The 72,089-nt window shown below is 38.7% G+C and overlaps 1 pseudogene; it reads right to left on the reverse strand.

Moving 5' to 3' along the window:
• Positions 1-3,783: 3,783 nt before the first annotated feature.
• LOC149241489 (putative methyltransferase At1g78140, chloroplastic pseudogene) lies at positions 3,784-4,122 on the reverse strand (annotated as a pseudogene).
• Positions 4,123-72,089: the final 67,967 nt, after the last annotated feature.

Consider the following 72,089-nt stretch of genomic DNA (forward strand, 5'->3'; position numbering starts at 1 on the left):
AAAAATGTTATCATTAGAAGAGATGTAAAATTTGATGAAAATAAATCGGCCTGCGAGCCTAGTCCAGCGGATGTGCCACCTCTTCCTATCTCTTCTACTTTTGAAAACATTTCTTCTTCAGATGATGAAAGCGAGGATTATAATCCTCCCCCACCTTCTCAGGATCCTCAACTTCCAATATGGGTCCGTGCTACTCGGGATGCAGCAGGCGATCTTGCCGGTGATCCTACAGATCAGCGACGTACACGTTCTCAGTTTGAAAGAGCCTCTTCTTTACTGGCTCAAGCTCCAGTAAATCATGATCCTGACACTTTTGCAGAAGCTTCAGGCCATCCACATTGGGAAGCAACTATGAATGAAGAATATCATTCATTGATGACAAATGATACATGGGATCTTGTTCCTCTACCAAAGGGACGCAAACTTGTTAGATGTAAATGGGTTTACAGAACCAAGTATGGACCAGATGGGAAAGTTAATAAACATAAAGCTCGTCTCGTTGCTAAGGGCTTTTCACAGGTTGAAGGCACTGACTACACTGAAACCTTCTCCCCTGTTGCCAAAATGAACTCTATCCACCTTGTTCTTTCCCTTGCTACCTCTTTAAAATGGGAAGTCCATCAGATGGATGTTAAATCTGCCTTCTTGCATGGGGACTTGCAGGAAGAAATCTATATGGAACAACCCATTGGATTCACACAAACAGACTCCAGCCTTGTTTGTCGACTTAAGAAATCCCTTTATGGCCTCAAGCAAGCTCCTCGGGCTTGGTATGCCAAAATGGATAGCTTTCTTCTAGAATCTGGCTTTTCTAGGTGTCATTCTGACAATACTGTCTACACCAAGAAAGTGGGAAACTCTCTTATCATCCTTGTTCTTTATGTTGATGATCTTATTCTTACTGGTAGTGATCCCAACCTTATAAACCATGTGAAGTCCAGCCTTAAAAAGAAATTTGAAATGACAGACTTAGGACACTTACACTATTTTCTCGGTCTTCAAGTCTTGCAATCCAAGGAGGGTATTTTCCTTTCCCAATCCAAGTATGCTTGTGATATTCTTCGTCATTTTCACATGGAAGACTGTAAGCCAGCCCCTTCTCCCTTTCAGTCTGGAGTCAAACTTTCAGTCTCTTGTACTTCTCCTGAAGTTGATGCTACTTTATACCGTCAACTTGTAGGAAAACTCTTGTATTTAACCCATACTCGTCCTGATCTTTCCTTTGCTGTTGGCCTTGTTGCTCGGTTTATGCAAAACCCCCGTGAAAGCCATTGGAAAGCAGCTAAAAGAATACTTCGTTATGTTCGAGGTACAGTTCAGTTTGGGATTCATTACAGTGCCGAAGCAGCTCCTCTATTGGTTGGTTTCACTGATTCTGATTGGGCTGGTGACCCTGATGATCGGAAGTCTACTGCCGGTTATGTCTTCACTCTTGGTTCAGGACCTATTACATGGGCTTGTAAGAAACAGGCTGCCATTTCTCTTTCGTCAGCAGAAGCAGAGTATCGTGGTGCCGTGGAAGCTAGTAAGGAAGCCTTGTGGCTTCGTCAGATCCTATCAGAGTTTGGCTTTGAGCAGCAGCATCCAACCACACTTTGGTGTGATAATCAAAGTGCCATTCAGCTATGCAAAGATCCAGTCCAGCATCAGCGCAGTAAACACATCGAACTACACATGCACTTCATCAGAAAGCTCATTCATGACCATGTTCTTGAAGTGCAATATTGTCCAACAGATGATCAGGTTGCAGACATCTTCACAAAGGCTCTCACAGAGGCGAAGTTCACTAAACTTCGATATATGCTTGGAGTTCAGGAAGTTGTCACTAAGGGGGGATAGGCTCTAGTGCCTCCTTCCTTCTCCTATTGTGTCATATTTGTAAATCCTTCAATCCTATCCCAAGTTGTTCTTAAGGGGGGATGTTAGGATATTCCGACACATAGGATATAGTTAAGTTCAACTTGGTCTAGTTTAGAGTTAGGTATAGAGTTAGGTAAAGTGTGTTTCTTTATCGTTGTACATATTGTAACTTACAATCCGACGGTCACGATATGTAGTGATCCGACGGTTCATTCTCTCCTCGGTATTACCGACACTTGATCCGTGGCTTGACACCCGATTGGTCCATGAGTTCTATTTAAAGCGCATGGAGGGTCATTGTTAGGGTAATCCGTGCATGAGAGAAGCTTATGTAAATTTTCATTCTTTGATTAATATATTGCCTGTAGTACCCACGTTGGGACAGGCCGTGGACTGTTTCCCTCCTTGCACTCTGAGGGTTTTAACCACGTCAAAAATACTGGTGTATTGATTTGAGATCTGGTTGTGAGCGGTGTCCTTTTGGTGTTCTTTCTGAGGAACTTACCCTGTAAATTCCTACACATGTCTCCAACTCTTTAATACCCCAAAAATGATGAGCATCACCATATTCCCAAATGTGTTGGAGGCTTCATTGATTGAACAGGTGTCTCTCTTTCAAAATTCCCGTTCATATTATCAAAATAGCTGCTCTGCGTTTAAAATCACCACCTACAGCAGTTTCGTAGCGCGCTACGAAACTGCCGTGTAATTTAAAAAACACAGTCTTCCTCTCTGGTTTTCTACTAACACTGTGCTACATTTATTAATGATCTCCTCAACTGGATCTTGACTATCATTTTCCAGCACAGAACAAGCAATATACTTGCATGTTGTAGACACATGACCTTGAAATTTATCTTCAATCCTCAGGGTATGCAATGTCATCCTTACAGTCAAATCATTCTCCTGTTGTATAAGGTTCACCTTTTGGATATCAAAGCCTCTGTTGCTTATGGCTGCACTTTTCCTAACAGTGGCATCCAATGAGACTTGTAACACATCAGGAGGCCACTCCATCCCTCTAACTTTATCAACAACTTGGATTGCATGCTGAGCTTGTGGTATTGCCAAACCTGTGAAATAGGCCGTTACCTCCTGAATGAACCTGTACAGAAAAACCAATCTGTACATTTGAAAGTCTGGCAATGAAACTGTAATCATGGCCTTCAACATCATCATCATCTACACTGAAAAACTGAAACTTCTACTTTACAAATGAATCAGAACCTGTGTCCCGAATGTCACAAAGCCAGCCCCACCAGTGATCTGGACCAAGGGACATGTCACAGATCCTGAGGTTCCCTAACATCCCCTCAATGGAAATAGAATTTGGATGAACTTTCACATCCATCTGAAACTTCTCTTGCAAAAGTTCCCAGCACTTGTAAACTGAATCTTGTATAAAAACTTTTGTCGAGCATCCCTCCATTATAACCTTGAACAGAGGTCCAATATGACAAGCATCCAGAACTTCCGAAACATAATAGGACATCTGTGTTGGATCTACAACACTATAGAATTTCACCCGGCTTTTAAACCCTTTGAAATACATAAATACAATAATCTACATTTACAGTGTCATTTACATGCCCATTAGATCAGAGAAGAAAGTATGGATTAAAAGCTATATTCTTTCCTCAACCGATATAATAAATAGTAAATTGACCTAGCTGTTTTGATTCCTCCGGTATCTTTTGAATAGCCAAACCTTGCTAATAAGAAGTATCGGCACAGTTTCCAGAAACAATTGTATCTGCTACTCATAATACTTTGAGGTTTTAACTCTGCACATAACAGAGAAAACACCTCCAAAATCTGGTGATTTATGGGCCACCGAATCTGAAGAGATTTTAAAGCTGACACAAGTCAACAATTTTAAATCTGGCTGATGGTTTTAGGGAAAATCTACCATAATGATGGGAGTTACTCTGGCTTTCGAGTAGATATCATTACAAATGCCTGCTTCCTTATGCTCGAATAGTCAACAAGGCCACAAGTTTTGCAAAGATGTTTCAACTCTCTTTCTGTGAAATAACTTGTGGTGGTTGTCGCTTGCATTGCCTGACATAATGGCTTTACGATATCTGAATCTAAGATCCCAGATAAAAAAAAGGTTGTTGCCACAAACACGCCACCAGGTCTTAGAACACGACTTATTTCTGCTACAACCGAGGAGGGAGATGGCCAACAGTGCAATGCAGCACTTGCATGTACAGCATCAACAGAACCTGTTGTAAAAGGAAGCCTTGAAATATCCGCCATTCGACTGTTTCGCACCAACTGCAATCACCCCGGTTCAACTGCTTGTTCAAGGATACTACAGGAACCTTTCGCCATAACAGAGGATCTGTCTCATCTGGAGCGTATAACTCTGGAGCTCGCGGATAATGAAAACCATCGAAGAAAAAGCCTTCCTGGTGGAATAACATGCAGATTCACCCACCACTTCCGCCAAGCTATTTCTGAACCCTTCTTGTTTGGGACTAACACCCCTTTCCTTATTTTGCTTGCGCTTCAACATTCGAAGCGACAGAGGCAATCCTACACCATCGGCCTTCTTTTCAAAAGTTACAGGGGAAATTCTACTAACATTTATGCCCTCATAGAAAGTAGCTATATCAGTAGTGAAAAGACGAGGCATGCACCACGGCTCAGGGTAAACCATTTAACCTTATACTTGTTAATGTTTAAAACCGCAGCCAGTTCAAGGCCAAAGTATCCTCCACCAACAATGACAGCTGTGCATTCTTGGCTAATGTATATATGGGAAGAATGAGGATGAAGCATCCGACCATCTTCTTCATCAGATGCATCACCAAGGCGTGCAATTGCCTCAAAAATAGATTTCTCGTGCTATTTTAGTGCCGCCTTAGCTTTCTCTACATTGGTAGGATCAAGATGATCACCTCTAAAGACCCTTTCCACCTCCTTGATAAGCCTGTCAGTCTCCCGTAACTCAATACTAACAGGTTCCTTGTTGCGTGTACCATTTTGAGAAGATCCATAGCCCTTTGAACTCTGCCACAGACAATGCAACTTAGAGAACCAGCCTTCCCCTGCTTCCACTTGTTTTGCTATAATGTCAAACTCAGACAACTGTGCTGTAATGCTTCTGCCAGCTAGAGGAAAGGCATCTAAGCTGGAATAATGCTTTTAATGTTTGATGCGTTCACTTTTTACAAGCCCATGATATTTTTATGAAGAGCATCCCAAGACATACGCTGATATTCCAAGCTGCTTTTATCTTATAAATCCTTTCATCTGCACCAGCTTGAAAGGAGGAACATAAACACCGCCACTTCTTCCAAGCGCCTTTTCAGTGTTTCTAACTCCCTCTTTCAGAACTCTGTTCAATAGGCATGCTAGGATTTTGGATCTCCACTGAAAACTCGAACAAATCCCCAATTTCGTAGCACGCTACGAAATCACCTAAACAGGTAGCGCTGCGAAACTGCTAAAAGGATTCATGCGCTGTGAAAACACTTTGTCCTTAAGCTAGGCTAAAAATTTTGGCAACAGAATTTTCAGTGATAACAGTGGCTCCACTTGGGATAGTGCGCCCTTGTGGTACACTAAGAACTCGCAGGTCCAGTACCTTATCTATTTATAACAACAGAAATTTGCTTGACAAGCATCCCTTTCAAGCTTCTGGGCCTTCACCTCGGGCTTAAGCTTGATGATCACTGTAGGAGAAAAGAATCTACATCTACTAAAAAAAAAAAACAAATGCTCAGTCAACCTTGAGCTTATTTGCCTTTTCCTACCTACCTACCCTAACAAGAACAACTTCTTTCTGCTCAATCAATATGAAATTTCCAATGTAGCCAATCCTCTGTTTTATCTGATATTTGAGTTTTTTGACTGCATCGAAGTTCAGAGCCACAATAAAATTGTGATGACCACTGCCACTAAAATTGCCTCTGATCTTCATAGAAAAACTGAAAAACTTGAGAGTAAAACTCTTCCATGTAGTCAGCTACAGGATCCCAGAATACATGATCAACTAGATTTTTCTTGTAACTTTCCAGCTGTGCAAACTGATCTTCAACAACAGTGTGCATTTCCTCAAGCGTAAAAGAGAAAGGAAACAATACTCTCTCCTTATGTTCTGCCATATAAAGCTGCTGAAAATAATGATCATGATTATGAAAACTATATGCCTGAATTTGACCTTCTAAACCTTCAATTTCTTTCTCAATGTCCTCAGCAAATTCATCCAAAAATCTCATCTTATCCTCTGCCTTGTAGTCAAAGGATTTTAGATATGAGGACAAGGACAAAGAAAAATATTCATTTGTTTCTTCTTTACTATGATCATTATTCCATTGTCTAAAACCTTCAACTGAGGGAGAGTCTGCCAGCACATCTGATCTATCTATCCATTCCTCCAAAAACATAAGCCACAGGTCTTTAAATGACTTAATGGATTTGGCAGGAAAGCTTTCAATCCATTGTTTACATTTCCCTTGAAGTGAATCATAGAATAACATAATGCAAACATCCTCATGTTTAACTATAAGAAGCTATAAAAATTCACAAAAATCTGATATATGCTTCAAAGTTAAACTCAAAACTTCTCCGTTGAATTTTGGACCATTCCTTAGAAAATACATCCTCGGGAAAATGATTTGGGAAACCATGAATTCCTGAAAAATCTATGCATGCATACCTTGAACTAGGAATGGTAGCTTCTGGGTCCTTCATAACTCCAGTGGAATCACCATGAACCTATGAATTTCGAATTCTTCAACAATGGAGCCGCCAAGGTAGTTTTGCAGCCTCAAAAACCTTCTGAGATCCTGCTACCTTCAGAAGTTCAGCTTCATAATTTCGGGAAAGAATAATCTTCAGGCTCCCAGCAGACGCACCAAAATGTTATCACAAAATCAAGCACTGAAGGCTGCCAATCAGCAAGATTCTGTGTAACTATTTCAAACCAGGCTTTTGACTAAGGCTTAGCCTCCTTAGTCTGAGAGGGATCTCTCAAAGGTTATGAATGTTAACTAATGACAAGATGGCTAACTCTTATAAGACACATGAAAAATATACTGGCTGGACAACATTGAATTTATTCCCATTGGGCTTATGGAGTCTCTCATATCTCAGTAAACAATAACACTATCTTTTCATAGAAATCAGGGCACTTCACATCTAAATGTTCAAACATAACTTTGAAACCACAGTTTGCAAAGGCATACAGGAAGTCAGAGCATGATCCATGAGTTCTGAGTGATTATGCATTAACAAAACTGTAAAAGAACATTAAGGAAAATATACCATCACACATTTGAACAAGAAGATCCATTGTGAATCCTGAGAAGAAAAAACAGTCATTTGCATTACTGAAATCTGTTTACACATAAACCAAAACAGTCTTCTCCAAAACATCCAACCACATTTACACAGATCATTCCCCTCTATATAGACACATACTTCTAACTACTTAGAGCTTCCACCTCCAGCATGAGGGGAGCTCGATGATTGCCATTAATTACTCCTATCCGCTATTGAACTAACCTATTAAATACAGTCAGCACTAACTGAAGTTCTAAAAGGTTCTAATTTAATTATAACTTTAATTCTATATTCGTCGTAGAAGATTCCTCCTTGCAGCTTTGACACATGGCTTCCTTTCCATTTGGCTGAGATGGCTGAAATGAGCAGTTAATGCTTCATGCTGGTTTTGGATACTGGATGCATCAATGGTTCAATAGTATTCGGATAAAACCCCTGCTTTTCCGGTCCTTGTCTTCCACCATTCTCCGAAAATGTAGCAGCATGTCTCCAACTCTTTAATACCCCAAAAATGATGAGCATCACCATATTCCCAAATGTGCTGGAGGCTTCATTGATTGAACAGGTGTCTCTCTTTCAAAATTCCCGTTCATATTATCAAAATAGCTACTCTGCGTTTAAAATCACCACCTACAGCAGTTTCGTAGCGCGCTACGAAACTGCTGTGTAATTTAAAAAACACAGTCTTCCTCTCTGGTTTTCTGCTAACACTGTGCTACATTTATTAATGATCTCCTCAACTGGATCTTGACTATCATTTTCTAGCACAGAACAAGCAATATATTTGCATGTTGTAGACACATGACCTTGAAATTTATCTTCAATCCTCAGGGTATGCAATGTCATCCTTACAATCAAATCATTCTCCTGCTGTATAAGGTTCACCTTTTGGATATCAAAGCCTCTGTTGCTTATGGCTGCACTTTTCCTAACAGTGGCATCCAATGAGACTTGTAACACATCAGGAGGCCACTCCATCCCTCTAACTTTATCAACAACTTGGATTGCATGCTGAGCTTGTGGTATTGCCAAACCTGTGAAATAGGCCGTTACCTCCTGAATGAACCTGTACAGAAAAACCAATCTGTACATTTGAAAGTCTGGCAATGAAACTGTAATCATGGCCTTCAACATCATCATCATCTACACTGAAAAACTGAAACTTCTACTTTACAAATGAATCAGAACCTGTGTCCCGAATGTCACAAAGCCAGCCCCACCAGTGATCTGGACCAAGGGACATGTCACAGATCCTGAGGTTCCCTAACATCCCCTCAATGGAAATAGAATTTGGATGAACTTTCACATCCATCTGAAACTTCTCTTGCACAAGTTCCCAGCACTTGTAAACTGAATCTTGTATAAAAACTTCTGTCGAGCATCCCTCCATTATAACCTTGAACAGAGGTCCAATATGACAAGCATCCAGAACTTCCGAAACATAATAGGACATCTGTGTTGGATCTACAACACTATAGAATTTCACCCGGCTTTTAAACCTTTTGAAATACATAAATACAATAATCTACATTTACAGTGTCATTTACATGCCCTTTAGATCAGAGAAGAAAGTATGGATTAAAACCTATATTCTTTCCTCAAGTTTTGCAAAGATCTTTCAACTCTCTTTCTGTGAAATAACTTGTGGTGGTTGTCGCTTACATTGCCTGATGTAATGGCTTTACGATATCTGAATCTAAGATCCCAGATAAAACAAAGGTTGTTGCCACAAACACGCCACCAGGTCTCAGAACACGACTGATTTCTGCTACAGCCGAGGAGGGAGATGGCCAACAGTGCAATGCAGCACCTGCATGTACAGCATCAACAGAACCTGTTGTAAAAGGAAGCCTTGAAATATCCGCCATTCGACTGTTTCGCACCAACTACAATCACCCCGGTTCAACTGCTTGTTCAAGGATACTACAGGAACCTTTCGCCATAACAGAGGATCTGTCTCATCTAGAGCGTATAACTCTGGAGCTCGCGGATAATGAAAACCATCGAAGAAAAAGCCTTCCTGACGGAATAACATGCAGATTCACCCACCGCTTCCGCCAAGCTATTTCTGAACCCTCCAAGTTTGGTACTAACACCCCTTTCCTTATTTTGCTTGTGCTTCAACATTCAAAGCGACAGAGGCAATCCTACACCATCGACCTTCTTTTCAAAAGTTACAGGGGAAATTCTACTAACATTTATGCCCTCATAGAAAGCAGCTATATCAGTAGTGAAAAGACGAGGCATGCACCACGGCTCAGGGTAAACCATTTAACCTTATACTTGTTAATGTTTAAAACCGCAGCCAGTTCAAGGCCAAAGTATCCTCCACCAACAATGACAGCTGTGCATTCTTGGCTAATGTATATATGGGAAGAATGAGGATGAAGCATCCGACCATCTTCTTCATCAGATGCATCACCAGGGCGTGCAATTGCCTCAAAAAGAGATTGCTCGTGCTATTTTAGTGCTGCCTTAGCTTTCTCTACATTGGTAGGATCAAGATGATCACCTCTAAAGACCCTTTCCACCTCCTTGATAAGCCTGTCAGTCTCCCGTAACTTAATACTAACAGGTTCCTTGTTGCGTGTACCATTTTGAGAAGATCCATAGCCCTTTGAACTCTGCCACATACAATGCAACTTAGAGAACCAGCCTTCCCCTGCTTCCACTTGTTTCGCTATAATGTCAAACTCAGACAACCGTGCTGTAATGCTTCTGCCAGCTAGCGGAAAGGCATCTAAGCTGGAATAATGCTTTTAATGTTTGATGCGTTCACTTTTTATAAGCCCATGATATTTTTATGAAGAGCATCCCAAGACATACGCTGATATTCCAAGCTGCTTTTATCTTATAAATCCTTTCATCATTTGCACCAGCTTGAAAGGGGGAACATAAACACCGCCACTTCTTCCAAGCGCCTTTTCAGTGTTTCTAACTCCCTCTTTCAGAACTTTGTTCAATAGGCATGCTAGGATTTTGGATCTCCACTGAAAACTCGAACAAATCCCCAATTTCGTAGCACGCTACGAAATCACCTAAACAGGTAGCGCTGCGAAACTGCTAAAAGGATTCATGCGCTGCGAAAACACTTTGTCCTTAAGCTAGGCTAAAAAAATTTGGCAACAGAATTTTCAGTGATAACAATATCTATAACTTAAACTCTAATCACTCAAACAACATTAATATGTAGCAAACAACATTAGCCTCAGTCTTCCATGCTTGTCCTTAAGAAACAAACAACTGATACCAATTTTTAATAGAATAATTTGATACTCAAATATTAACTTGAGTATACTCCCCTTGTGATTATGCTCCCTCTTTGGAATTAGGAATCTGAAAGCATACTTGCACAAGACAAGGAAAACAAAAAAAACTTTTACAGTAAAGAAAACCTAATACTATCATCACCATCTATACATTTTCAGACTAACAATATGATTTGACAACAACATTAAATCAACCATAATAATTAGAAATATCAGTCTTCTTCAACAATTTTATAAACTAAGGAAAAATAAAATTGGCATACTTCTCGTATCCTTCAGATGCATTACTTGGCATTTTCCTTTTAGCTCCTTGCATTTGTCTTTCATGGCTTCTCTTGAACCCAACCTCTTCTTTTCAATGAAGAGTAACAAGGGATCTACTCCCCCTGAGTAGATTATCTCCCTCTTTCTTCCACACCTAGGTATGCTAAGTTTTTACTTCATCAACACCATGAGATGATTGCCTGCATTGATATGGTACTCTTGCTTGACTGATTGACTTCTTTCCATAGTTTGATTATACAAACCACTGACCATTCCTATTGTTAGCACCAACTGAAACCAATTTTCAAATTACCTATTTTTCTTCTTTCTCATTGTATGTGTTTTCTTTAAGACTGTATTGATTTGGATAATTTTCTGGGATGTTGCTGCTTCTTTTATCTGATTGAGGTCTTTGTCTATTACAGATTATATAAAAGAGATCAACCACAAGAATTCTAGGCTTTGATTTTCTAATCTTCTGCTGACTATATTTAACGCTAAACAATGGTATTTGTTGCCTCCATGCACCAAACGACCTACCTCTCTTCTTATTTTTGTAATAAATCCTATGTATTTGTCCTTGTTGACTCCCAACATTATCCATATCTTTGTTTGCAATGTTTTGGAAGGGGAATATATCGCCAAGTTTACATGCAGCTGCGTAGTGCCCAAAATTCTTACACCTATAACATTCAACATTATTTATAAAAGGGAAATAGGAGTTATCCATCTTACCAAAGCTTATGTCCATCTTATTTCTTGCACTGATACTTTCTCTCTTGGTGCTTTTGGGCCACTGATAATTTTTCCTTAGAGGGAAAGGAGCTCTCTAGACATGTATGTTTGAATTGCACTTAGCAACTCATGGTTGTTGTTGAAATTGTTTGTTCCACCTATGTTATTGCAACTTCTTTTTCTTCTCTAGACACTTAGAGGCAAAGTTCCCTACATTACCACAATAAAGACATATGAGGGGCTGCATTCCTTTCCCTTTATTTTTGGAAGTCCTTTTGTCCCTTTGTTGATGCACTAGGATTTCTTTAGGTGCCATGTTATTTTGTCTTCCAAGGCTGAGGGCTTCCATTAATGTTGTTGATGAGTTACTTTATCCTTCAAATATTGTCTCAAACTAAGGGGCACTAGGCCTGGTTCGATTCTCTTCCAAAACTTCAGAACTCTTTGCATGCTTCTTATATTTCAACATCTTCTCTTTTAATGTTCTATTCTCCACTTCTAGCTCCAGATTGATGGCTATGAGATTCTTGATCTCCTCAAGGGCTATTATGAGTTTCCTTTTCAAATATATATTTTCTTCAATATATTCCAACTCAATAGAGGAGCTACTAGATTCACCACTAGTGTCTATTTCACTCCTGGCTTGTTCAAGAACTTGTTCCCTTCTAGAAACTAAGGTTTCTTCTATAGACACATGAGATGTTCTTTCTTCCTCTGCACTAGAGGTGGACCCATTGACTTCTTGAAAAATGTCTAGATCTATTATTACTATCAAGGTAGTTTCTTCTTCACTACTACTATATGAGTAACTCTCACTGTCACCAGCACTTGCAATTGAGCAACTTAAAGATAAATAGCCTATTGTTCTACAATAATAACATAACAACAACTTAATTATAGATTGCATATATTATGAATCCTTTATGTTTTGATCAACAACCTGGCCTCTTGATACAGGGGAACCATCCTCTGATTCATTATCTTCAATAGTCTTCGAATCATTGATTGCTCCATTCTTCAGAGAAAGGATCTTGATATCACATGCATCTTGTGTGTCTATATCGTAGATGGATTGCAAATCATTCCATATCTCTTTGGTAGTCTCACAACAGATTAATTTCTCAATATTTGACTTAACAATCATTTTATGATTTCCTCCTTGGCTTATCCATCAACCTCATTATTGGTTAATCCATTCTCCACAGATAACCATACATTAAAATCAAGAGCTTGCGAGAATATTCTCATTCTTACCTTCCAAGTTGTGTAATTTGACCCATTCAAAAATGGAACTCGATCTGTGGTAATCCAATCTTGATTCTACATGTTCCCTGATCTTCCTTCCAACTGCTAAAATGATCCTGAAGGAACCTGGTGGCTCTCATACCAATTGTTACAAATAATGGAAACCAGAAAACTACTAGGAGGGCGGGGGGTGAATCATTAGTGTGACCAAATTATATAATTTTTCACAAATTACATGTTTTAAACACTTTAGCAACTACTTATGTAATCAAAAACATAACTCAATCATGTAAAACTTAACATCATGGCCATTACCATACACATGTGCAACATATATATAAGACATCAATCTTCTTTTATTTATTTGGCACATACAAGATTCAACTTTGTTATTACATCATTTCCCCACAAGCTACTACTTGTAGGTTTATCAGCTACTACTGAAATGAACCTCTATCCCTTCTTGTTTATCTATTTTCACTAAAAGAGACTACTACCCTCTACTCGCTTATCAACCACTGCAGAAAAGGACTACTTCCCTAGAGTGCAAGCTACCACTTGCTAGCCCTGGTGATCAATCTTTCATCCATTTTCAAACTTGAATCAATAGACCACTTTCATTCACAAACACATAACTTTCTCATCCCATATACTCATGAAAACCACTATTAAAACTCTTTCAACAATCTCTAATTACAGAATAAATAACCAAACACACCAACAACATCAAATCTAAGCAATTAAATATTTCACCATAAAATCCTCTTTGCCAAATACATCAAAACACTATTCCTCAATTCATTCTCTTCATTCTCAACACCTTTCACATATCAAAATTGATCTCTAATTCACCTCTGATGTATACTATGTAGAAAATCCTTGAAACCTTGCAATTTCTAATGAGAGAAAATTTATCACAAAAGACACAAGATTTCTCTACCAAAAATTTGTGGAAACAAAACAATGAATAAAAACACAACCACACATAGAAAATAATAATTTATCTAGGGAACACAAATCGGAAAATCCCCTCTTGTGTGTATTAAATAAACTGAGCAATTTGACCTATTACATAGAATCTTCTTCAAGCCTGGAGCTCGCTGCAATATTGATCAACTCTACACATGATTTTCCCAACACTTACACAAAATAAGGCCTGCTAGGAGCTCTTATTTCCTAATGCAATTTTCCCCTAAAAAATAGGAATTTCCCCTGTTTCCTTCTGTAATTCCAAAGAAAATTTCTCTTCTTGCTTCTCAAGCTTTGTACACAAAAAACTATGTACCATAATAAATATGATTTGTCTCTTCATTCAATATCAATAGGAAATTCGAATTGCATGACCTGTTGGGGCTAATTTTAGCAGCTACAACTAGTTAACTGAGAGTAAGTTGAGTTAACAAATAGTCAACTACTCAACTAAACTCAAATCTATCTCTATTCTAGAACTATAGATTAGTTAAATGACATATACTAGATTTAACTCCACTAGATAGATAATTTTAGCCATCAATCAGTCCACAACTCACTGAAATCCATCTAACTCAAATTAACTGAAAATAACTCAATGATAAGCCACATCACACATGTTAACCGACAACTAACTCAAGCATCTATGAGATTGAATTCAAGTTGGAAACTTTTACTAAGGCACAAGTCAAAGGGTCAATTCCTTACTACATTTCCAAGACTCCCTATTAGCGAGGAAGGGCTTCTTGGAAGAACCTTGTCCACCTGCATTTGTCTTCAACTTTACAAAGTTATTTGTTGTTGTAGTTACTCCCTCTAAACAAGAAAGAGTTGTGTACCCTGTGTATCTAGGTGTCAGCTTTTTGGTGTTGGGGGACTCAACTCTCTTTTGAGCTCCCTTAACCAAATCCTTTGCCCACTTGGCTCGAACTTTCACTATACTAGAAGTATCTGAATGAGTGGATTCCTGCACTCACCTTGAGCTATGGTCCTCATCATCATCCTATTGGTTAGCCCAACTGCCAACTAGCTTAAATTGAAACAAAGATACTGGTTGAGGATCCATCTTGAGATCTTTGTACTACTCTCGCTTTGTTATGTAACCGGCTCACAAAATAGAAGAAGGGATAGATCGAAAACTTCAAAATTAGCCTCTTTTGTTGGCATTATGATGCATGTATTGTACTTGATGGCAACCCACTTGTAGCAGAACAACTAACTTGTACATGGTAACTAGATGAATCCAGAAGAGATATCAGATGTGATAGAATGCATGGCAGTAGTATTTATAAATGTGATGAAATGCAGGGCATCTTGAAGGAATTAGTTCAGAAAGAAACTCACTCAGATAACATATCACAGTACTACAGGTTAACATCACAGAATTACAGATTAGATTACACAGAATGAAGAAAGAGAGGTATACACAAGTTCACCATTGACCAAGCCACGTATACATGCGGGTTTACTGTATAAAAGTCGTGTATACATACACAAGCACTTTCACAAAAGGAAAAGCGCGTATACCTTAGAAAACTAAATGTCTGTTCCAAAGTATTTGGTCCATGGTATTTTGATCCATGGCATTGGTCCAAGGTATCGGTTCTGAGGTATTGACCCCAGGTATTTGGTCCAAGGTGTTGGTCCTAAGTGGTTTTGGACCATGGTATTGAGAAAAGGCCTAAAACTATAAAAGGAGGAGAAGATCATTAGGCCAATGTGTGCAAGTATCAAATATCTGATATAGTGTGAGATCTAATATGCAGTTTATTGGCTTATGGTGTTATGCTTGATCTGAACCAAGGAAGAACCTTAGCACTTGATGAAGGATAAGATCTAATGATGTATCAGGATCTTAAGGCTTGAAGTGAATTATCTTTATGTGGTTTGATCATGTATCTGAATAACTGACTCATGTTGTAAACTGTACATATGATGATCTGGGTATGAATGAAGTCTGGAACTGTTGTTATGTTTAAATCATCTTTTACAGATCTGTACATAGGTTCACTTTAGAAAAGAAGCGTATACACACTGGTTCTGTATATCAAAACAACGTATACATCATAAATTTGATTTGCAAATTTTTACGTTGGTTCGCTTTGAGGAAAGCACGTATGCACGTTGGTTAAACACATGGAAGTAGCATATACCTTATAAAATATGTTTTAGTTGCTTCTGTTTGCTGTTGCAGTATTCTAGGTTATTTATTGGGTTCTGGTTACTGTATTCTGGTGACATCATTCTGAATGATCAGAGTGATTGATTGATTCAGTTGTGGTTGGTTCAAAAGGAGAATGTTTGATGTAGATATATTGTATTATTGAATGATGTTGTTGATGGATCCAGTTTGAAAATTTATGAAACGTGGTCCCTGGAAGAAAAGAGAAGCCTTTTGTAGGCCGGCACCAGTACATACTAGTAAACATATCAGCTCGTACAAAAGCTAGGGGGTTGTAGCTCCCTTCCAATAGAAGCTAGAGAACGAGAGAAGGTTATAGCCTTCTATAGGTAGAAGCCTGCGTACTGGTATAAGACTGCACTAGTACAAAAATTGTAAACAGAATTCTCTTATTATTAAAAGAGGACAGAGACAATTGCAGTAGATGGTTTTCACCCACATTGGGTTTCCACCTTATATCTTGGTGTTCAAGTTTGTTTCTTTGTGTGATGATCTGTTCTATTTTTCTGCACCTGGTCACTGTTTATATGGTTCTAATGCATTGATGAAAGATAAACATATGATGAATTAACTGAATCATAATTTTGCTGGATATACGCTAGTTGCACTAAACACAGTTGCGTGTACACGCGAGTTCCCTTAACTGAAGTAGCGTATATGAATCTGATTATGGAAATGAAAATTTATTAGTTTGATAACACGGATTCACCCCACCTCTCAGTATTATTTCCAACAATTGGTTTCAGAGCAAGTCCTTCAGAAGAGGCTTGATCGCTTGAAGGAAGATCCATCATCAAGAGTAATCAAGAAAGCGTGGGATCCATCAGACCGCCAATATTTGATGGGAGCAACTTTGTTTATTGGAAGGTAAGAACTAAAACCTATCTTCAATCTCTTGGAACAGATGTTTGGGAAATCGTGGAAGGAGGATTTACATTTCCATCAGCAATTCCTACAGATGCAGCAGGTAAAAAGCAATATGAAACCAATGCCAAGGCTGTCAATACATTATTGGGAAGTCTGTCAAAATCAAAGTTTTTCAAAGTTATGCAGCTCAAATTAGCCAAAGAAATATGGGACAAAATCATTCTAAGCTACGAAGGAGACTCTCAGGTAAAACATGCTAAACTGCAAACTCTCAGAATTCAATATGAAACACTCAAGATGCATAATGATGAAAGTGTAGCTAGTTACTCCTTACGTATAGATGATATTGTTAATTACATGAAGAATCTGGGTGAAGAGATAAAGGAAGTTAACTTAGTTGAAAAAGTTTTAAGATCCTTATCTGCTAAATTTGAATCAAAAGTATCAGCCATAGAAGAAAAGCAGGACCTACAGACTATTACTATGACACAACTTCATGGATTCTTAACTACCTTTAAGATGAGAAAAGGAGGTCCATCAGATATGAGAGAAGCTGCATTTAAAGCTTTAGCAAAAAGAAAAGAAGAAGTCAATGAATAAGGACATATTTCAGAAGAAGAAGAGGAAGCAAACTTTGTCAAGAATCTTCAACAGGGCTCCGGTAGATTCAGAGGTAAACTACCTTTCAAATGTTTTGCCTGTGGTAGAGTCGGTCATTATGCTGCCAAATGTCCTCATAAAGATAAATATGATAAAGGGAAGGAAATTGAAAAATGGAATATAAACCAAAATGTAAGTAAAAAGAGCTACTATACTCATGAAGATAGCGATAGTTTATCAAATAGTGATGAAGAAGAAAATAGTAATGACTATAGACTTCTGATGGCTTATGAAGATGATGATTTTTTGGATGATTTAAACGAAGATGACCTGTATGAAGAAATCTCTAAACTCAAAATCTATTTAGAAGAAAAGAATATTATTATAGATACCTTGACATACCAATTGCTGAAAGAGAAAAACACAATGAAAAGCTAGAATGTGAAATTGCGAGTCTAAGAAAGGATCTTGAGAAAACAAAAGCTCTCAATCTTAGATTTTCTAAATGATTAGAAATCTTAAATGAGATTATCAAAGTACAGCGCTCTCCTTTGATAAAGAAAGGTCTTGGATATACTGAAGAAACATCTCAATCACAGAAGTCGTCAACCTCCACTAAAAGCTATTGTGATGCAGCAAAGAGTAGTGAACAATTCGACAATCATCAGCAAAGGCATAAAACAGATCACCAAGTGAATCAGGATCAATTTACTTCAAGGATGAATAGAAGCCACAATCAACCTTAGGTAAACCATACTCAATTTGCTTCAAAGAATATCAATTAACAGGTCAGTAGGAGGAACTTCAACTACAATCAATAGGTCAGTAGATTCGATAATCGCAGGAACTTCTTTAATGGTCAATGTTTCTCATGTCATAATTTTGGACACAAAGCTGCTCAATGTGTTGCCTACAAAACTATCATGACTAGAGAAGCACGAAATCAAAAGAATGTGACAGGGATCAAGAAAAGTTCCTATAATAACTTTTCTCTTCTTGAAAATGAAATAGAATGCTCAATCTGTAACAACTTTGGCCATGAAGAATCTGAATGCAGGAGTAAATTTCGGCAAATAGTTCAAAAAGAGAAAACTCCATTAAATCCCAAAATATGGAGAAAGAAAGAACTGCAAACAGAAAGATGTGGTATAGCCTTGTATGCAGAAGGACAAGAAAACCAGTGGTACGTTGACAGTGGATGCTCAAAACACATGACAGGTGACAAAGAAAAATTGCATTCATATAATGCCTTAGAAAAGGAAAAGAATGTCTCGTTTGGAAATGAAACTCCTGCTGTCATAAAAGGTAAAGGATCTGTTTTCTTGAAAGAAAAAGATAAAGCTGGGAATTTTATGTATGTTGATGGCTTAAAGCATAATCTAGTGAGTGTGAGTCAAATGTGTGATGAAGGAAATGAAGCAGTGTTTCAATCAAATGGATGTGTTTTTCGTGAGCTTGATACATGAGAAACCGTGATTAAAGGGACAAGAACTCCAAACAACCTATACATACTCAAGGGAGGACAACAACAGTGCTATCTAAGCAAAAATGATGAAAACTAGCTATGGCACAAAAGATTGGGACATTTAAGTTTTTTCTCAAATAAGAAAAGCATGCAGATTCCAGGCTATTCGTGATCTTCCAAATATCAACATTCCTGAAAATACTATATGCAAATTATGTCAATTCGGTAAGCAAACCAGATCTCAATTCATCGAAAAGGAAGGGTTAGCTAGTAAGCCTCTTGAACTTGTTCATACTGATTTATGTGGTCCATCAAGGACAAAGTCACCTCGTGGAGAAGAATACTTTATATTGTTCATTGATGATTTTTCCAGAATGTGTTGGATAGGCCTTCTAAAGCATAAAGATGAAGCATTTGAAAAGTTCAAAGCCTTCAAAGCTTCGGTTGAAAATGAATCAGATCGCAAAATCAAATGCCTCAGATCTGATCGAGGAGGGGAATTTACTCAGACAAATTCTTTGACTTTTGTGAAAAACATGGAATAAAAAGGTAGTTCTCCACCACAAGGACTCAAAAAAATGGAGTGGTATAAAGGATGAATAGAATTGTTCAAAAAATGGCTCGTGATATGCTAGATGAATCTAGAACTCCTGAAACCTTCTGGGGTAAAGTTGCATTCACCGCCATCACTATTCTCAATCAAGCAAATGTTTGGGTAAACAACACTCAAACTCCACATGAACTTTGGTATGGTAAGACTCCTACTATAAAATACTTCAAATTTTTTTGAAGAAAATGTTTTATCAAAAGGACTGATGAAAAACTTGGTAAGTTTGAACCCAGAGCAGACAGTATTCTTCTTGGCTACTCTTCCCGAAGTAAAGGATATAAATGTTACAATAAAAGACGGGAAAATTATTGAAATTATTGATGTTTTGGTTGATGAAGCATGCAAAAATCCAAAATAGATAAAAACTGAAGATAACGATAAAGAAAATGAGGATCATTTTCCCACATCAAATCAAACTGATTCTGAAGAAGAAACCAATTAAGCACCAGAAGAAGAGATAACGATAGAAGAAAAGATTTCGTCCAGGTATGTTCAGAAAAATCATCCAAAAGCTCAAATCTTAGGAGAAAAAGGGGCAGGTGTGCAGACTAGAAGAACCATTACCGAAGCTTCAATCTATCTAGCATTACTATCTTCCAATAAACCTCAAAATGTAAATGAAGCATGCAGAGATGAATGTTGGGTCAAGGCCATGAATGAAGAACTTGAGAAAATTGAAAAGAATAATACTTGGGAATTAGTTCCTAGACCTCATGGTAAGAATATCATAGGAACTAAATGGATATTCAAAAACAAGTTGAACGAAAATGGAGAAGTTATTAGAAAAAAGGCTAGAATTGTTTGTAAAGGATATGCTCAACAAGAAGGTATAGACTTTGAAGAAAATTTTGCACCTGTTGCTAGACTTGAAGCCATAAGGATGTTTCTTACTCTTTCTAGTTTTCAAAAATTCAAAGTATACCAAATGGATGTAAAATCTGCCTTTCTTAATGGAGACTTAGAAGAAGAAGAAGTCTATATTGAACAACCAGAAGGATTCATTCTTGGAAATGATGCAAAACTTGTATGCAAACTTAGAAAAGCTCTCTATGGTCTAAAACAGGCTCCAAGGGCATGGTATTACCGTCTTGACAAATATCTCCACCAACAGGGTTTTTCAAAGGGGTCAGCAGACAACAATATATATACAAAGATGGACACTGATAAATTGCTAATAATTGTTGTGTATGTTGATGATATCATTTTTGGTAGCAATGAAGAATCCATGAGTCAGAATTTTGCTTCAGTAATGCAGCAAGAATTTGAAATGTCCTTGCTTGGTGATCTTACCTACTTTCTTGGCCTACAAGTTCAGCAAAATAAAGATGGTATTTTTCTCTCACAAACCAAATATCTCAAACAGATCCTAAAAAAGTACAACATGGAAGATTCTAAACCAATATGTACTCCAATGGTAACAGGATGTAGTCTCAGCTCAAATGATGAATCTGCAATGGTACATCAACCAACTTACAGATCCATGATTGGCAGTCTGCTTTATCTAACAGGTACCTGACCGGACATCATGCATGCAGTGGGAATAGTTGGAAGATTCCAAGCAAATCCAAAGGAATATCACCTTCAGGCAGTTAAAAGAATCTTCAAATGTCTTCAAGGAACACAAAACTTTGGTTTATGGTATCCTAGAGATACTGATCTTACACCTCATTCATATACAGATACAGATTGGGCAGGAAGTATTGATGACAAAAAAAGCACTAGTGGTGGTGCATTCTATATGGGTTCCAGGTTTGTGTCTTGGTTCAGCAAGAAACAAAGTTCAATTGCATTATCAACAGCTGAAGCAGAATACATGGCTGCTGCATCTTGCTGCACACAATTACTTTGGATGATGCAAACCTTGCAAGATATTCAGATCACATGTAGTCCACCCATCTCCATTCTATGTGATAATACAAGTGCCATCAATATTTCAAAAAATCCAGTCATGCACTCCAAGACCAAGCACATACACGTCAAATATCATTTCCTACGTGAACAAGTGCTTGAAAAAAAGTCAAATTGAAGTATTTTCCCTCCAAAGAACAGGTTGCTGATATATTCACTAAACCACTACCGAAAGAGACATTTGAATATCTCAGACAAAAGCTGGGAGTAATTTCTACATCATCCTACTGTTAAATCATATTTTTCAGGGAAAGGTTGTTATACGCGAGTTTCTTGAAGTATAGTCGCGTACATACGTGAGTTTCTATGGACACAGTCACGTATATGTTGGTTTGAAGAAAAACAGTGGGCCAGACTCAGGAAAAAGATGGTATGCTATGGTTCTGACAATTATCTTCTCTATTTGATGATGATTTCAATCTGCTGATATATTCGTCCTCATAGTGTTATTGATCACTTGATGTATATTTGATTGATGATGATGCTTTGATATCTCTTACTGACATATGCAATGATCAGATATGACAATGAACAGGTGGCACAGGTTCAGGGGGAGAACATGGTTGATGATATTTTGGGAACTATTAATGGACATGTATTGGTTGTTGGCCTAGATGTTGTTGACAAATGCTGCTGATGATAGTTGTTGATGACTATCATGGTATTTTTTAAGACATTTGGTCTCTATTATATATGTCATGTATATATTTTAATGTAACAGTCATGAAAAGACCTAATTTGTAACCCCACTATGCATGGGATGAATGATGTAATATTTTAGTCATGTATAAAGAATTGATATATCCCCACTTGGTTGGGTGGATGAGTCAAGTTTGGAATATCCCCACTTGATTGAGAGAATGAATGTATGTATGAGTCATTGGTGATAGGAAGGTCAAACTCACAAAGTTGAGTTATAGAGTCATGTTATTTTTTCTTGAAAATATTTGCAGACTTTGCATGTGCTTAGGGGGAGCATGGATGATACAGTACATCTCAGCATGAACAAAGGGGGAGCTCAATCAGAGATTTTAGCATGTACTCAAGGGGAGCATGGACAACATAATGTATATCAAAAGGAGAGAATATCTTGGTCCACCCTTTGCCCTTGATGTCAAAGGGGGAGAGTGGTGTTGTTGTTGCCATCAAGTCCAAAGGGGTAGATTGTTGGCATTATGATGCATGTATTGTACTTGATGGCAACCCACTTGTAGCAGAACAACTCACTTGTACATGGTAACTAGATGAATCCATAAGAGATATCAGATGTGACAGAATGCATGGCAGTAGTATTTATAAATGTGATGAAATGCAGGGCAGCTTCAAGGAATCACTTCAGAAAGCAACTCACTCAGATAACAGATCATAGAACTGTAGGTTAACAGCATAGAATTACAGATCAGATTACACAGAATGAAGAAAGAGAGGTATACGTAGGATCACCATTGACCAAGCAGTGTATACACGCGGGTTCACTGTATAAAAGTCATGTATATGTACACATGCACATTCACGAAAGGAAAAGCGCATATACCTTGGAAAACTAAATGTTTGGTCTAAAGTATTTGGTCCAAGGTATCGGGTCCGAGGTGTTGACCTCAAGTATTTGGTCCAAGGTATTGGTCCTAAGTGGTTTTGGACCATGGTATTGAGAAAAGGCCTAAAACTATAAAAGGAGGAGAAGATCATTAGGCCAATGTGTGCAAGTATCGAATATCTGATATAGTGTGAGATCTAATATGCAAGTTATTGGCTTATGGCGTTGTTCTTGATTTGAACTGAGGAAGAACCTTAGCGCCTGATGAAGGATAAGATCTAATGATGTATCAGGATCTTAAGGCTTGAAGTGAATTATCTTTATGTGGTTTGATCATGTATCTCAATAACTGACGCATGTTGTAAACTGTAAATATGATGATCTGGGTATGAATGAAGTCTGGAACTGTTGTTATGTTTAAATCATCTATTACAAATCTGTACACAAGTTCACTTCAGAAAAGAGGCGTATACATGCTGGTTCTGTATATCAAAGCAATGTATACATCATAAATTTGATTTGCAGATCTGTACGCTGGTTCGCTTTGAGGAAAGCATGTATGCACGACAGTTCAACACATGGAAGTAGTGTATACCTTATAAAATATGTTTTAGTTCCTTCTATTTGTTGTTGCAGTATTCTAGGTTATTGCTTGGGTTCTGGTTACTGTATTCTAGTGACAACATTCTGAATGATCATAGTGATTGATTGATTCGGTTGTGGTTGGTTCAAAAGGATATTGGTTGATGCAGATATATTTGATGATTAAATGATGTTGTTGATGGATCCAGTCTGAAAATTTATGAAATGTGTTCCCTGGAAGAAAATAGAATCCTTTTGTAGGCTGGCATCTACATACTAGTAAACATATTAGCAAGTACAAGAGCTAGGGGGTTGTAGCTCCCTTCTAGTAGAAGCTGGAGAATGAGAGAAGGTTGTAGCCTTCTACAGGTAGAAGCATGCGTACTGGTATAATATTGCACCAGTACAAAAATTGTAAACAAAATTCTCTTATTATTAAAAGAAGACAGAGACGATTGCAGCAGGTGGTTTTCACCCACATTGGATTTCCACCTTGTATCTTGGTGTTCATGTGTGTTTCTTATGTGTGTCGATCTGTTCTATTTTTCTGCACCCGGTTACTATTTATATGGTTCTGATGCATTGATGAAAGATCAATATATGATGAATTAACTGAATCATAATTTTGTTGGATATACGCTAGTTGCACTAAACACAATTGCGTGTACACGTGAGTTCCCTTAACTGAAATAGCATATATGAATCTGATTATGGAAATGAAAAATTATTAGTTTGATAATACTGATTCACCCCCCCCCAGTATTATTTCCAACATCTTCGAGGGGGAAACCTCCTTTAATTTACACAAATGAACAATTCTTGAATGATTCAAATGAAAAAACCTCATTTCTATATATAAGAGTCCTAGGGGTCACAATATAATGAGAGTTGACAAAAAAATAATAATGTAAGGGCACAATAATAACAATATGGGGACTACATAGGCACAACAATAATAATCAGGGGGCTACACTAACAATAAAAATGAGGGAATACACTAGTATTATAGGAACATAACATTCCTCTCTCCTTCAAAAAAGTGTTGTCCTCAACACTTGAGTAGTTCTAGATGCTTCTGTATAAAATTCTCATCCTCCCATGTGGAATCTTCAGTGGGTAAGTTCTTCCACTTGATGAGATACTATGAAATTGATCAATTTCATAGCTGTCGAGCCCTTATTTCCGTGGCTACTTTAGGTTTCAATATGATTTTTTCTTCCTCATCAAGTTCTGGAAATATTGTTTGAACTGGGAGCTTGTCACCTATAACCTTCTTTAAGCATGAAACATGGAAAACTGGGTGCACTTAGGAAGATGCAGGAAGCTTCAATTTGTATGCCATAGTACCAATATTTTGCAACACTTTGTAAGGACCATAATACTTTGGTGATAATTTATTATCCTTCTTAGCCTGATTGAGGGACATTTCTTTGTATGGTTATAGCCGTAAAAATACCCAATCGCCTACATCAAAACTTCTTTTGGTGCGATGTTGATATGCTTGTTGAGTCGTTCTATTCTGCGCCAAAGTGAGGTTATCCTTTAAGAGTTGGAGAACTTGTTTTTTATGCTCAATGTGATCTTCCACTGCTTGAACGTTCGAATTTTCTCTTAAGGATGATGTGATGGACAGTGGATGATATCCATAAAGTGCCATAAATGGGGTCATTTTTCTACAGTATGGATGGAAGCCTTACACCACCATTTAGCCAGAGGTAACTACTTGACCCATTATGTCTATTTATTAGATACAAAGCAACAAATATATCCTTCCAAAAATTTGTTCACTATCTCATTTTTCCCATCAGATTGAGGATGATAAAATGAGCTATGAAGTAATTGAGTACCCAGACAAGAAAATAATTTTGTCCAAAAATTTCCAATGAAAATGGGATGTTTGTTGCTTACAATAATCTTTGAGTTTCCATGTATCTTTTGAATTGTTTCCATAAATGGAGTAGCAATTGTACTAGCTTTAAATGGATGAGATAATACAAAAAAGTGTGCATACTTGGTAAGTCTATCAACTACCACCATGATGACACTCTTTCCTTCAGACTTGGGTAAACCTATGATAAAATCCATTGAAACCTCCTCCCAACATTGAATTGGAATGGATAAAGGTTGTACAAACATGAGGTCTTAATTGTCTCCACTTTATTTTGTTGACAAACCAAACATTCCGCCACAAAATTTTGAATATCTGATTTAAGGCCATCCCAAAAGAATTCCTTCTTAACCCTGTGGTAAGTTTTTAAAAATCATGAGTGCCCTCCTAAGGGAGAGGTGTGCAATTCCAAAAGAATTTTTTGTTTGAGTTAGGAATTCTTACAAAGGTATAAGTGATCTTTGTACCATAATGAATCATTTTTCTAGCTAAATGTATCAGAAGTACTGGGATCTTGTTGCAAATTTTGAATGAGTGCTGACACTTCTTCATCATTCCCCTTGCTTTGGTTATCCAATTTGGTTGGATAATAGAAATGGCACAAATCCATGCTTCCACATCCTCATATTTTCTTGAGAGTGCATCTGCAACAACATTTTTCTTTCCTTTTTTGTAGAAGATTTCAAAGTCATAACCCAACATCTTTGTGACCTATTTTTGTTGCTCTTCTGAAGATAATCTTTGTTCTAAAAATTATTTAAGACTATCATGATCTATTTTTACCTTGAAGTGTCTTCCCATTAGGTAAGGTCTCCATTTCTTAAGTGCATGCACTGTTTCCAACATTTCCTTCTCATACATAGCTTTGTGTAAATACTTCCCTTTGATTAGACGACTTTCAAAAGAAATGGTTCTTCCTTCTTGCATTAAAACAACACCAATTCCATTTCCTGAGGCATCACATTCCACAATAAAGGTTTTTGTGAAGTCTAGCGTAGCTAAGACCGATGCTTGCACATTTCCTCTTTAAGATGTTCAAAGGCCTTAGTTGCTTCTAGAGTCCAAGAAAATTCATCTTTCTTCAGTAATGCTGTCAGAGGTGCTTCTTTTCTCCCATAATTCGTAACAAACTTGCAATAATACCCTATCAACCCAAGAAATCCTCGCAGATGCTTAATGGATGTGGGGATTTTCCATTCCTTAATGGCTTTAATTTTTTTAGGATCTACCTTAACACCCTCATGAGATACAATATGACCCAGATATTCCACCTCCTGTACTCCAAAGAAACATTTGGAGGTTTTTGCATATAGTTGTTTCTCCTCCAATAGTTTGAGCACCCTGTCAACATGTTGAACATGATCCTTCCAAGATTTGTAGTAGATTAGTATGTCATCAAAACATACTAACACAATTTTTCTATGGAAGGGTTTGGAAATGGAATTCATCAAATCTTGAAATGTAGAAGGGGCGTTGGTAAGGCCAAAAGGCATGACCAAAAATTCATAATGACCCTCATGATTTCTAAATGTCATTTTTAGAATCTCTTCAGTCTTCATTCTTATTTGATGATATCCTAAACAAAGATCCAACTTGGTGAAGTAAATTTCTCCATGTAATTCATCCAATAATTCATCAATGACAGGAACGGAAAATGTATCTTTAATAGTGAGCTTGTTGATCTCCCTATAATCCGGACACATGCGACATGATCCATCCTTCTTGTGCACCAATACTATTGGAGTAGAGAAAGAACTTTGATTAGATTGAATTATAACAACCTATAGCATTTCTGCAACCTTATGTTCAATTTAACTCTTTTGGGCAAAGGGATATTTGTAAGGCTTGATATTTGGAGGAACACTTTATGGAATCAAATGAATAGAATGATCATGATCATGAATAGGTGGGAAGCCTTTGGAAGTCTCAAATACCTTGGAATGATTGTCCAAGACCTTTTCGAGATTTGGAGAAATAGATGATTTCGATGTTTAAACCTCTAGTGAACATAATTGTGCAACTATGCCCTGTTGTTATTTCTTTAGAATCTTTGTCATGCCATTAGAGCTTATTATCTTTCATGGTTTCCCTATGACACCCCTTAATTCAACTTCATTTCCTTCCCAAAAAAAAATCAAGAAAAGTTCTTGAAAAATAAAAGTTATCGTACCCAAAGATTGTAACCATTAGACTCTTAGTACAACATCAGTACCACCAATTGGAATGGAAAGCATTGGACTAGTCAATACATATTCTCCCATGGATAGCTTGATATTAGGGCACTTTCTAGAGCAATTTATGCTCCATTTGCAACCATCACTTGACACTCTGGTGCTGGATATAGGAAACAAGTCAATTCCTTGGCTATCTTACAATGAATAAAATTATGGGTACTACCCAAATCAATCAAAACTATTACCTTTTTCTTCTTGATATGTCCTTCTATATTAAGAGTTTCAGGAGTGGTAATTCCTACCAATGCATTACAATATATAGTCAGATTCATTTCTTCTTTCTCTAGGGTTGGTTCCTAGTGTATATCCTCTTCTTTTGACGTTTATTGTTCCTTTTCTTCCTCCTCTTCACAATCTATACATATAATAATTTTTTCTCGGCACACTTATGACCATTAGTGTATTTTCTATCACAACTGTAACAAATATCTTTTTCTCTTTTTTCTTCCAATTGTTGTGGTGTCAACCTTGTAGTTTGTGGAATTCTAGGAGCAACAATACTTCCATCTTTATAGTTGTGAGTAGTAGGCTTCCTTGTTGCCATAATTTTGCTTTCAATTTTTCTTGGCAACTTGAATGTATTTTCCAATGAATCAAGTTCCCAAAGGTGAACCTCATTTTGTATGTTATCCTTTAAAGTCCCTATGAAGACATCAATCATATTCTCCTCTCGAATATCATTTACCCTTATATTCAATTTTGGAAGTCCTCAATGTGCTTCACCATTGAACCCTTTTGTTTGAGATTTATCAATTGGCTAAAGAAGGTGTTTCTCTTTGTATCCTCATAATGCATTATCATTTCCTCCGAAAAAATTGACCAATTGACAATTTGTTTACGAGAGAAAAGCCATTGATACCATACAAATTGATTGGGTTCTAAATATAAAGTTACAATGCGTACCTTTTGTGTGTTTTTCACATTATGGAGATCAAAATATTGCTTCATTTATAGTATCCATGTTACGAGATCCTTTCCATCAAACTTCCTCATATCGATCTTTGGAATATGGTGGGTCTTCAATCCAACATTAGAGTCTATGAAATCATGATTAACAATTCTTTTGTTCTCATCATGAGTTTCCTCTACCTCCATTTCGCCATTTGGAAGTCTTTCTTCTAGAAACTTTGTCAAACCTTCGATGTCTTTCTTCAAACCATCCATCTTAGCTTCTGTTACCTTTTGTGAGAGTGAAATTTGTTGTACTTGGTCCCATAATTTTGATATATCATGTTGCATTTCTTCCTCTTCTTCATGTGTCAGAGTAGAGGTTTCAGGTTTATTACTAGGTGTTTCCATTTTATTTCTTTGGGGCATCAATTAATGATAATTATTCTTCACTATTCCATTTGAATCACTTCAAACTAATTTTTCAAACAAAACTTATGCAAATTGTAAAAACTACACACCTTTTTTTTCGCTTTATAGGATCTCGATATTGAATATGTTGTATCTCTCTAATTTCAGATCTCCAATGTCTACAATTTCATCCTATGGTAGCCCTCTGAGTATTCTTTCCAACACCACAAGTTAGACCAATATTGGAGTCTTAAGGAAAGAGTTATTCCCGATCTCCCATGATGTCTTTATTATAGACTAGTTCAATAGAGTGAATGTGTACGGAGTGCCATGTGTCACTGTTTCAACCTTTGGCCCTAAAATTTATACCCAACAAACTACAGTCCATGCACTATCATCCATAGCTTACAAAATTCAAATCTGATGCCTGAAACAAAAGTTATGACTATTTTCCCTAGGTCACCTATTTGAGATAGAATTTTGGATCCTGCAAAAACCCTAACTTCCCTTGATCATATCTCCAAAAATATAACAAACCAAGATCTTAAATTTTTACATGACATTAATCAAGATTTAGAATCCACATGGTATAAGTTTTAGCTTATCAAGCCTCATAAAAAAAACGTTATAGTAAAAATTCCAATATGACCTGTTCGAAGAAGCAAAACCCTAGAATTCCAAGCTCTGACACCAAATGTTGTGCAACCAGCTCACAAAATAGAAGAAGTGATAAATCAACAACTTCAAAATTAGTCTCTTCAAGGGGGAAAACTCCTTTACATTACACAAATGAATAATTCTTGGATGATTCAAATGACGAAACCTCATTTCTATATATAGGAGTCTAAAGGGTCACAATATAATTAGAGCTGACATAATAATAATAATGTAAGGGCATAACAATAACAATAATGGTATTCTATGGGGCACAATAGTAACAATATGGGGACTAAATGGGCACAAAAATAACAATAAGGGGGCTACTCTGACAATAACAATGAGAGAATACACTAGTATTATAGGGACCTAACACGCTCAACCACCACATCTCTACTCTGGGAAATTTCTGCCTTACAGCTCAAGGTTGCACATCCATCAACCTCCAATTTGTAGAGGTTCTCGATCCTAACCCCAATCTGCTTGACTTGTCTTGAATAAAAATGCTTGAGGTAGGACTTCCCTTTTCTAAGTACAATATCATACCCTTTTTCTTCAATGGGTGCTACTGAGACAAGGTTTTTCTTCAATCCTAGAATATACGTCACATTCTTGAGATGGAGAAGGGAACCAGACTCCCTCTTAAATCTTATTGCACCAACTCCTTTGCTCAAGTATCTTCCAACATCTCCAAGCTTGATATACAATTGTATATCTTTCTCCTCCAAACTGTAGAACATGTCTTTTTTCTCTTCCATGTGGATTGAAGCCCCTGAGTCAATGCACCACACATTACCTCGTACTGAGCTTGCCATGCAAGCTATTAAGGAGAAATCCAATTCAAACTGAGAAGAGAGTGCTTCTCCTCCTACTGTTGCTGCAACATGCTTGTTGGATTTATTGTTTGGACATTTTGTAGCATAATGTCCAAACTCATGAAAATGAAAACACTTGATCTTGCTAAGATCCTTATTTTCCTTGCCTCCATTTTGACTAGACTTAGTTTTTCCTTGGGCCTTCTCACCCTTGGATTTCTTCCCTTTGCCAACTAAAGAAAATTTCTCCTCATATTTTTTCCTAGATTAGACTCCATCCCTTGTGTTCTTCCTTATCTCTTCTTATACAAGATCTGACCACAATATATCCCAATCATGGAGCTTATCTCTTCCATTCACTTCATCCTAGAAAATATTCCAAGATTTTTGAAGCCCAAGAAGAGAAAGGCTTGCAAGCTTTGTTGGTGGAACTATCTCTCCAACGCCTCCAAGTTCATCCTTCACTTGAGAAAACTTGGATAGATATTTAACAATGGGCTCATCCTTTCCCATTTGAATGTTCCTCAATTTGTTTTTCAAAGCAATTTTTCTAGCATCACTACTTCTTTCAAATAGATCAGTAAGGGCCTTACACATCTAGAATAGAGTTTCCTTCCCACGCAAATTTGGAAAAATATGGTCTCTGACTCCTTCTTGGATCATCCTCCTAGTTTTGGTAGTGTCCTTCCTCCATTGAGGTAGTTGTTGTGCATATGATGTATGAGGTTTAGGATTATTAGTATTGATGTATTCCGAAACCCCATTATCATCTAACACAACCTCCATTTTGTCATTCCATGCACAAAAAATCGAAGCTTCTTCTAGGGAATGCACTATCCTCAAACCATAGAAAGACATGATTCCTGCACTAACTTATCTCCTCTTCAATGTGCTTTGAATTTGATCAAGGAACTCAATTTCTATCTTGTTTCCTGCTCTAATACCATGTATAAAATACTTGAAACCTTGCAACTGCTAATGAGAGCAAAATGATAAAAAAATACATAAAATTTCTCTACCAAAATTTTTTAGAAAGAAAACAATGAATAGAAATCGAATCACACATAGAACACAATAATTTATCTGGGGAACCTAACTAGGAAAAACCCCTCTTGCTTGTATTAAATCAAATGAGAAAATTGATATATTACATAGAATTTGCTTCAAGCCTTAAGATCCATTTAATACTGATCAACTCTACACAAGACTTCCCCAACACTTAGACAAAATAAGGCTTGTTAAGAGCTCCTATTTCCTAGCATAATTATGGCCCTAAAAAATAGGATTTTCTCCTATTTCCTTGCACAATTCCCAAGAGAATTTCTCTACTTGTTTCTCAAGCTTTGTACACAAAAACTTGTATACCATAATAAATTCAATTTGTGCCTTCATTCAAACTAAATAGGAAATTCAAATTGCATGACATATTGGGGCTAATTTTAGTAGCTGCAACAAGTTAACTAAGAGTAATTTTAGTTAACAGAAAGTCAAATACTCAACTAGACTCAAATCTATCTCTATTCTAGAACTAAAGATTAGTTAACTGACAGACACTAGAGTTAACTCCACTAGATAGCTAATTTTAACCATCAACTAGTCCACAACTCATTGAAAGCCATCTAACTCAAATTAATTGACAATAACTCAGTGATAAGCCACATCACACATGTTAACTGACAACTAATGTAAGCATCTACGACATTGAATTTGAATTGGCATCTTTGACTAAGGCACAAGTCAAAGAAGCCATTCCTTGCTACATTTTCAACATCCTAATGTTATGCATCTTGTTGCACCTACAACCTCTCTCACACATTCCTTGGTTGCTCAAATTCCTCTTATAAAGAATTATGGATTGATATTTTTGGTTGAACTTTAGTTATCTCCAACTCCTTTCTTGCATCAATATTTTATTTTTGCCTTTATCTTGGTTCTGCCAAGTCATCTAGATGTGCTCTTTAAGTCTTCAATCACTGCTTTGTTGTCTCTTTCAGGAAAATTAAGTTAAACTATTGTTTTCATCCCTTTTGGTAAGTTACAGGATTTAGCAGAGGTTCTTCTAAATTTGGCTTACTCCAAATTTAGCTACACTACTAAATTCCCCTTCAACTTTGGGTCCATGCCACTATATTTATTGCCAACTCATTTATCCCTTTGATTTATATTATTTTTAGAGCTTAACTATATATGGCATAAACAACAAAATTCTAAGCTTTCGACTCACCCATCCACAAGCCCGAAGGCTTTAAACATAGCCTAGAGTACCTAGATCAAGACTAAAGATATATTCGGGCCCCAACATTTTTATATAAAATGTTGCCAAAGCACTGAGAATTATGACTTCATTCGACACATTTTACATTAAGCCCCGAGGGCTTATTTTCTTTTAGAATTCTCTCACGTTCTTGGTCTTCGCCATATCAAACCATGTTTTGGAATTAAACTTTAGCCCTTGGCCTTCCCTCCGGGATCATGTGTCAAGTGGGTTTGTGATTGTGCATTTTTCAGATCGTTTGCTCTATCATTAGCTACCAACATTTCCCGGTGATTTTTTAGCCTAGATTTCCTCTGCTCCACTCTTTTGAATTCTTTCAGGTTGAGGGAACGAGGATGAGGTGTCCCAGTGGGTACCACTATAGATCTTATGTGCTAATCAAATGTAAGTTAGGTTGAGTTGCCTCTAACAACTACCACATCTTCCTGGTGCCTACCTATGCACCTTATAATCTTCCAAGGTTATTGGTTTGAGATGATGTCATGATTACATCATTGATGCCACATGGTTCCATCCAAATGATGACACATGTCACTCAAAATTGGCCTCTTCGACCACCTAAAAATGTCAATAATGCATGTCATGTATCCTCCCTATGAAGACACCATGCAAACATCATCATCCACGTGTGCATCCACGAACCTATCACCTTACGCCATGTGTCTTCCTATGAGAAGAGAGAAAGGGATTTGGGCCTTTTTTTCGAACCAATTTCTTTATTAAAATTTATAATCACAAAATCACCAGATTCAAGCTTTTACACTATAGACTTCCATGTTAGCTTGACTCCCTGATCATTAGTTCTTCTCATTATTGTGCTCTTCCACGCTAGCCCGAATACCTTTTTATTGGGCCAATGTTGCCATTTTGTCACGTCCGCGCAGCTTGACATCATCCTGGGCTTTCGTTTTATGCTTAACTTTAATTCCTTCTTGTCTACCTCCACTAGACTAAATTGTTATGAGGGCTCCACCATAGACCAATAGAAATAATTTCCACCGCAATGTTGTCCCACCATCCTTTCTTGGCTGACGTCATCCCAGTTGTTCCCTTTGTGCTCAACTTTGAATCGTTTGGGGTAAGACCACCGAAATGAGTTGTGTTGTATGACCTCCACCAATGACCAATAAAAATTGCTTTTTTGGCTCCTCTTGTCTGCTCGGTCATTTGAATAGTTACTTCGCTAACATCTCCACTATGTTTGGAAACCCCACCAAACTTAAATTGTTCCAAAGGGTCCTGCTCCAGTTTAACTCTGCAACTTTGACTTTTAGGGGCTATTAACTTTGACTAGAAATAAATTATGACCCAGGAGACCATTCTGGAACTTCTATATACCACTAGAAAGCTCATGCAGAGCTCTATCCATCTGAGTGGGTTCCAAATATATTTGAGGTGATATTCTATCTAGAAATGGCTCCAAAGTCTTTGCACCTTAACCAATTAACTCCACCACCATTTTTCACCAATCTACTTGGAAACATCTGAGCTTTGCCTTTGTAATACATGTGATGATCTTCCTTCTTCTTGCAATCTTCTCTATTTTTGTGATTTCATTACCTTTGATCTGGATACAACACTATTTACACTGTGACATCCTCCTTGTGCCAGTATCCTCCTCATGCCAACAACACCTTTGACAGTAGCAACATATCAATACTTGACATTAATTACCTAACATCAATGAGCACCTCCTTTTTAAACATATTCTAACAATTTCCCATCAACTTCTTTTCCTTTTCCATCAATGACAACATATTTCTAACACAATCCAATTAAATTTGTTGCATCCTTACGCACAGAATGGATGAAACAAAACAATAATATCCCTAGATATATAAGTAAAAAAAGTACAAAATCGTGCAAATCATATGATGTAGAAATAGAATGGATTCATCACCATACCCTTTTCTGAAGCATCAATCCAATTAAAATCGTTAGCTGGAGGCATCAATCCAATTTAAGGCATTAGTTGGAGCCATCATTCTAATTAATTTTCTTGTACAGTATACCAAAGGAAAATACACAGAAATTTGCAGAACTGATATGCGAGGTCAGAAATTAAATTGAAGCATGAGAGACATTGATTAAAATTAGTTTTTCATAATAAAGAGCCTTGCTGACGAGAAACCTCAGGCATTGGAGCCCTACCCTGGTGGTTGGGTGATGTCCACAAGAAATTTATATCCAAAACCAAAGTTAACATTACAAAAAAAAACCAATTTTTTTTGGTATGGATGAACTAATTCAACAACATCGTTGCTATATGTCATTGTTATGGCAGTGACATAATAACTATGTTAAGTTAATCCACCTATCCCATGAGATGTAACTCATAATCCACCTATCTCGTGAGACATAAGTCATAAAGTGGTGGAAAATTACGATGGTTTTAAACTTGAAAGTATAATAGAGTATATGGTATTACATTATATTGCATTAGGTGATTCTGGCATTCAAAATATTCTAGTTATTTGTACAATAAAGTACAGTGTTACATTACATTGTATTGTTTGATTTTTGCATTCAAAATAAAATAGTCTAATTATGTGATGTCATTGTAATTTGTTTTTTCAATTAGAGATTTTTATAATTATAAGTTTCACAGATATAATCTATATAATTTTAATTTTTTTTTTAAACATTGAATTTATTTATATATTTAAAATATTGATTTAAATAATTAATTATTATAATTTTACAATATGCATTCCAACACTTCTTAGCAAGGAGCATAATATAGCTTTACATAATTACAACATGCATTCCAGGTAAGGGAGGAGGATGGAGCTCCAGGACTTGCTTAACAAGGGTTAGGGTTTTTCTGCAGTAACTTCTGAAGCACTCTCCCTTTCACTTTCAATCTGACCCGCCTTCCCCTGATGTCGTACTTGACGCCATTCAACACTTACCGTTTCCACATTATCAACTTCGTTTATCTCCTCCTGTGACTTTGTAAGTGCTTTCACTGTCTCCCCCATCTAGCGTTCGGTTACCACAGTGATGGGTTTTTACATTTTACGGTGGTAGCTAGCCCATAACTCTTGGAGCGATTTTAGATTTGGACATAGTAGATTATTTGGAAGGCCTATTAGAGGGTGCCTCTATCTAGATGATTCCCCATGTGACCATGGAAGGCCTGTTCCCATTCTATAATGAACTCGCGGACACCATTGCGATTCTTCCCTCGATCTCGAGGCCCTCTTGCTTGGTCGTAACCTTACCAGAGCCTTCCCCCTCCTGGCCGACACTATCTACCCTACCCCCATCGCCATCCTCCCTACATTTTGCGATCGGCTGCATAGGCCCTAACCTAGTTTCTTGATCCTCGGGCTATCCACCCCTTCCCCCATCCGCTAGATCTCATATCCCCTCGTACCCCCCCCAACCCCCGGAGAACCCTCAATTACGATACAAGGGACTCCTCTTGTGGCACTTTTATCTTCTCCCCTCTCTGGTAGCTTCACTGGCATCCCACCACTCTCAAACACTTTCCCCTCTGGGTTGTATCTGAACCTTGAACACCCTCAACCTAACCCTCCTTCAAGCGAAGCCCAGCAGGACTCCACCGATGCTAGCCATCGACCGAGAAAAAAACACAAGTGTGTTAAATCCAGGGCACAATATGTCATCATCTGCTTAGGTGAGCATATACAATGGGAGAAACAATGGACACAGTTGACCGAGTCCTAGTTGGTAGGGTTTGGGGTAGGAGCTACACTATGGCTCGGCTAAAGTTATGGACTTCAGAAGTATGGGGACAACACTTGGTCGAGTTACCTTTCGTCCAAACTTTTGTTAGAGGATGGTTTGCACTGCGTTTCGCTAGAGCCGAGCATATGAATTGGGTCCTCTCCTCGTTCTAGCATATTGAACAGGCCCCCGTTCTTTTGCATTGATGGAACCCTCTTTCCAACCTGGAGAGAGAACAACTTGGAGTTGGGCCAATATGGGTCTTTCTACCAGGACTACCCCTTCAATTCTGGTCTAAATACATCTTTTGGCACATTGGAAACTCTTTGGGCTCCTATCTGGAGTATGATAAATCGTACCTCTCCACTGGCATGATGGCATATGCGAGTATTTTGGTTCATCTCGACACCAGGGAGGGTCTACAGGAACACATCACTTTACAATGGAGAAATTTCTCCTAGTTGTAGATTTTTGATTATGCGGGGGTACCTTTTCGGTGCAGGAGGTGCCACAAGGTGGGTGACCTATATAAGACTGCCCTCTGAATGTCAAGGCTCGAGCAGGGGAAAAGGGAAAGACTATACCAACAAAGGACTCTCAAGCTTCAGTGAATCCACCCTCTTTTGAAGATGTAGTGACTCACAACGTCCTTGAAGCAGCTGTGGAGGCACCAACCAAAGAGGCTCCAAAGAAGTGTGGCAAAGCACCATATCAGCCTCCCTCACCTCCTCTGACTAGGGCAAGGGCGGTTGCAGAGTTTGTGCTTTCTTCGGGTATGTTCACCTCTAACCCCTACTTTATTCATCTCTCTTCTTCATCTGTTTTATTGGCATTATTTTTGGTTAATTATCAGGCCTCTGCTTTCATACCTTAGCCCCCCTTTACCTTGGCATGCTCCCTTCATCCCCCCCTCCCCACCTACTCTTGCACCCCTCCATCCTTCCCGGAGGTTGCCCCTGCTAAATCTTCTGACTTTGAGCACATACCTCTATCCCCGAGATACCCGCTTTGATCCCGAGTACGTTCATAGGCCCCTGAATCCATTGGAATTGAAATGGATACACACCCCCTCCCCCCAAAGCCACCTCGAGGCCAACCTTCCTCCCTAACAAAATCCAAATTGCAGGATGGGAAGGAGATAACATCTGGAAGACAACACACTATTGACAGGGTACTTAGAGCAATGAACACCCTGTATGCTCACCCCCCCCTGAAGCTTCTTTCATTCAACTATCGAGGGTTAGCCAGCCTTGGAAAAAAACTAGCTCTTCACAAACTTCTTAACACTGAACTGGTCGATGTCATTTTCCTTCAAGAAACTCTGGGCCGAGATAATGCAATCACCCTCCTGCTAGAATCCTGGCTCCCTAGTTGGTCTTTCAAATCCCTTGATGTTAATGGACGATCGGGAGTTATAGCTCTGGGTATAAACTCTTGATCCATAAAATTCTGTAACATTTGGGGTGGAATTAGACACATAGGGGTGAACATTTTCTCACCAGAACTCGGCACAAAAATCAGGCTCATCAATGTGTATGGACCTTGCCAACACCGTGTTGAATTCAGGGATCACTTGTTGAACACTAATCTCCTACTAAAGGACAAAATAATCCTTTGGGGGGGGGGACTTAAATTTTTCTATTGGATTCTCATAATCATGGGGACATCATGCCAAAATTGATCCCCTATCTTCTTACTTCAAGAACATCCTGAAGAATCACAGTCTTATTGATATCCCAACAGCAAAAATTCAACCTACTCGGAGGAATAACAAAATTGGAGAGGATAGCCTTGCTAGAAGGCTAGATCACTTCCTCATAAAGGAGCATCTATTGAGTATGGGACTTAGCTACCAACAATGGGTGGGATCTGGGGGCATATCACACCATCTTTAGATATACCTTGAAATAAGAGGAGCTATGAATAAACCAAAATCCCCTACAAATTCAACTCCACCTGGCTAAAGGATGCATCCTATACTCGAATGGTAATTGAATATTGGAAGACCCACCCCCTTGTTGCTAATGGGAACATTTTCGAAGGTTTTTCACACAACCGAAGGTAGTTGAAGAGACTATCTAAAATATGAGCGCACAATAAGAGAGAACAAGATGACCAAACCTTAAGGGAAACTGAAGTAGAGATAGTTTCATTCGAAAATGAACAAGGGGAGACCTTCAACTCTCATGAACAAAAGGATAAGATTACATCCCTTCTAACCAAGCGAAGCAAAATATTAAAGGATCGAGAAGAAACCTGGAGGCTGATAAACAGAGCAATATGGCTGCTAGAGGGAGACGATAATACAAAATTCTTTCACAGAATTTTGTATTGGGCACAAAGCCATCAATTCCATTTGGGAGCTAACAAATGAGCAAGGCAACTTTGTGAACACCTTCCCGCAATTAGCATCCATGGCCACATCCCACTTCAAGAAGATCTACAAGGCACCTCCTAATGCCAGTCTTGCTGAAGTCATTCAAGTAGCACAACTTTTCCCTCGGTTTGTAGATTAGGAAGTTGCCTTGGATCTAAATAGGGAGGTCATAATGGGGTAACTTGAAGCCACATTAAAATGGTTCAAGTGTGACAAGAGTCTAGGACTGGATGGTTGGTCAGTGGAATTCTACATGGCTTTTTTCGATACTCTTGGAGAAGATCTTCTAAAATTTGTAGAAGATTGTTAGACCAATGGGAAGATGTATGAGGCCTTCAATACCACCTTCATCGCCCTCATCCCCAAATCAGACAACCCTGTCTCCTATGATGTCGCCCCATCTCCCTATGTAATTGCATATACAAAATCATTTCCAAAATCATAGCCAATCACCTCCAGCCCATCCTATCCACCCACATATCATCTGAGCAATTTTCCTTCATACAAGATCGATAGATCCATGAGGCTATTGGGACTGCACAAGAAGTACTGCACTATCTAGATGAAGAAGATGAAAGGTATGATCTTAAAGGTAGATATCTCAAAATCATTTGACAGAGTAAGCTGGTTGTACATCAGAATGCTCCTAACTCATCTAGGCTTCCCTTATGAGTTTATAAAATGAATTATGTGTTGTATAACTAATGTATCTTTCAGTGTCCTTTTCAATGGGGCGGCATCGCCCTTCTTTCACTCAGAAAGAGGCCTCAGGTAGGGTTTCCCACTATCCTCGTTATTATTTTTACTCAGTATAGAAGAGCTTAGCAAACTCATAAAAGAGGAACATAACAGGGGAAGGCTTAGAGGAATCAAAATCACTAACAGATGCATCTTGACTCACCTACTTTTTGTGGATGATGTACTGATTTTCCTCAATGGAGGCATTAGGGATCTGACTACATTGCAGAACACTTTCTCTTTATTTAAAGTGGCTACAGGTATGGTCATAAACAACAAATCCATAATAACAGCCATTGGATGCTCTCCCCACGAGATTCAGTATGCTCTTCACAGATTCCCTTTTACCCTACTTTAGATGGAGGATGGCTTAAGATATCTAGGATACAGGCTAAAGCCCCATGGCTACAAGATAGTAGATTGGACTTGGTTAATTTCTAAGATGGAAAAGACGCTCAACCTTTGGTACCACAAGTACCTGTCCAGAGCAAGCAAAATAGTACTTATCAAAGTTGTTCTTGAAGCCACCCCAGTATATTGGATGTCTCTGGCATGGATACCTAGAGGTATCCTCTCCAGAATAAAAAATATTTGTTTTAGGTTCCTCTAGAAAGGCAATCAGTCAGGGAGAATATATTCCTAGGTCAAATGGGAGGTGCTTACTCTGCAAAAGAAATGGGGTGGGTGGGGAATTAAAAGGTTGGAAGACTTCTCCTCCGCATTGGCAGCCAAGATTGGCTAGGAATTAATCACCTCAAATGGCCTGTGGACTAAGGTGGCCTCTTTAAAATACATAGCCCCCCTAAACTTGATGGACTGGCTCCGACAGCCATAGTGGAACAAATCAGGGATATCTATCATCTGAAAAGATGTACTTAATTTGATGCCCATTATCTGACGGGGACTCACATGGAGAATACAATCTGGCACATCAGTGCGAATAGGTGTCGACCCTTGGATCAGTTGTGGTAACACTCACAGGCTGCTTGATGAGCTTATGCTACACCTTACCAATGTAGGTATCACCCATGTCGGCCACATTGTGGACATCGAGCGCACCACCTTTTTACAACAAGCATGGAAAACTACTCGTGCATTACACATTCCACAACTCTAGAAACAACATTAGGTAGAATACATAATGGCCTTAACTGAATCTCATATCAGAATTGTTGAAGGGGAGGACGAGATAATCTGGGAGCCTGAAAAAAATGGGAGATACTCCCCTAAAGAGGAATATTTAGTCTTAGCTGACATTCATAGACCACTATCTTATGAACACTTGTGGAAAATTATGTGGAAATTAAAAGCGCCCCCTAGGGCCTGATTACTCACATGGGCAGTTCTGAAAAATAAGATCCTTACAAGTGACAACTTAATCAAATGAGCATAGCATGGACCTTTCTGTTGTTGTTTGTGTTAGAACAACACCGCAGATATAGACCATCTCTTTCTTGCATGCCCGACAGCTAAGGAGACCTGGAACTCTATTCTTTTGAGTATTCCCACCCAGTGCAGTTGGCAGGGCTTGACAGTAAAGGAGGCTTGGGCCACATGGTGGGCATCTACTTCACCGACAAAAGCTAGAAACCTTCCTTTCCTCATCTACTGGGCAATATATATAGCCCACAATAGATACATTTTTGAGGACCTTGCTCCCCATTGGCCCCCATCACTACTCATATTTTGACATACTATCATATCTGGAAAAGTGCTTTCTACAGTTGCCCTCGAGCTCTTGGGGCACATGCTTAATTTCTTTCCTATTTCGCGAGATCTATTGTACCCAGAGCGATCTACAGAAGGCGATCTACCGAAGTATGGTGCTGTCATTCAGTCTTTTCAGTTCCTGTTTCATGAGATCTACCGAAGTCTGTAGTTTTTGAGACCAATCGTTACCTTATCCCCTGATCAAGGGCGAACATTGGAAGAAACACTTTGACTCTGATTCCAGATGGCTCCTAGCTTCGTAAAGATAACTGCTAGCTCAACTCTGTCCACCTCTGGGGGGAAAGCTCCTTCCCATATCATCAATGAAGCCCCAACTGCCACTATCTAGGTGGTCCAAGCCTCACTCGATGAGGCTTTGAAGTTTTTTGAAAGTTCCCTAATCTACCATTTCAATGGTTTTTGGCCGCGGCTGACAGCGCTCCATAGTTGGATCTCGGAGGTATGGAAGCCTATCATTTCTGATCAAATTAATATCTACCCCTATGCTAGGGGTTTCTTTATAGTGGATTTTGAAAACCCTGAAAGCAAACAATGTATTCTAGATTCCGGCCCTTGGTTTTGGGAAAACGCAGGCCTATTCATGAAGCCATGGAACCCATCATTTGATCCCTCAACAACAGTCATAACCTCAGCACCAGTTTGGGTGAGATTGCCAAACCTACCCTTGCATCTCTGGAATTTCTCCTCGCTAAAAGCTATTGGAAATGCAATTGGGAAATTTTATTGCAGGTGCTGAGAAACAGAGGAATATGGCAGAACCACCTATGCACGCATCTGCGTGGAAATGGATTTCAACGCCGGATTCCCAGCTGAAATAAACCTAACAAGTAAAGACTATGTTTGGAACTAGAAACTTGATTATGAAAGTGTCCTCTTCAGATGTAGATCCTGCTTTGAGATAGGACATCTAGCCAAAAATTTCCCAAAAGCCTCCCAAAATAATTATGCTAGAAAGAATCACCACGAATCTACATGGTGGGAAGGAGCACAAAAATAACATTACATTGTCATCAAGGAAGAATAATCTCCAAAAAAATCCGAATCACAAGAAATCGGGCAAGAAAGAAACAATTCCCAAGACAAGCACGGGGAAAGACCCACCCAACAGCAAAAAGGTGAACTTGACAACCCCTCAAGCATCAAAGTAGATCTCCTAGATCAAAATTCTTCTTCGACTATCTTCAAAAGGATGAACACAACAAATCACAAAGCTAAGACACCAATGTCCCAAGAATCAGAAGAGATGAAGGAGATGCAAGATAAAGGAAGTTGGAAGACTGTAGAGAAAAAAAAGAAAGCTTCAGCACCAATCTCACCAAGAATGACGAGGAGCCAAACAATTAAGAACTAAGAAAATTATAGGTCTGATAGAACAATTTGTTCTCAGTGACGTTAACCACCACCACCATCATCATCATCATCACCATTCCAGATGAAAAGGAAAACTCTATTCCCAGGCACATTGTCCCTGAATACATTAATCACTCTCACCCATGGGCATACTTTGATGGTTCAGCACAGGAAGATGGCTGCGAGGACGGAGCCATCCTGTACCTTTCCGAATCCCATCACTTCCATATCCAAATGGGCCTGGGGAGGGGCACAAACAATTTTGTTGAACTAATTACAACCAAATACCTCATACAATATGCTCTAGAAAAACATTGCAAGAATGTCCAAATGTTTGGGGACTCAAAAATTGTTTACAATTGGATAAATAAATCTTCTAACTACTCTGCTTATACTCAGAGACCTGTTTTGAATGAGACTCATCGACTCATCACACTTTTTGATTCATTTTTCTGTCGTCATATATACAAGGAACACAACAAATCTATCTATTTACTATCCAAGGAAGCTGCGTTCAGGCCTCTCGGCACATGGCTAATCCAGGAGCAGAGGGATGGTGAACATTATCAGTATTACCATCGACTTTTCATGGACTTTACAGACTAAACTGGCTCAGCCGGAGCCTACTTATTTTTGCTTATGTAAATAATATTATTACTCTTTTAAATTATCAAATATACACAATGAAAGTCATACAATAGAGTTTTTTGAACAATTAATGAAGCACAGTGTCTCCCTGCATGGAGTGCACTGCACTATTTTCTGATATCTCTTACTTGATAGGCATTTTGCCTCACATACAACATATGCTTGTGGAATCTACAATATGTAATTTTCCTTTACTAATGAAAATTATGATTTTTCCAAGGGTAAAAAACATGCATTCCATTTTTTTACAACATTACAATGTTACACTTGAATTTTACAAAATTACAACATGCATTGCAACACTTGTTAGTAAGAAGCAAAATACAACTTTGATGAGGATGATTTTATTTTAAGAAGTGGAGGATGTAATAATGGCAATGTCTTGAAACAAAGCACCTGGACCAAACAGGAACAATTCATATTTTTTCAATGCATGTTGGAGTTTTCTAGATAACGAGATTCATGTGGTGGTGGAGGAATCTAAAATTTTCAGTCAATGCAGGGAAGCTTGAATGCCATGCTTATTTCTTTAATCCCTAAAGGCTACGAAATTTGAAGATCCCAGTGTATTTAGACCCATTGCATTATGCAATGTAATTTACAAGGTGATCGTTATTGTTATTGTTAATCTATTGAAACCATTATTCAAAGGAGATTATTTCACTAGAACAAATTGGCTTTGTGGAGGGTCATCAAATATCAGGCAGAATTATTAGAGTCCATGAGATCATTCACTCATTGAAAATCCTAAAGAAACCAGGTATGAAGTTAAAGCTCAATTTTTGTAAGACCTACGACAACTTTTTTTTTGGGTTATTTATTAGGGGTCCTTTATGCTTGTGGATTCTCCTAACAATGAATTTCTTGGGTGAGATCTCTTATCTCTACATCCTTTTCTTCTCATATCATTAAAAAATTTCCTTTTGGTACCTTCAATCTGTCTTATGGGCTCAAGCAAGGAGATCTATTGCCCCCCTTTTATTTATTTTGGCCATGAAGGGGTTGGGTCAATTTTTTAAAGATTATTGTTCTAGAGGGTCACTCAAAGCGCTATGTTTATTTGGTGAAGATCTTCTAGTGACACACCAAAAATTGTTGACGATGTGTGCCTATTCAGTCAGCCTAGCCTTAGAGAACTGAAATAGGTTTTTCTTTTCTTTCAACCTTTATGGAAACTTTAGGTACACTTATTAATAATGAGAAGACAAGTATTTTCTTTTTTAACTACAAAGAATCGGTACAGTGTCATTTAGTTCGAGTGCTAGAGTTTCGAAGAGCCACTCTTCCTTCTAAGTACTTGGGGGTGCCTTTGGTTTTAAATCCAAAAAGAACTTCCTGTTGGAAAGACCTTCTTATGAAGCTTACCCACAAAATTAACAATTGGATGTTTCAAGCATTGAATTTGGTTGGGAGATTAACACTCACTAAGTTAGTGCTTCAGGTTATTCCACTTTATCAGATGTCATCCATGCCAACACCAAAAGATATCTGGAAGAATTTTATTTCAAAATGGTGAGACTTCTTGTGGCAGTGCTCCAACAAGGTGAATAGGTGGTCCTTGGTGGCATGGAAGACACTAGTCCCACCTAAGCTGGCTGGGGGGTTGGGTTTTCGTGATCCAAAAATGCTAAGTGTTGCTCTAGGGGATAAATTATGGTGGTAATGGGTGTTAGGGGCAATGAATTATTGAAGCATATTTGGTTGAGGAAGTATGCCCCTCTCATTTCATAGGATGAAAGGCTCAAATATGATTCAAACATCTTTGGTTCAGTATTATGGATGTGGGCTCAGGAAAATCTAGAGGTTGTGAAGAGACATATTTTTTGGGAGGTGCAGAAGGGAGAATTTTCATTTTTTTGGGATGATGCTTGGACAACTCCCATGTATATCTCAATGAGAAGACCTTAGTACTCTGAAAATGTTTACAACTCGATTGGGAGTTGTGGGGGTCATGGAGTAATGGAAGTTATAGTAGGATTGTACACTTTGGAAGCGGTGGAAATTTAAGGAATATTGGCCATCATTGTCTCAAGAATTGCCTTGGGAAAGTATGCAACATGAATTATTGGAAAGAAAGATAAGATTTTCATAGGACATGGAAATATTGCGTTGGGGTATGATACCTATTAGTAAGTTTACTTTAAAAGAAGCGTATTCCTTTCTCGTGGGTCATATAAGAATATAAAAAGAAATCACTTGGCGTAAGATCTGGTCTGGAGTTCATTTGTCTAAAATATCATTTTTTATGGTTAGTGGGGAGGCACAAGCTACTCACCTAGGACCTCATCAGGAAGAAAGGTATTGAAGGACCTTCATGTTGTTTTCTCTATAATGTGGTTGAAGAGAACATGGGGCATTTACTTAATTCCTGTTTTTTTGTCAAGGAAGTGTGGCCCATTCTTTTATTCATTTTTGGTAAAGATAATCATAATCGATAGGATTTATTAGCATCTGTAGCTCAATGGAACTGAGTCTTTGTTTACAAACCCCATAGTTAACAGAGCTTGGATTCTAGCAGAAGGCTTTATTCTTTGGAATTTGTGGAAGGAGATAAATACCATATTTTTTAAGGATAAAAGAGAACTGCATTAGTAATTAAAGAGGTGATTACACAAAACATAAGAGAAACACTTCTTTTTGTCTCCTAGTAGATCCATGATTGGGTAGCCAATGTTGAGGTAGAGATCCTGCAGAAAATGAATCTAGAATAGAAGATGACTATTCCCTAAGAAAAATTGTTTAAGGATATGAATATTACATCAAAATTTTCTTTCTCTCCTCCTCCCAGAGTTTTTATCAAGCTAAATTTTCATGGGGCATTGAAGGGAAACCTAGGTATTCCTGGTTTCGAAGGTGTTTTCTGGGATTGTAACTCTTCAACCTTTAGAGTATTTTTGCAGAGTTGTGGATCGACTAGTAACAACATGGTGGATTTTTTGGCATTGGAAAAATGTATTTATATTGCTATTCATGAAGGGTATCTAGTGTGTACAACAAAATCGCTATATTCATATCATTATTCATCAGTGGGTATCTAGGGTTATCTAGACAGATTGATAGAGATTCTCATATTGCTGTCTAGTGTATACAACAACTTATAAATGGAAAACCTCTAGGTAAAATAGTGAAAATTTGGTGGTTGGAGGGTATAGTTGGAAGCATACATGGTTTACTTCGAAATATGGATTATGTAATAGTCTTGCACTTCAAGAGATCAAATAACAAGGTTGTTGATTTCCCGGAAAATTTGGGTTGTCAATCTTGAGCTATTGAGATGGACACTAGTTGGCCTCTCACCTTTACGGTGGAAGGAACTGATCCTCCTCAATGTTTGATGGAGAATGATAGGTCAAACCATGGTGGGGGTAATATTTTGGATGTGACAGTTTTAGAGGAGGGTGTGCCATCCTCCTCCCAAGTGTCTTTCATTATTTAAGACATTGTAGGTGTTGGATGTTGGGTGCATGTAAGATCATAAGTGTGAGTTGCTTCCTTAAAATGGCATTCATGGTTTTGTTTTGAAGTATTACGAGGTGAGTGTGAGTGGAGGTGCGGGAAGACCCTTGACCTCCATATATTGTTTCCCAATTGCTCTGCTGGTGGGTAATCTTTACTGGTTTAAAGAACTCCAATTGAAGTATAGAATTCACGTTGGTATCTCTAGCATTTCTTTGTACTCATGTATGACCTTAGATTTCTTACTTCTTTGGTGAGAACATTATCACTTGTTATGGGTATAAATTTCTAATTGATGGTCTTGAGTCACTAGTTTGGTAGGTTTTCCCAATTTTTATGTCTAACTATGAAATCATGGGTTATTTCTCAGTCCTTGGTGTTAAACATGACACACAAATAGATAGACAACAGATTAAGATAAGTGTTGGCTTCATTATTATTCACAAAGATACACATGTAAATGAATTTTCCATGATTGTTGGATTCATCTTCCAAGGTATGTTGGACTCCAATGACCTTTCAAATTCCACACCATAACCCTTATCGAATTAGGTGTCCAATATCCCCCCTTAATCCGAAGGGGTATATATGAGTCCAAGAATATGAGAGTTATATTACAAAAACACAATAATGCATGACAACAATAGGATGAATGTGGTCTTTGAGATGATGGTATAAAGTGGGAGAAATCGAGATCTCAACCAGTGGTGGTTTAAGGATGACCACCGACACTGGAACACTTATTACAGTTCCTAGAAGTACTCTTCAAAATATGGCTAGAAGTTGAAGTCTTCTGCAACAGGAAGTGCTCCTTAATGTTGTGAAAAGGGAGACCATTGAGGTCTCAATCATGAACACTTAGTGCAGTTCCCATAATAGTTCTAATTATGGAAATAAGTTGTTAGTCTTTTGCTAGATTAAGTGTCCCTAATGTTCTAAAAATGGAGACCATCAACCTAGAAAAGGGAGGTCTCAACCTGTGGAAAAATGGAGAATCTCAACTTGAAAAGGGAGGTCTCAACCTGCGATTTAAGGAAGTCCACCAACCAAAGGCATACTCAGAGGCTTCTCTGTCTCTGACTACAACTTTGAATCTGGGTATGGCTGACTCTAGCTCTAAGCTTAGGCACCAGGTTTAGGATGTGGCTCAGGCTCACTTGTTTTATCTTTGAATCTTGTAGATAACCATCAATTCCCCACCATCAGATACAAGGTGAGAAGATGAAGAAAACTCAACTGCAAGACTTTTCAATACTCGAGAACAAATTATGTGATATAATCAAAATATCTTCTTGGTTGTTGAAGCCCATTTCCAAGAATCGATCCATCCAAGATGAATCTTCGTTCTTGCAGGAGGCTTGTTTCTGAAGCATTTGTTTGAATGACGAGTGTGCTGACCACAATGCTCACACAGATGAAGATCAAAATAGTGATCTTTCACATGGCCAACTTTGTCACAATGTTGGCATTTGACAATCTGCTATGAATGTGGACAAGGAGCAGGTACATGTGAAGATGAACCGTCCTGAAGAAATATAACACTCTAAAATTGAATGGGCTTGGAGTAGTCTAGATTATGAAATGACATTTCCTTGTCATATCCAACACTGGTTTTGTTTTTGTTGTTGGCAAACTCTTCCCAAGATCTGATGATCGACTTAGGAAATGCAGCCTGAATTTCTGCATCTATATGCACATCTTCTCGTGAAATGGGCACTGACTCAATCTCAAATTAGTTGAGATGATTAGTTTATGGCAGCATGAGAGTCAACTTCAAACTCAAATAGGAGATTATTGTGAATAAAAAGAAGTTTACAATGATGACTACATTATTGTAGTTCATCTTGTTGTAGTTGTGACTCAAGTTGCAAAAACTCAATCTAATCTTGTGCATTTTGCATATAAATTCTAATGTCAAAAAAAATATCCTTGTTGATGTTTACCATACCATCAATAGTGGAATGTATTAGAGTATTCAACAACTCTAATACATAATCTAAGTGTAGCCATTTTCTTCAACCTTACAATGAATATCTTAAATTAGAAATCGCACAAAACTTGTTGGACTATAACTAAACACTGAATCTTGATAATAAAAAAACATGAATATCAAAAAAATTTCAATGCATCAACTAACGTAGTCGAGTAATATATATACCATAACATTCCTCAAACATGAGCCAACTCAATTAATATACCATGCCATATATACAATCGATGCCAATTTGAACCCACACATTCACCAACGCATATTAATCACAAATTTAAAGCACAGAGCTGCACATATGGAATTTCACGTATAAACTCAACACACCAAATATATGATATATATGCACGGTATTCAATTCATGCACCAATGGTATTATATTCCCCTAACATATGATATACGCTCTTAAAATATCAATGCATACCATAGACACTATCTCCACAACATAGAACGTACAATTCAAAACCATATGACACAGCCTGCAGAGAATTCAATTTACATTCCATGCATAGGCATATGATATGTCACGGTATGGAACTCACCACAATACGTTGCTTCAACACTCATAAGAGTGCCCGGAGAATGCACCAGAGTCTTCAACGCAAAAAGTGGAGCACATGGTCTTCAACAAGGAGCCAACACATAAAATTTGTTTAACACACATTTCACACCGTACCATGCAACTTCAACACATGTACCATATATCATAAAAACATACGGCCTCCAATTATCTGTGTAACCCAAACAGATTCTGTGGGCTTCTACTTCACAAGTCTGCTTTCACAACCATATATTATATGCCATATGATCCATTTCAAGATATATAGCACACAAAAAATCATTCACCAGCTATTATATTGTTCACGGCCATACCGATTTCATCACATATAAATTTTTCATCTCTTACAATGTATCCAATATATAAATGGACCATTGTATATACCATACAACCTTTTTTTAAAAACAAATGCTTAACGCGCATATAAAGTCAACAAAGGACCAACGCAAGACATATCAAATCAATGCTCATATAATACCAACATAGTTCACTGTCACAACCTTGAAAGAATGGTTAACGAACAGAAGGTTGGGTTTTCACGGCATTCGAGCAGTTAAAAGCTTCACACCACCGATGCTAATGCACCATCACTTCTTTCACTAACGCTCACATCTCGGACTCACTTCTCAAATTCACATCTTCGCTCAAAAGGTCGAGAGTTGGCAGGTACTTTGGCTGCCATTGTTTCAACGCAGAAATGAATTTTAACCTTTGGGATAAGATTTGCAGCGATAGGTGCAATGAGGGACTTGTAGTGGTTAGCACTTTGGACTTGAATTTAGTGACCTGGAAATGAGGGAAGGATATTGATTACCAACAATATCAAAAGGGAGGTCGACTACTAGAAAAGAGGTCGATACCAAACATTATTTTACTATGTGCGCACTATAAAAATTGTTATGAACTATGACGTAGATGCATAAACAAGTATGACATGCCCATGTGTATTTGGTAGACAGGATGGATGGGTGCGTTTGGTAGCCAGAATAGGAAAACTCAAGCAAAAATGGCAGATTTGGCAAGTTGAGCAAATGACAGGAAATATGTGTTTGGTAGTCAGGATGGATGGGTGCGTTTGGTAGCCAGAATAGGAAAACTCAAGCAAAAATGGTAGATTTGGCAAGTTGAGCAAAGGACAGGAATTAAATTTGAGTAGGGGAGGAAAACTTTCGTTCCGATACCATGTTAAACAAAGCACAAATAGATAAATAACAAATTAAGATAAACATTGAATTCATTATTATTCACAAAGATAAACATATAAATACATTTTTCATGATTATTGGATTCATCTTCCAAGGTTTGTTGGACTCCAATGACCTTTCAAAGCCATATCATAACCCTTAGTAGATTAGATGTCCAACACTTGGGGGTGATTTATGTTGGTTGGGCATCATTGGGTCCTAATTGTCCTTAGAGGCTGAATTATTTAGATTCTATTGGTCTAAGTTCTAGTAAGTTTGTCATATTATAGTATTATCAATTTTTTTTTACTTTGGTGTTTGTTGGTGGTGTTTCACTTTCAGGGCTTGGTATTTGGCTCTATGTGTCATGTTTGTGCATAGGGAAGTTTTACTGTGTGTAAGGGTATTCTAGAATTTTGTGGCATAATTCCAGGCTATGGTGAGTCTGAGAAATTGGTGGAACTTGCACCTATAGTGTGGCAATTGGGGGATGATATAGTGGTTTTCAGGTTTGAGGCTCATGGTTTTGTGTATAGTTCTTCTTGCTTTATAGGTTGACTTTCAGTTGTTGTCATCAGTGTTCCCTTGCAGTGGTGCTCATGCCTCCTAGACAGAGAATGAGTAGCAGGAGAGGTGGAGGAGGCAATGTTACTGTTGGGCAGAAAAGAGTCTGCCCTTTTTCTTATGACTTTGTGGCTAATTTCTTTGATGTAGTTCCTCTAGAGGTGAGGAAAAAAATTCTATTGTTGGAATGTAAAGAGGTAGGGGATCACCCTTATCATTCATATTCTGAGTTAGTGGATGATGATATGAAATGGGATCCTGATCCTGGTAAATTTAGGAATAGTTGACTTCATTGTCTAAATTCTTTGGCTTTACATCAACAAATGGCTACCCTATTGCGATTGATTTTCAAAAACAAGAAAGTGAAAAATTACAATGTATTCTCCTCATTAAGGGACAATAAACACATGATCCACAATCAAAGGTTTTTCTTAAATAATTTGGATTCTTGTTTGGCCTGTGTTGAAGGCTTTCATGTGAGTGATTCTGCCTTTGGTGATCTCACAAACCCTCTAAATGATAATGCTTAGGCATCGACTACAATATCTTTTGATCATGACTAGAGATGGTGGGTTTTCATGTCTTTTTGTCATCAATTTCGGTGCGCTTCCTCTTAGGTATGGCATGCTCATGGGTTTCCTCATTATATTTTGTCTTAGAAGTACATTGTTCAGGAACATACTATTGGTTGACAGTCTTGTTTATAATGTGGAGGGTTGTCCAGTTCCTTTATCATGTCTTTTTTGTTATACTATGGAATAGCTTATGTTATTGATGTCTCTGTGCGTCTATGGATGGACTTATGTTTTAAGGTTGGCTCTTTATCTTGCTGTCTCTCTAGGCTCTAATTTTGGGAGGTGTGATTATGGCTCTTGATGTTGTGTTTTTAAATTGTTTATGGATACGATCAATGCTTTTGTGTTGGATGAAACTTTGTTTCAGTGGGCTTCTATGTGTTATGTTGCATAACGATCACTTCTTGTTTGTTTTACGAAACACTAGCACTGTGGTTATTAATGACACACTTGTGGTTTACCTTGCAATTGGATATGGATCTGTGTGTTTATGTTGGATGACCCTATGTTCATGTGGGCTTCTATGTGTTATGAATTTTTCGGTGGTGGATCTGTTTATGGCTCTGGGGGCACTGTATTATGAATCTCTATGCAGAGAATCTTTTTATGGCTCTGGGCACATTATAGCTATTTCGCGCTTGTTCTCAGGATCACTAGCACTATTGTTATTTGGTTAAGCTTCGAGATTGTGAGCATATATGGTTTTAGAGAAGTGTTTCGTTTTAGTTGACGATGTCAGGTCTTGTTTGCAATTTAAGTTTCATTATATTGATTTATGTTATTGGAGAAGGGCGATATGGTCTGTGACATCCTAATATTATATTTTTTAAGCTTTGTTTATATATATGTGGTGAAATTAACCTCTATAAGATTTGTGGTGTTGTGAATTGTTAAACTAAAGAGATCAATGTTACTCTTTGACTTTGTTTTATGCGAACATTTAAGATCTTTTGGTTTCTTATGTACTTATGACTAAAATCTGAAAAAAAAACATTGTAATATTAATGAAATCCAAATGTTTTAATTTAAAAAATATATATGTATAGAAAATAATATTATAAAAAAATAAATAAGCATTATATAATTAAATTGTTATTTAAAAGAATACACTGAACCTTAAGAAAGTTCATATATTAAATGGACGCTCCACCTATCAGAGAGTATCAACGTATACACGAATAAAAAACAACTATATTTTGCAGACATAATTGCTATATGCAGGCTGACATATTTGAATGTAAAACCACCACAAGAATTCGTGGCCACTTAGCATCTCTTGAATTTGGCGCATATGCTTTTTCTTTTTGCATTATAATTAGCCTACGAATTTGGTAGAGACGTAGATGGTCGCCAGCTATTCAATTTTATATGGATTGACAAATCAAAATAAAAAATTTAGGTGCTTCTGCAAGACAAAGTCTGGAGTTGTCCATATAATTTGTAATTAATTAATTCTTGACTGGTGTAATGTATGAATCAAAGTCGAATCATATCATCGCCAATTACGCCACCCGATCCTGAGGTTCTTTGAACGATTTCGTCTTCGCAATTAACAAATGCTTAAAGCCCCGGGAATAATACCACCTTGGACGTGAAAGAACCGAAATTTTCGAAAATTTTTCAAGCGAAGATGCCAGAAGAAGCAGAAATTAGTTTGAAATGTCAGCAGTATGGTTTTTGTAATTTGATTATTTTTGGCATTATCTGTTTAGACTAAGTCATTAGAACCATGTCATTTTTGTAATTTGATTATTTTTGGCATTATCGGTTTAGACTAAGTCATTAGAACAATGGCATTAATTTTCTCATGATTTGATTATTTTTGGCATTATGTGCTTGGACGTTTGGCATTATCTATTTTGGCATTATGTGCTTGGACGTTTGGCATTATCTATTTGGATGAGGCCATTCGATTCCTGTTGTGTATTCTCTGGCCCAAGTGCATTTAATAAGTTAATTGTATAGTTTTTTTTAATAAAGAGGACCAAGAGCAGTGGTGTGTTCGTGGAGATTTTTTTCCCTTAAAAAAAACAAAGTTTTTATATATTAAATAGAGAAGTTACATATTTCAGATTTGAGAATAAAAAGATCATACAAAAAACGAATAAAAAGATCATAGAAAATACATTGGTAAGAACAAAGACATTATAGATAAAATACTAAGTGGCTACACTGTTAATAATATTCGAAAATTTAGTTTACAGACAACCAAAATTATGAGAGAAAAAAACAGAGGAACATATATCTAGTAACTAGAACTCAAAAGAGCCCTCTTGTGAGATAGATCCATCAATTATAAGTAAGAAAAACATTTTGTCAAGCAAAAGGAAAACCCCTTTTTTAGACAAAGCATCTGCTTCCATATTTTGCCCCTGATAGATATGGAGAAGAGAAATGTCGCAGAAAGAAGAACAAAGCATGGAAATGATCCATTCCATATTTTGCCCCTGATAGATATGGAGAAGAGAAATGTCGCAGAAAGAAGAAGAAAGCATGGAAATGATCCATTCAATGGAATAGCAGAGGAACCTAGAGGGCATTCCGCCCCTGCATCCACTCAATGACAGACAATGAATCACCAACCACCTTCAAGGAGTCAATAGTCAGCCAAATGGCAGGAGTAACCCCCATTGTGCCACCACCTCCGCCTGGCAACTTAACCAACTCAAACATTCCAAAAGAAATGGTAAGTCTTGTTGGGGCAAATTTTAATGACTGCCCCAGAACCACAGTCCCCATCAGTAGAAGCCCCATCAAAATAACCTATTGGGAAAAAATATCCTAAGTCCCAGAGTTGGACTAAGAGTCGAGAAGGTTTGGGAACCAAGGGCCGATCTCAAAGAAATAGCCCACAACCTTGACGTTGATAGAATGATAAGCTGGAACCCGGTCCTCAAAGATGAAAGCATTCCGGGATCTCCAAATCCCCCAAAAGAAATATAAGAGAAGAGCACAAAAGGGCCTATGACAGGAAATCCAATACATTAAGCAGTCAAAAATGGAGGATCAATCCCTGACAAACCAGGTATTTCACAAATCTGCCAAGTGAACCCAAATGGCCTTCGCAAAAGAACATTCAATAAAAAGGTGGAAAGCATCTTCTAGAGCAAAGTGAGAGATGGCACCATCGAGGACTTCAAAATCCCCTTTTCTATTGATTACTAAACAAATTTATTTGAAGCCTTTCTATTTTTAAATAAATTACATTAGAGATAAATACTATAAATTCTCATAAACTGGAGATTTAAAAAAACAGAATAAACTATTTGTACTTGAAAAAAACAATTACATTTTATTTTCCCACTCACTAAACTTTTCAAATGATTCAAGATTTTTCCCTTTCAAACCCATTTATCTCAAAACAATGATTATATTTAACTTTCTCAACTAATAAACTTTTCAGGTGATAGAAGTGCATTTAACTATAGAGCTTTAGCCACCGTTGATTTTAACTGAATATTTTAGAAAAATTACTGTATATAAAGAAATCAAACAGTTGGCTTCCTCTTACAATAAGATTTCTTGAATGTTTTGGAATCTGCACCCACAATCAAATGTGACACACTTAACTCACAACTGTAATTGCATTTAGTTTTTTCAACTGATCAAACCCACTTAGCTCACAACTGTAATTACATTTAGTTTTCTCAAGTGATCATCTTTCCAAGTTATTCAGAAGCGGGCCCAACTGTAATTGCATTTAGTTTTCTCAACTGATCAAACCAACTTAGCTCACAACTGTAATTACATTTGGTTTTCTCAATCGATAAACTTTTCAAGTTATTCAGAAGTAGGCTCTCCAGGAGGAATATGTAATATGTTCTTGCGACCAAAACCTTCAATTGCATTCGGAGGAACAGTATTTCCACATGGTGATGGTTTTACTTTGTGGGTTTTCCTAATTACTTTAAACCCTAACCAAGATCTACTCCTTTGTAAGAAATTAAAATTAATGCATAGCGGAACTTACTTTCCATCTTCAAAGGCTCCTGGTCTTGACTTGAGTTATTGGCTCTTGAATCCTTCCAAGAACTTGCAATCCTTTTCTCTGGCTATCCTAAATGACAGAGTATCTAGTCTTCAATGGAGCAGACAATTTTCTGAGATGATTGCAAGCCTTGGAGACTCAGCCCCTTTATAGCAGTGCAAAACCCCAATCCTAGGGCAGCCGAAATTTAGCTGAAACAAGTCTGTCAAGAAATCTGAAATTTCAGATTTCATCAGTTTTTGAAATTGGGAACTTTCCAGGAAAAACTGAAATCAATCAGAATAGATTCTGATTTCCTTATTCAGCTCAAATTTATTACTGCAATTATTTTAATCAACTATAATCGGTCCATTAACAATTATAATTGTTTAACATTATTCTATATGTATTTGTATCCAAATCCTTATTTAAATACGTATAATGCCATGACTTAATTAATCACATTATTTGGCATATTTTAATCATTACATAAATGTAATCTTGCTGACAGTATTTGATATCATAATCATAATGCACGTATGTCCAACTTAATTATTGTAATTAGACGTCTCTAAATCTAACAATCTCCCACATGGACAAGTGCAACCCTTTGATTATATATCCTTAACTTTATTGCATGCAACTTTTCCGTCTTTACTTATCGTATTTCTTAAACAATTCCGTCCATCAATTATGCTAACAAAGGACTTAAGCGGCATTTGTCACATTTATTCGCAACTAAAATGACATAAATCACGCTGCCAACATAACTAAATGACATGAATCTGATTTGGACATATAGTTTAGAAATTACACGCAAGTGTGATTAGACGTGCCTATTTCTAATTGAGTCACCTTTACTTTACTGTATGAGGCCCAAAAATTTAAACTTTAAAGAAAGAAATAATGAAACTGAAACTGAATGCAACTTGTATATATCATCAAAATTGTTTACAATTGCATTACATAGAACATCAAAAACCAGAGCTTAAAACATATTCAGACTCCCACATTTTCTAATTATCCTAAACAGATATTACACCCATACAAGCAACATGTTGGTGAAACTTCTTGGGTGGTAATCCTTTAGTAAGAGGATCCGCAATCATGGAGTCTGTACCTATGTGTTTTATACATAATTCATTATTATGCACTCTCTCTTTTACAACCAAAAACTTAATGTCAATGTACTTCGACTTTGACGAACTTCGGTTGTTCGTTGCGTATAACACTGCTGAATTGTTGTCACATAATAATTTGAGTGGTTTCTGAATAGAATCCACAATTTTCAGACTTGTGACGAAGTTCTTCAGCCATACGCCATGATTAGATGCTTCAAAACATGCAACAAATTCAGCTGCCATAGTGGAGGAGGCTACCAATGACTGTTTAGCGCTCTTCCATGACACAACACCACCTGCCATCATAAAGATGTATCCTGATGTTGACTTCATGCTGTCGACACATCCTCCAAAATCAGAATCGGTATATCCAATGACCTCGAGCTGTTCCGATCTCCGATACGTGAGCATATAGTCCCTTGTTCTCTTTAGGTATCTCAACACTTGCTTGGCTGCCTTCCAGTGTTCCATACCTGGGTTACTCAAATATCTCCCTAGCATTCCGGTAATGAATGCAATATCCGGACGCGTGCATACTTGTGCATACATGATGCTACCCACGGCTGAGGCATAGGGAATATCTTTCATGAGGTTTTTATCTAAGTCAGTTTGGGGACACTGTTTCAGACTAAACTTATCTCCTTTTAATATAGGGGTATCTCCTGGTTTGCTGTTTTGCATGCCAAATCTTGTTAGAATCTTATCGATATAGTTCCTCTGGGATAACCTCAGAATACCTTGAGATCTATCTCTAAGTATTTCAATCCCTAGAACAAATGATGCATCACCAAGATCTTTCATTTCAAAGTTCTTAAATAAAAAATTCTTAGTTTGATGCAACATGTCCTTATCGTTACTGGCAAGCAATATGTCATCTACATATAAAACCAAGAAAATAAATTTACTCCCACAGAACTTAAGGTATATACATTCATCTACTATGTTAGACTCAAAACCAAATGAGCTAATAACTTGGTGAAACTTATAATACCATTGTTGAGATGCTTGTTTTAGCCCATAGATAGATTTCTTAAGTCTGCAAACCATAGACCCTGCATCACCTGATACAAAGTTTTCTGGCTGCTTCATATAGATCGTTTCATCAATGTCACCATTGAGAAACGCCGTCTTTACATCCATCTGATGAAGTTCTAAATCATAATGTGCTACAAGCGCCAATATAATCCTTAAAGAGTCTTTTGATGAAACTGGAGAGAAAGTCTCTTTATAATTAATGCCTTCTTTCTGTGTGAAACCTTTCGCAACAAGACGTGCCTTGTATTTTTCAACATTGCCTTTAGAATCCCGCTTAGTCTTAAATATCCATTTGCAACCAACGGGTTTCTTGTCTTTAGGCAACGGAACGATATCCCAAACGTCATTGTCATACATAGATTTCATCTCTTCATTCATGGCATTAATCCACATTTGAGAGTTAGAGCTTTCCACAGCTTGTTTGATATTAACAGGATCATTTTCAAACATGCCAATGTCAAACTCATGTTCTTGAAGATATGCATAATCCTTTGATTGTGTAGATCTTTTCTCTCTAGTAGATCTCCAAATTGGCACAGGCTCTAGATTTTCTTGAGGTTCATTTACAACTTGATCTTCAACAGGAGGAAGAACATCATTACCAACTTCTGACTCTCCCACAGGCCCTAGGCCATCAACATTTGTCATGTCAATGTGAGGGTTTGGGTTGGGTTCAGGTCCATTTGTGTTCTCTATTCCATGTTGAGTTTCTAACTGAGTTGTTTGGGATGATGAAGTTTGCACATTGTCAAAAGATGTATTTCTAAACGCAATCGGAATTTGAACAAAACTAGGACTTTGGTCCATAGTCTCATTCGCATTCGTCTCTTCTTCTTCAAAAATATTATCTTTTGTCATATCTCCCCCCACAAACTCATTATCCTCAAAAAATTTTGCACTTCTTGACTCGAAAACTGTATGTTCTGTTGGATTATAGAATTTGAACCCCCTAGATCGTTCAGAATAGCCTATAAAGTAACAACTAATGGTTCTTTCGTCCAGTTTCTTTTTGCTTGGCTTATAAGGCCTAGCTTCACATGGACATCCCCAAACTCTCAAATGATTCAAGCTAGGCTCGCGCCCAACCCATAACTCGTAAGGGGTTTTGTAAGCTGCTTTAGTAGGCACTCTATTAAGTATGTATGCTGCAGTCTTTAAGGCTTCTCCCCACAAATTCTCAGGTAGAGTTGTACGAGCAATCATACTTCTCACCATGTCTTTAAGGGTGCGATTTCGTCGCTCAGCAACACCATTCATTGCAGGAGAACCTGGCAACGTATACTGAGGCACAATTCCGCATTCCTCTAAGTATTTTGCAAAGGGACCTTGACGCTGTTCTCCTGATCCATCATAACGACCGTAGTATTCACCACCACGATCAGAACGAAAGGACTTTATACATTTGTTAAGTTGTAACTCAACTTCCATTTTGAACTTTATGAACACGTCTAATGCTTCCGCCTTTTCTTTTATTAAGTAAATATGACCATATCTTGAATAATCATCTATGAATGTGATAAAGTAACGGTCACCATTTCTTGTAGCCTTTGGAAAAGGACCACAGATATCCGTATGAATCAATTCTAAGACATCATTACACCTTTTTGCATCATACTTACGTTTATTAGTTTGTTTTCCCTTTATACAATTTACACAATCACTTAAGTTTGTAAAATCTAAAGGTTGGAGAATATCATTAGACACAAGACGTTCTATCCTTTTCATAGAGATATGTCTTAATCGCTTGTGCCATAATGTTGCAGATTTCTTGCAAGTTAATTTACATTTTCTATTATCTATATGCAGTGCCTCTGAATGTGAAGTGTCTATATCTAGAAAATAAAGATTATCATAAGAAGACAGGATACCAGAAGCAAGAAGCTTAGAATCTTGACACAAACTGAAATTTCCATTACCAAATGAACATACATAACCATTTTTGTCCAAATAAGATACAGAAATTAGGTTCCTTCTGAAGGATGGAACCACTAAAGCATCAAAACTTAAATAAAATCTTGTCTTACATAATAATCTAAATTTTCCTATGCTTTCCACTTCTACTTTGTTGCCATTTCCTACGTAAACGTAGCGCTCTGCCTCACTTGGCTTGCGATGGCTTAGGCAACCCTGCATCGACATACTGATGTTAGTCGTTGCACCTGAATCTATCCACCAAGTATATCTAGATACAAAACTTAAATTAACTTCAGAACAAACTAAAGCAAGAGACATACCTTTCTTTGCCAACCATGCATGATAGTTGGTGCAGAATTTCTTTGTATGTCCTGGCGCTTTGCAGAAAAAACAGTTCTTTTCTTCTGCTTTCGCAGAAGTATCTTCCTTCTTGCTTTTCTGCGCATCATTGTTTGCAGCTACCTTGGTAGGTCCTTTTTTCTTGGCAGTAAACTTGCGCTTCTTGCCTTTACCCTTAGGATTAGATGTTACTACATGCGCACTTTCTCCCTTAGTCATTTTCTGTCTCTCTTCCTCCTGCACCAACTGAGCCTCAAACTCAGGTAGTGTCCACGTCTCTTTTTGGCAATTATAAGTCATCTTGAATTGACTAAAGTTAGACGGGAGAGACAGAAAAATGAACTCAATGAGAACCTCATCAGAGATGTCATAATTATTCCCTTTCAAGGCACGTTGCAGTCTTGTCATCTCAATAACATGCTCTCTAACCCCTTCTTTTCCCTTGTATTTTATTGTTGCCAACTTCACAAAGAGTGTACTAACATCAGTCTTTTTACTCTTTGTGAATTTTTCTTCAAGGGCCTTAAGGTATTCAATAGCGCCTGTCTCTGTATCAGGTATGATGCCTCGAAAAGTCTCATGGATCGTTTGCTTCATCACCATTATGCACATGCGATCTGAATGCTCCCATCTAGCAATATCAGCCTTCTCTTGAGGAGTTATCTCACTCTCTTTATTAGGCTTGGGGCGATCAAATCTCAATGTTGTGTCCAATTGCATGATCCCTAAGACTAATTTCAGCTTTTCCTCCCACTGTTTGAAATTGTTCCCCATGAGGGGCTTAATCTGACTTAGACTTGACATTATGTTTGGATCTGAAAAAATTCAAGAACAAGGAAATAATTTAGATACGATGCGTCACGATTTAATCATAATTCTAAAATCTATCTAAAGGCATGTGTAAAACTATTTGCTCAATTAAAATTTTAGCCAAAACACCATTCAGTAATGAAACACCTTTGGGTGCAATCATTACCTTCAGGCACTTTGGTGTAGTGAGTAAAGTACAAACATGTCAATCTAACTTTGGGTCAGATTAACATATCCATGAACTAACGACCAGGCCAGTCAACAGGGGGAGGAGGATCACATACGGATCGCTTATGTTCCAAGCTCCCGATGCTTTTCTAGACATCGCTAGTCCATGTGTGTTGCAACTTATTTTTATACACTACCCTTATGCACCAAACAACTTAGCAGGCGCCAACCCTCCTTTGGGAAAGCTAACACCCACGTCCATTGCCAGCACGTTATATCAACTTGTGCTCCAAGACTTCTATAGCACGCTTGCATACTAGTTATGAGTAAGCCCTTCTTGATGGCCTTTTACCATTTGGCTAACCCCAAGGGTTCAACATTGGGATCTTTTACCATAAACGAACCTCAACGCCATGAGTCAAATCATGAACCAATTCTGGTAATATGCCTCCACCGCAATATCACAATCAAATAGGAGCAACCAGGCTCCATGATCAAATATAAGTGAGCAACCCCTCTCAAGCTCTCAGGAAAAAGCACATCAGCCCAGTAACACAATGATAATGTCAACCCTTATAAATAGAATTGCTCCGGATATATGAAGACTTTTCCAAGGCGAGACAGACATCTCTAATGTTTCGAAGTCCAATATCTAAACTCATCCAAGCATCAAGCCCCTGCTAATTTGAAATTTCCGCATCCAACATCTATTCATGGGAAAAATATAACAGCATACAGAAAACCATGTCTATAAAGTGACTGAAAGTAATCTGGTTGAATCTCTGGCTACTACTCAATCAGTTAAAAGACAAAGAACCCAAAAATGCTTAGAAGTCAAAGAGATCAGTCCATTCCTGTAACTTGAAGATCGTGTGAACAATGAAATATTATAAACTTAATCTAGTCAACTAGATCATGCAAGTCGAGATTATAGAAGTCCAAGGATATAAAGCATCCATATTGTTACTAGCTTAGTATTGAATGAAGGCAAATTAATTTGATGGCCGAAGATCCAAATTTATCAAACTCCTATGATCAGACCCATAAGCAATGTCAATGACATATTTGCTTACTGTAAACAGTTTCTGCAACTATGTATCCATCTGTTTCAATTCAATATTTTACAGAAAGCATCTGACATGCTTAAATTAGTAAAATTAACAAGCAAACAGCTCTGGAAAAAAAAATTTCATGACCATCTCAGCTCAAACTATGATCTATTAGACGAGCCCAGAGACCTTGGATACCTTGATTTTGTCTTAATTTATAGTATGTCCAAAAAAAAAAGACTAAGTAGATGAGTTATGGCATCAGCAGTATGCCAGAGTGTCAAAACTAGCTGTGTATGACCACCCAAAGTTTGACAAAATACTGTTAGACGTTTGACAAAATACGCAGATTGAATTTTGCTGAGTATGAAGTTCTGGAAACATATTCAAACTATTCTTACCAAATCACACAGAATTTTGACAAAATTCCTCCGTTGACAAAAATACCTCAACGAACTAACAGTTTCCATGGAAGAAAATAGTGGATATTCAGGCATTCAATCAATATTTAGTTACTTACATAAGGTAGCTCTGATACCAATTGATGGTTTTACTTTGTGGGTTTTCCTAATTACTTTAAACCCTAACCAAGATCTACTCCTTTGTAAGAAATTAAAATTAATGCACAACGGAACTTACTTTCCATCTTCAAAGGCTCCTGGTCTTGACTTGAGTTATTGGCTCTTGAATCCTTCCAAGAACTTGCAATCCTTTTCTCTAGCTATCCTAAATGACAGAGTATCTAATCTTCAATGGAGCAGACAATTTTCTGAGATGATTGCAAGCCTTGGAGACTCAGCCCCTTTATAGCAGTGCAAAACCCCAATCCTAGGGCAGCCGAAATTTAGCTGAAACAAGTCTGTCAAGAAATCTGAAATTTCAGATTTCATCAGTTTTTGAAATTGGGAACTTTCCAGGAAAAACTGAAATCAATCAGAATAGATTTTGATTTCCTTATTCAGCTCAAATTTATTACTGCAATTATTTCAATCAACTATAATCGGTCCATTAACAATTATAATTGTTTAACATTATTCTATATGTATTTGTATCCAAATCCTTATTTAAATACGTATAATGCCATGACTTAATTAATCACATTATTTGGCATATTTTAATCATTACATAAATGTAATCTTGCTGACAGTATTTGATATCATAATCATAATGCACGTATGTCCAACTTAATTATTGTAATTAGACGTCTCTAAATCTAACACATGGCTGCTCCTCCCATCACTCCAATCATACCCATTCTTCTTCACCTCTCATCCTATAAATTAGCGGACCTTCCATGCCCAACTGCAACAACCTTCTATCATAGTAGTGATAAGGCCATCAGAGAGCTGAGAAAGTTAAAGTGGGAAGAGGACCATCGAGAACTAGGTAGTATATCATGTCCACTTGCTGCTGATGATAGTTTGTTGGTTAATCTGTTGTTATGTCTGGGTTCACTAGATCCTATTGTAAGTGCAAACGGTGACAAACAGTGATAATGAGGATTTAGTGTCCCAATTCCTTGCACCAAGCCCAGGTTGGGGATCCTCCCCTTGTGTGGGATGCCAATGTGGCCAGCTGGGGAAGTCTAAACCTTTGGTTTGAAACATAGGTTGGAAGAATTCATATTTAACATGAGTAGCAGTAGTGCGTGTAACTTTTTCTCAAATATGGGTCCTTAGGTAGGTGTGGGTGAAACCCTTTCTCAAATATTGGCCCCTCAATATATTTAAGTTAACGCAACAAAAACTTGCAATAAGATTTATCGTTGTTTTAAAATAATTGTGAAATTGTTATAATAATAAAAACTTTGTTATTATATAAATTTTATAAACTTAATTTAAAATTTGATAAATTGAATATAGAATAATTTCATAAATTTAATTTAAATTTTGATAAGTTGGATGATTAAATAATTTGATGGTTGGTAACATATATATGATTTCATTTACCATAGTTTTGAGGATAGTTGTTCATATTTATAATATATATTTACATTAAATATTTACAATGTCATACTACCAAGGTTTAAGTATGTGATATTCTTCATTTTAATATGAAGAGCTATTTGTGAGACTAAGTATTTTTATGGACTTTTCAAATGTTTCTCTTTTAAGTGGTTTGATGAACATATATATAATTTGGTCACTTGTGGAACAACATATTAATGGTATTGGCCTCTATGTGATGTCGAAACAAATGGTACTCTGTGTTGATGTGCTTGGTTCAATCATGGAATATAGGATCTTTGGCTAAGTTGATTGCATAATTGTTGTAAATCCAAAGTGGGGTAGCATTTAGTTGTTCCTACTACAAATCATCTAATATATTCTTGAATCACACAATCTCCTTTGTTATGTCTGTAGCAACCACATATTCTACCTTTGTAGTGGAATCTGTTGGAATAAATTGTTTATGTGGCCTTTAAAACAATGTAAACTTTGAAACGAGAACTCATACTGTTACCCGTTTTGTAGAAAGAGAAAAAAAGTGACCTGATTTTAAAAAGGGGTGATGCAGAACACACATGTTTTTTAGAGCTTAGTTTTTGGCACTATAATTTTTTTTATGTACATTGCGTTTTATAATGGTAGTGTTCTTTACGCTGATTTAAAAACGTGTAATTCTACACCAGGCCCTTTTTTTAAAAGGCTTTTTTTATTTTTTATTTTTATTTTCTAATGTATGAAATGTAAATAATTACTTTGTAAATTTAATAATTTTTGAAGTGGTATTTTTCTTCATATTTTCTTGTTTTTATTTTTATTTTATTTTTTTTGTAGTGAGGTTTTTATTGTTTCACATATTTAAAGAAGAAGATTGATATTTTGAATTTTCGATATTCTACATATTTATACATCGCTAATTAATTTTTCAATTCACAAGAAATAATTGTTTCTAAAAAACAATATTTTTTAACAATGGACATAAAAATAGTCATTTTTAACATAAATATAACTAAGAAACTACACGTTTTGATTTTTTTTGCTACCATTGACATGTGAAAATCACAATTTTTATACGAAAATTTTAACTAAAATTAGTTAAATAACAGTTTTTTTTATGAATTTCATGTCAAAAAAATAATAATAATCACTTTTTTTTTCAAAAATTAATGATTAACTTAAAAATTAATGCGAAAATTACATATTACAAATATTAAATGCATAACAACCTTAATTGAGTGTATATTCTTCTCATAAAATGTCAAAGTCAAAACATTGCAAGTATAACTATTTAATAGTTACAAAAAGTAAGCTTGATTTCCAAGCATAACTTAAATTTAACCAACAATTTCACGTAATCCAAACTCTTCATCTTCTAGAGTTTCATCATTGTCTTCTTCCACAATATTTTCTGCGTCCTTTTGCTCATTTTCGTCTTCTAATGGATCTTTGATGTCTGTGAATCTCCCAATGTATGTCTTTCCAAACATCCCATGTAATGGTGGTTGAGGTTCCTTTGTCTTTTTTGCCACACGTGATTCACTAAAGTCCCCTTTCTTCAACCCAATTTCTTGCATTGCATCTGGAAGAAATTGAAGAGCATTAAATTCTTTGCTGAACGAAATTGCTGTAATGGATCTTTTTCAATTGCAATGCAATTTTTTCCTTTTTGAAGGCAGCGTGCTAGTGTTGTACCTAATTATCAAGCACAAAAGAAATAATGAAGTAAATTAGTATAATGACATATTAATTAAAAAAATAACATATTGAAATTCAATTCTATATAATAAAACTTACCTGAGCCAGAAAATAAATCCAGAACCCAATCTCCTTCATTTAAACATATGTCTATAAGATAGTTAATCAATAATTGTGGTTTTTAATAAATGTTAATTATCTCTCCTTTTGCTTCTTTGTCTTCATATGTTAATTTTCTCACAACAGTATCATAAGTCAGTGTTTGGCTATGACTCTTTCCGTCTACCCGATTAAAAATCATAGACATATAACTATCATCTTTTTCCCAACTATCAATATGAATGAACTCACAATCATTTATAAATACTTGATCGTCACAGTTAAGAAGATTTGACTTTTGCCTGTAACATGAAATAGTAAAAGTTCAATCAACTTATACATAAATGAATTTTTCAACATTAATCAAATATACATTTTAAACGTCTTACCATGTAAGTTGCATCGTTGAATTTGTTTTCCCTTTGAAGCTTGACGATATCATTGCCAATTGTGTGTCTGAACGAAATGTCACAAATCTCCATAATGGTGATGACATGACTTCTACAAATCCCGCAACCACTTTACTAAGAGCTTGATAAGTATAAGGGTCACTATCATAACCAATGTTTGGAATATTGAAACCATGGGGAATATTTGCAATAACTAGAGCATACTCCCTTTTAGGTATGAGTTTAGCAATGTATTCACAGTCGCCTTGTATTACTTGATATTGAACAGTGTCTAGCCCATTCCAAATGAAATGAGTAAGAGTTGGATCAAGTTCAACATTCTTAACACATTGCTTCCTCAGTCTTTCGATCTTTATTTTTTCAATAAAAGTTCTGAAGCTAGTTGGCACTCCATTATCATCCTTCTTCATCTTTTATAAAATAAACAAATATATGTGTAAGTTATAAATTAAAAATAGTACACAGATGAATAAAAATCAATGCGTAAATCAAGATACCTTTTTAAATGCAAGATAAAAAGCTTTTAATGTTGATGTAGAACTTGAATCTGGATAGTTGCGTACAACAACATCCCAACTATCTTCATTCAACAATTTAACCATTTGTTCCTGAATTTTCAAGTAAAATTTGTGACTGCATAGATAAAGTAACAAAAAGTTAATATAATGATACGTGTAACAAATACTAAGAAGAACAACATGTTTTATTTAAAATAAAATTATAATCTAGAAATAAATAAAAATAATTCAACAAACTTACTTTTGAAATTCCTCAGACATTTCCTCCAATGATAATTCCCCTGTCTTCACACGAGATAATATTGTTTTGACAATTTTTTCGTCTTTCACTCCTTGCATTGCTCTCCAAGGTGTGATAGTCATATCTTCTGGAAGCTGCTTCAATTCAGGAGTTGATTTACGACCGCCACATATCAATGGCTTAGACTTTTTAACCTTCTGGTTTTTAATGCCAATGTTTTCCCACATGCTAAAAATCTCATCAATCAACTTCCAAACATCTGCAATTCTAAATGCCAATTGGAAAATGTTATCAACACCTATGAATCTATCACTAGGAAGGTTGTGTTTTCCACCTTTTGAATTGGGTTTCTCTTCAAGTTGATAGCCTATTTCCATACAACATTCCCTTCGGAAATCTGCAGTAACATTTATCCTATCCCCACCACATTTTTCTTCAAATTCACTATGAATAAATCTAACCCTTTGGATGAAAGTCATAGACATCCTATATTCATTATCTGAATTATGATTCCATGCCACTAACTTTGCTTCTGTATTCGATAAACTAGCATAAATGATACATTTCATTGTTTCAAAATGTGGGTTATTGGGATATTCCTCCATCAATTGTCTTTGAGCTTCTACATAATGGTTCTCCCCAAGCAGATAATAATTGTATTCAAAACATTTTGACTTATCAAATGCTTCTTTGTTGGGAACTTGAACTGAATCAACAAGAAGCACATAATTAACCACATGAGCATATGGATTGTACCTCATCAATGTCTTCAAGTTGTGAACATGAAGATGGTGTGGCTTTCTGACTTGATATTGACATTGTCCTTCACTTGCCTTATAGGTTTTTCTGACATTAAGTTGAAATGTACGACCACCATCAATTAAGTTTCTCTTTGTCAAATTCTGTCGAATGGCATTTTGTTTTGTTTTGAAAATGCCATCCTCTAAATCAGCTCCTGGTGTAACTATTTCTCTGCTTTATTTTGAAGTTTCACTAGGTTCTTGATTGTTGGTAATGACTACTTCAAAATCTTCAACTTTACTTTTATTCGTCATAACATTCTCAACAGATTTATTCTTGGGCATTGTTACTTTTGGTCTTTTATGACTCTTCTCAGTTCTAATGTCATCTTCAATAACGGCAACATATGCTTCACTATCAGTTTCAACTTCATCATCCTCAAAAGTAACTTGTCTACCCTTGCTAGATTTATCCACTAGAGGCCTTTTTTTCTGATCCTTTGGATTTAGTTTTGTAGCATCATCAATTACTACATTTTGCTTGTTTTCCATATCTTCTTCTGACATTGAGTAAAAACTGCTGACAACTTTCATGATATCATGCAGTATGAAATGAATGCCTCCCAACCTAATTGAACAACTTTCAACAAAATTTTGCCAAACAAAATATCATATGTCAATAAAAACAAAATTAAAAAAATATAGCAGACAATTTCAAGAAAGAAAAATACAAATATAAATAACAATACTTACGATGTTTTGTTTCATCTCATTTATGATTTGTTTACACAACTTTGTAGATACCTCTCTCGTGTCATACAATGAATATGATAGTCGATATTTAATCCTTTCATGTGACTTGGGAGCTTTTGTAAGTATGTAAACAACTTCAGTGTCTGGTACCGAACACATATCTATGACTCTTCCCATCAGCTCAAAAATTCCATTATCATTCGGTATATCAATATATAGATATATATTCACATTTTGGCTTTCTCTTTCTTTCACATACCAGATTCTTGATGGGAATTTCACCTCTTTTGAATTCTTCCAGTCTGAAATCATCTTCTTATCATTTGAGGCACTTGAAATATTTGTAGCCATGAGCTCAAGTGGAGTTCGTTCACCAATGTTTTTTGAATATGCACCTTTAAGAGTCTTTGGTCCAGAAAGATTCACAGAAATCTTCTTTGATGCCATTTTCTTGAAAAATAGAAACACATAAATCAGTAAATAACGAAAACATATTAACTTAAATCCACAATGAAAATATATCATAAATTTTTAATTTGTATAATCAGATAATTGAAATTAAAAAAATATTAACACTAAGAAATGGCAGAAGCCCACTGACACCACCCCGTCCATCCGCGGAGTGGCGGGCGATTTCCCCACCCCCTACCCCCCACGCCCCCCCTACCCCTCTTCCCCCCCAACCGACCCACGCCACGCCACCCCACCCCGCAATCGGATGGCCATCCAACCCCACCCTTACCCCCCTTCCACCCCTCCCCCCTCCCCCCCGCCTCCCAACTCCCCCCAACCCGTTCCCCCCATGCACTTCCCCCCCACGCCCTAATCCCCTACAGCCTACCCCTCCACGCCCCCTCCACCCCTTCACCCCCTACAGCCCCACCCCCCAACCCCTACAGCCTACCCCCTCTACCCCCCCAACCCCCCTCCCCTGCCCCAACTGAGCCACCCCACCCCGCAATCGGATGGCCACGCCAACCCACCCCACCCCACTTTTACCCCCCTTCCACCCCATCCCCCCCCCCTCCCCCTCAACTGACCCACCCCTCCCCGCAATCGGATGGCCACTCAACTCCACCCATACCCCCCTTCCACCCCTTCCCCCTACCACCAACCCCCCCTCGGCCCTCCCTCCTACCCGCCTCCCCCATGCCACCCCTACCCCCCACGTCGCCCCCTACCCCCCCCAACCCACCTGCTTATCCCCCCTCTCCCCCTCTCCCTCGGCCCTCTCTCCTACCCCCCTCCGCTACCCCCTTAACCCCCCCACTCCTACACCCTCTCCCTCGAGCCTCCCTCCTACCCGCCTAACCCACTCCCTACCCGCCCTCTCCCCCGGCCCTCCCTCCTACCCCTCTTCCCCCCTACCCCCCTCTCCCCCGGTGCCCCAACCCTCCGTCCTACCCCGCTAATCCGCCCCCTACCCCCCCTCTCCCCCAGTCCCTCCCTCCTACTCCCTTTCCCCCCTAGCTCACCCCCCTGTCCCACTCTCCATTGGCCATCCCTCCTACCCCCTTCCCCTACCCCCATAACTCCTCCACCCTCCCTCCTACCCCGCTAACCCTCCCGCCCTCCTTCCTACCCCCCTAACACTCTCCACCCTTACCTCTCCCCCAGCCCTCCCTCCTACCCCGCTTCCCACCTACACCCTAACCCACGCCCCTCTCCCCCCCTCCCTCAGCCCTCCCTCCTACCCCCTAAAACCCTTCCCCCTCCCCCCATCTCCCTCAGCCCTCCCTCCTACCCACCATCCTTCCCCCCCTCCCTCCCCCACGCTCTCTCCACCCCTACCTCGCCCTCCGCCCTCCCTTCCCCCCAACCCCCTACCCCTTACCTTGCCCTCCCCCCCCCCCCCTTCCCCCCTAACCCCTCACACCTCAACCCCCATCCCACCCCTTACCCCGCCATCCCACCCTCTCCCTCGGCCACCTCTCCCCTCTCCTTCTGCCCCACCCCTCCCTCCGACCCCCACCACTCCCCCATCCGCCCTTCCCCCACCCCCACCTCCACCCCCCTCCACCACTCCCCCGCCAACCCCTATCCCCGCCCTCCGCCCCCTCGGCTCGCCACCTGGGCAGGCGGGCCGGCCGCCAGGGTGGCAAGGGGTGGGTGGCCACACCCCACCTTGCGCCACCTCGGCGGCCCGCCCGCCCGCCCAGGGTGGCCGGCTGATTCTGGGAATCGCCCGGGGTGGCCATCCGATTCCGAGAATCAGCCGACCACCCCGTGCGGGTGGGCAGGCCGCTGGGGTGGCACAAGGTGGGCGACCGCACCCCACCCTACACCACCTTGGCGGCCCGCCCATGGTGGCCATCCAATTCCCGGAATCGGATGGCAACCATGGGCGGGTCGGTGGGCCACCAGGGTGGCGCAGGGTCGGCGGGTCGGCGAGCTGCCGGGGTGGCGCGGGGTGGGAGGGCCACCGGGCTGGTGCGGGGTGGGGCACGGCCACCCACTCCGTGCCACCCTGGTGGCTCGCTGGCCCACAACCCGGGCGGGCCACCGGGGTGGCGCATGGTGGGCGGGGAATCGGACGGCCACCCCGAGCGGGCCGCTGGGCCCCCAGGGTGGCACGGGGTGGCCCGACGAGGTGGCACGGAGTGGCCCACTGGGGTGGGCGACCGCGCCCCATTCGACGCCACCCCAACGGACCGACAGCCCCAGAATTGGACGGCCACCCCAAGCGGGCTGCCGGGGTGGCACGGGTGGGCGACCGTACCCCACCCCGCGCCATGCTGTCAGCCCACCCGCGTTGGCCGTCCGATTCCACCCTAGGAGGGCTGCCGGGGTGGCATGGGGTGGGCCACTGTGCCCCACCCCGTGCCATGCCGTCGGCCCGCCCGAGGTGGCCGTTCGATTCCCGGAATCGGACGGCCAACCCGGGCGGGCTGGCAGGTGGCCGAGGTGGCGCGGGGTGGGCGGCCGCCCCACCCCGCACTCGAAATTGGACGGCCACCTCGGGTGGGCTACCGGGGTGGCGCGTGGTGGGTGACTGTGCCCCACCCCGCGCCATGCCGCCGGCCTGCCCGGGGTGGCTAGCCGATTCCCGGAATCGGTAGGCCACTCCTGGCGAGCCGGCGGGCCGTTGGGTTGGAGCAGATGGGTCGCAGCCGCTCACCCCATGCCACCTCGGCGGCCCTCCTGCCTCCACGGGTGGCCGGCCGATTCCCGGAATCGGCAGGCCAATCGGGCTGGCGGGAGGGCCACCAGGGTGGCGCAGGGTGGGTGGCGATGCCCCACCCGATGCCACCCCGATGGCCCGCCCGCTCAGGTGGCCAATCGAGGGGGCGAAGGATGGCCTCTCGGGTGGGTGGGGAGGCCGTCAGGGTGGCGCAGGGTGGGGCGCCGCCACCCACCTCACGCCACCTCGGCGGCCCGCCTGGGTGGCTGACCGATACTCATAATCTGCCGGCCACCCGGGTAGGTGGGCGGGCCAATGAGGTGGCGTGGGGTGGGCGGCGGCGCCCCACCCCGTGCCACCCCGGTGGCCTGCTCGCCCACCCGGGTGGCCGTCCTCTGCCCCCCGCCCTCTGCCCCCTTTGCTGCGCAGGGTGGGGTGCCGCCACCCACCTCGCGCTACCCCGGCAGCCCGCCTGGGTGGCTGACCGATTCTGGGAATCGATCGTCTGGTCGTCGGGGTGGCGTGGGGTGGGCGACGGCGCCCCACCCCGTGCCACCTCGGCGGCCCGCCCGGCTGGATGAGGGGGCAAAGGGCGAGGTCCAAGGAGTGGAGGGCATGTGGGCGAGGGGTGGGGTGGGGTGGGTGGTGGAGGCGTGGCGGTGGGCGGGGGTAGCGGAAGGGGGGGCAGAGGGTAGGGTGGGGTGGGGTGGCTCAGGGAGAGGGGGGCGGGTGAGGAGGGCGGGGG

Source organism: Pinus tabuliformis, chromosome 8 (assembly GCF_031772625.1).
Source record: "Pinus tabuliformis cultivar Carrire ecotype Pingquan chromosome 8, CPIR1, whole genome shotgun sequence".
NCBI lineage: Eukaryota > Viridiplantae > Streptophyta > Pinopsida > Pinales > Pinaceae > Pinus > Pinus tabuliformis.